This window comes from Bombina bombina, chromosome 5 (assembly GCF_027579735.1).
Source record: "Bombina bombina isolate aBomBom1 chromosome 5, aBomBom1.pri, whole genome shotgun sequence".
Classification (NCBI taxonomy): Eukaryota; Metazoa; Chordata; class Amphibia; order Anura; family Bombinatoridae; genus Bombina; species Bombina bombina.
Genome location: NC_069503.1, coordinates 914,767,635 through 914,839,723, shown reverse-complemented (window position 1 = coordinate 914,839,723; position 72,089 = coordinate 914,767,635). Strand labels below are relative to the sequence as shown.

The 72,089-nt window shown below is 36.8% G+C and overlaps 1 pseudogene; it reads right to left on the bottom strand.

Annotated features, from left to right (window-relative positions):
• Positions 1 to 19,518: 19,518 nt before the first annotated feature.
• Positions 19,519 to 56,141, bottom strand: LOC128661662 (integrin alpha-5-like; annotated as a pseudogene).
• Positions 56,142 to 72,089: the final 15,948 nt, after the last annotated feature.

Genomic DNA, 72,089 nt, shown 5'->3' with positions numbered 1-72,089 from the left:
ACCATCACTATATGGGAATCGTAAAACATGCCCATCAGTAGAACCATGTTTATGAAATCGTAAGGGTGCCTCAATTCAAACCCATACATGGGCATCTCCCTGCTACCACATCATCATTATTAAAGCTGTGAAGCTGCAGAACCATATAAAAAAAAATCTATATATTTATACACAGTTTCAGAAAAAATATAAATTAATCTAGATAAAATAATAAAAAAAAAGAACATAGCTTTTTGTTGTAATCACACAGAAATTATAATTGCTATCCAATACCTATGTTAATAGCTACATAATAATTCCCTTCATAGCCTCATGTAGTGTTAGTAGAAACCCGTGGGTACAAACTAGAACAAACATTCATGTGGAACTACATAGGTTTTTTCACATCCCATATGTTGGCCATATCAATCCAATGTCACTATTAAACATAGAACGGTCCAAAGTCCAGAAAGGTATTGAGCCCCCTTGGTACCAACGAATCCAGCATATGTATCCACTTGGTCTCCAGTTGGAGGAGCTTTTTCGCTCTGTTACCCCCTCTAGCCAAGGGGGGGCACATGATCAATTATCATTGATCGTAAGCTAGAGACACTATGATTACATCTGGTGAAGTGTTGTACCACTGGTTGTTCCGAGTCCCCCTTATCCAACGCCTCACGGATGGCACAACGATGATAAGCCATCCTGTCCCTGAAGGACGTGACCATTTTTCCAATGTAAACCAAAGATCATGGGCAAATAAGCGTGTATATAACATGTGTGCTTGTACATATTCAACTTGAGTAGCAGGCCCCTTAGTGATACAGAGATCTCTGTCTTGAACCGTGAATTGTCCTTTGTGCCTACCCCTAGAAATTATACATTAAACACCTTAGAGCTCATTTTTATTGAGCCGTAATTAGGTTTGTGTGCGCTCACAAACCATTAAATAAGCTGTCGGAAGCAATATCATTCACAGACTGCTTCCAACAGTCCATTATAACTCAATTCCGGCAACCAGACTCTGGCTGCCAAAAACATTATCATGTCTCATACAAAGTATCAGAAGATGCTAATCTTTAAATTATGCCAGGTTTCCAATGCCCTCGCAAACTGTTAATACACTGTCAGAGGCTGCCGATACAGTATCAAAAATTACACCCGACTCAACTAGGTGTAGAATAGGAAAAAGGTGCTTTATGAGGCCTTTTTCCATTGAAATCTAACCCAACACATCAAAACCCCTCTATCTGCCATTCCCCCCACATCACAACTTATAATAAATATTTATACCCCAAAACCACCATGCCCCCACAACACAATCTAGCTATTTAAACTATTAGCTCCTAATCCGTTATGCCCCCACAATGCAAATAAATAATCACTAAGCCCCCTAACCTAACACCCCCTAAATTAACCCCATTACATAAATAAAAAAAATCCTAAATTACAATTAAAATATTAAATCCTAAATTAAAATTAAAAAACCTAACAATTTAAAATTGAAACCTAAGATTAAATTACAATACTTAAATCTAAAATTACAAAAAATAAAAAAAGTCTACAATTACAGAAAAAAAATAAACTGGGCCTATATAAATCAGCCAATAGGATTTAAGTAGCTCTCCTCCTATTGGCTGATTTGAATTTGAATAATCAAATCAGCCAATAGGAATGCAAGGTACGCCATATTTAAAAGTGTAACTTGCATTCAATATTTAGTGTACAGAGGTTATCGTACAAAGAGGATCCTGAACGCTCCATGGCTCCATGGTCACCGGTCTTCAATTCCGCGGTCCCTGGTCTTCAGTCCTGCGGTCCTGGATGAAGATAGAAGAGGTCGCCGCAATGGAAGAAGATGTCGCCACTTGGAAGAAAACTTCAACACCGGACTTCAGGAACCGTGAGTACCTACCTGGGGGTTAGACTTAGCCTTTCTTTATTTTTTAGATTAGGGATTTTATTGGGCGGTAAAAGAGCTGCATTCCCTTTTAAGAGCAATGCCCATACAAATACCCTATTATGGGCAATAGGTAGCTTAGGTTTTCTTAGTGTTAGGTTTTATTATTTTGGGGGGTTTGGTGGGTTGGGGGTTTACTGTTAGGGGTTCATTTTTATTTTTAGCTAAAAGAGCTGATTTCTTTAGGGCAATGCCCTACAAAAGGCCTTTTAATGGCTATTGGTAGTTAAGTCTTAGATTAGGGGGTGTTTTTATTTTGTGGGGGCTTTTTTATTTTTATAGGGGTATTATATTAGGTTTAATTTTTTTATTTTGGATAATTCGGTTTATTTTTCTCTGTAATTGTAGACTTTATTTTATTTTTTGTAATTTTAGATTGAAGTATTGTAATTTAATCTTAGGTTTCATTTTTAAATTAATGTTAAGTTTTTTATTTTAAATGTAATTTAGGATTTAATATTTTAATTGTAATTTAGGGGGTGTTAGGTTAGGGGGTTTAGTGATTAGTTATTTGCGTTGTGGGATGACGGATTAGGGGTTAATAGTTTAAATAGATACTTTGCAATATGGGGGCATGGTGGTTTAGGGGTTAGTAACTTTAATAGATACTTTGCGATATGGGGGCATGGCGGTTTGAGGGTTAATACATTTATTAGTCATTGCAGTGGTGGGGTTTGCAGTTGAGAGGTAGATATTGCGCATGCTTTAGGTGTTTGATTTTAACAGCAAGCAATGAGGAGCATATATACGCGCCACACTTGTATGTGGCACCGTATATGCAATTGAGTGTAGTGTAAGGTCGGGTTACCATAGTAACCTATAAATGTTTTAGAAATCTGGCATTGGGTGGAAGCGTTAACACAATGCTAAATTACACCTACTCGAAAAGAGCAACTGCACGCAAAGCGGAAACTTTTTCAATGGAAACCTTGTACTAAAATGGAGCCGTAATTTACTTTTAGCTGTCGGCCGCTTTGGTAGCTTATGGCTCCATTTTAAACGGCTCAATGGAAGGGAGCTCAAGTCGGCATACACAAGCTGCAGAGGCAGCTAAAGCTTAAAGAACATTTCAGGGGTAGTGCACCAATGACAACTTATGTGTTTAAAAAACCATGCCCTTTTGAACCTACTAATACACACCCATCTATAAAAATGTTGTGTCATGACATTAAGCATACTCAACCCTATGTTACTTACCCTAATTTAAGTAAGGATGAACAATTGGCCATTAAAAGTTTAAGTGAGGATAACAGCAGCATCCTCTGCCTGGCAGACAATTGGGGATCTATTGTTATACAGGTTTACTCCAGCTATAGGAAGGATGCCCCAAGACAACTAGCTGACACCACGGTATATATCAAACTAAGAGGGAATCCTATGGCAGGACTTAAGAGAACTATTGATGGATATCTAAAGAGGGGTTTTGAATCAGGCATATTAACTCAACAGGAACTAACCATTCTAACAACAAATACCGGTATTGTATTTGCTTCCCAAAGTACACAAAACCCTGATTGATGCCCCCGGTAGACCAATAGTGTCCACTAGAGGATCCTTGCTATCTATTCTAGATTAGCAATATATATTGATTTCATTTTACAGCCAGTGGCCAAAGGAACTCCGACATATCTGCAGGATTCACCAGACCTTATTGGAATACTGAAGAACTATAAAGATTTGCAAAAGGTTATATCCTGTTGACCATGGATGTGGACAGCCTGTACACCTCCATCCCTCATGATGGGGGTGTCAGAGCTCTCAAGTCCATGGTGACTGGGAATCCTTTGTACACTGGGACCCACAATTGAATTCCTCTGTAAGTTGTTAACCATTTGTTTGGAAAATATTTTTTTTAAATTCGAGGAAGATTATTATTTACAGATATCTGGAACAGCTATGGGTCTGAACATGGCTGAACATGGCACACACTTATGCAAATCTCTACATGGCATGGTAAAGGACCAGTCAACACAGTATATTTGCATAATCAACAAATGCAAGATAACAAGACAATGCAATAGCACTTAGTCTGAACTTCAAATGAGTAGTAGATTTTTTTGCTGACAGTTTTAAAAGTTTTGTCTTTTTCCACTCCACCTGTACCATGTGACAGCCATCAGTCATTCGCAAATGCATACACGTACCATGTGACAGCAATCAGCCATTCACAAATGCATACACACTTATTCTTGCACATGTTCAGTAGGAGCTGATGACTCAAAAAGTTTAAATATAATAAGACTGTGCACATTTAGATAATGGAAGTAAATTGAAAAGTTGTTCAAAATGGCATGCTCTATATGAATCATCATGAAAGTTTAATTTTGATTGCGTGTCCCTTTAAGTTAAATCGTTTTTTCAGATCCATTCGTTTTTTCAGATCAATTATTTATTCATATGCATCATTCTATTCTGAAGTTTAGAATAGAATAATGCATATGAATAAAGAATGGATCCGAAAAAACTATTTAATTTAACATAACTAATATGCTGGCGATTGCTGACACTAAATAAAGCTATTAACCCCTAAACCGCCATCCCCCCACATCGCCAACACTACCTAAACCTATTAACCCCTAAACCGCAGTTTCCCGACATCGCTGACACTAACTAAAACTATTAACCTCTAAACTGCCGTCCCCCCACATCGCCAACACTACCTAAACCTTTTAACCCCTAAACTGCACCCCCCCACATCGCCAACACTAAATAAAGCAATTAACCCCTAAACCGCCATTCCCCAACATCGCTGACACTAACTAAACACTAAATAAACCTATTAACCCCCAAACCGCTGTTCCCAAACATCTCCAACACTAACTAAACCTATAATCCCCTAAACTGACGCCCCCCACATCGCAACAACCTAAATTAAACTATATTAACCCCAAAACCTAACACCCCCTAACTTTAACATAATTAAAATATACCTAAATTAAAGTTACAATTATTAGCTAACTACCTATTTAAAAATAAATACAAACTTACCTATGAAATAAAAATAAAACATAAGCTAGCTATAATATAACTGTTTACTAACTACCTAGTTAAAATAAATACAAACTTACCTGTGAAATAAAAATAAAACCTAAGCTTACACTAAAACCTAACATTACAAAACAAAATTAAAACTACAATTACAATTTAGTTTGTGGCGGCGATGTTTGGGAACTGTGGTTTAGGGGTTAATAAGTTTAGTTTGTGTCGGCGATGTTTGGGAATGGCAGTTTAAGGGTTAATAGGTTTAGTTAGTTTGACAATGTTTGGGAATGGCGGTTTAGGGGTTAATAGGTTTAGTTAGTGTCGGCGATGTCGGGGAACGGCGGTTTAGGGGTTAATATGGTTATTTAGTGATTTAGCTAGTGTCGGCAATGTCGGGGAACTGCGGTTTAGAGGTTAATAGGTTTAGTTAGTGCCAGCGACGTTGGGGAACAGCGAATTAGGGGTTAAAAACTTTATTTAGAGATTTAGTTAGTATTGGCAATGTCGGGGAACTGCGGTTTAGATTAGAACAATGAAAAATGTTGAATATGAATAAAGAATGGATCCGAAAATTCAGAAACTGGTTTATTCATTTTCAGAATTTTTGGGGATTTTAGTTATGTTGCCGATTCAGAAATTCGGATGCATTTGAATTTCAGAATCAGCCAAAATTTGGAACGAAGCAAAAAAACGAAACTTGGCCAAAACAAAACGCACATGTCTAATGCCTGTGATGGTTGCAATTTTGGAACATCCTTATACACAAAACCTGCCGATCGCAACTCCTTATTGGTGGCCACAAGCTTCCATCCCATGCACCAAAAAACAGGAATTATCACCTCGTAACTAACAAGGGTCATCTGCAACAATAGTGAGGCACCCACTATGATGATTCAACTTGCAGAGATGGAAGAAAAACTGGTGATCAGCGGCTAGGAGAGGGAGATGATAAACAGCATCAAAGAAAGGTTATTGAGCACCCTGGGGAAAAAACAGATGCTGAGGAAAGCTAATCCTAGTGGAGAAAGCCAACAATTGAATTTCATCACCACATATGCCCCTATGCATAGGATTCAGTACAACAACACTGGTCTTTATTGGAGTCCGATCCAACCCTACCATTCCAACAGATAAAACCACCAAGAATGGTATATTGTAGAGCGGATAACCTAAGGGACATGTTGGTAAAGACAGACCCTCTTCAGTGCTACCAAAAGATCACTTGGTTGAAGACATCTAAAAAACTTAGCTTCACATGCAGGAGTTGCGTAATGTGCAACAGCATGTTGAGAGGTAAGTCATTTCAACACCCACAAAACAACAAGCAATACATAATTTGTCACAGGCTGATGTGTACAAGCACACATGTTATATGTATGCTTATTTGCCCATGCTCTTTGGTTTACATTGGAAAAAATGGTCACGTACTTCAGGAACAGGATGGCTAATCATTGAGGCGTTGGATAAGGTTGACTTGAAACAACCAGTGGTGCGACACTTCACCAGATGTAATCCTTGTGTCTCTAGCATACGATCAATGATAATTGATCATGTGGCCCCCCCCTGGCTAGAGGGGGTAACTGAGCAAAAAGCTCCTCCGACTGTAGACCAAGTGGATATATATGCTGGATACATTGGTACCAAGGGGGCTCATTACCTTTCTAGACTTCGGACCATTCTATGTTAAATAGTGACATTGGATTGATCTGGCCAACATATGGGATGAGAAAAAACCTATGTAGTTCCACATGAATGTTCGTTCTAGTGCATACCCATGGGTTTCTACTAACAGTACATGAGGCTATGAAGGGAATTGTTATATAGCTATTAACATAGTATTGGATAGCCATTATAATTTCAGTGTGATACAACAAAAATCTATGTTCTTTTTTTATTATTTTATTTAGATTGATTTATATTTTTTCCTGAAACTGTGTATATATATAGATTTCTTTTTATATGGTTCTGCATCTTCACAGCTTTAATAATGATTATGTTGTGGCAGGGGGTGCCCATGTATGGAACTGAATGGAGCACCCTTATGATTTCATAAACATGGTTCCACTGATAGTGATGTCGCGAACCTAAAAATTTCGGTTTGCGAACGGCGGACTCGAACTTCCGCAACTGTTCACAAACCGGCGAACCGGGCGAACCGCCATTGACTTCAATAGGCAGGCGAACTTTAAAACCCACAGGGACTCGTTCTGGTCACAATAGTGATGGAAAAGTTGTTTCAAGGGGAGTAACACCTGGACTGTGGCATGCCGGAGGGGGATCCATGGCAAAACTCCCATGGAAAATTACATAGTTGATGCAGAGTCTGGTTTTAAGCCATAAAGGGCATAAATCACCTAACATTCCTAAATTGTTTGGAATAAAGTGCTTTAAAACATCAGGTATGATGTTGTATCGATCAGGTAGTGTAAGGGTTACGCCCGCTTCACAGTGACAGACCAAACTCCCTGTGTAACGCACCGCAAACAACCGCAAACAGTCCAGGCAGGCAACTGAAATTAGATTACACTAGCAGACTGATGTTTCACAGTCAAAAAAGTTTTTTTTTTAAATATTTACACTACTGTTACAACAAATATGAGTGGTGCCACTAACTTGGAAAGTGGGCCTGGCACACACGCTGGCAGGCAGGCAACTGCAATAAGATTACACTAGCAGACTGATGTTTCACAGTCAAAAAAGTTTTTTTTTTTAAATATTTACACTACTGTTACAACAAATATGAGTGGTGCCACTAACTTGGAAAGTGGGCCTGGCACACTCGCTGGCAGGCAGGCAACTGCAATTAGATTACACTAGCAGACTGATGTTTCACAGTCAAAAAAGTTTTTTTTTTAAATATTTACACTACTGTTATAACAAATATGATTGGTGGCACTTGTTGGCAAGTGGGCCTGGCACACACGCTGGGAGGCAGGCAACTGCAATTAGATTACACTAGCAGACTGATGTTTCACAGTCAAAAAAGTTTTTTTAAAAAATATTTACATTACTGTTATAACAAATATGATTGGTGGCACTAGTTGGCAAGTGGGCCTGGCACACACGCTGGCAGGCAGGCAGGCAACTGCAATTAGATTACACTAGCAGACTGATGTTTCACAGTCAAAAAAGTTTTTTTTTAAAATATTTACACTACTGTTACAACAAATATGAGTGGTGCCACTAACTTGGCAAGTGGGCCTGGCACACATGCAGGCAGGCAGGCAACTGCAATAAGATTACACTAGCAAACTGATGTTTCACAGTCAAAAAAGTTTTTTTTTTAAATATTTACACTACTGTTACAACAAATATGTGTGGGCCTGGCACACACGCTGGCAGGCAGGCAACTGCAATTAGATTACACTAGCAGACTGATGTTTCACAGTCCAAAAAGTTTTTTTTAAAAATATTTACACTACTGTTACAACAAATATGAGTGGTGCCACTAACTTGGCAAGTGGGCCTGGCACACATGCAGGCAGGCAGGCAACTGCAATAAGATTACACTAGCAAACTGATGTTTCACAGTCAAAAAAGTTTTTTTTTAAAAATATTTACACTACTGTTATAACAAATATGATTGGTGGCACTTGTTGGCAAGTGGGCCTGGCACACACGCTGGCAGGCAGGCAACTGCAATTAGATTACACTAGCAGACTGATGTAAATGTTTTTTAAATTACACTAATGTTACACCAGATATGACTGGTGGCACTGATTAAGTAGGCACAGTATATGCTGTGAGTCTGACACACAGGCTGGCTGGCAGTGGCAGGCTGGCCTGGCAACTGAAATTAGATTACACTAGCAGACTGATGTAAAAGTTTTTTTTTTTAAATTTACACTAATGTTACACCAGATATGACTGGTGGCACTGAGCAAGTAGGCACAGTATATGCTGTGAGCCTGACACACAGGCTGGCAGTGCCAGGCAGGCAACTGCTATTAGATTACAAAGAAAAAAAAAACGACTGATGTAGCCCTAAAAAGGGCTTTTTGGGGTGCTGTCCTTACAGCAGAGATCAGATGAGTCCTTCAGGACAGTAGTGCACACTGAATACACTAGCCTAGCTATCAATTTCCCTATAAAATCAGCAGCAGCAGCCCTATCCCTCCTCTCACTAAGAATGCAAGATCAGAATGAATCTAAAATGGCTGCTGCCCAGGAGCTGGGAGGGTCTGGGAGGGAGTGTCTGCTGCTGATTGGCTGAAATGTGTCTGCAGACTGTGAGATACAGGGTCAAAGTTTACTCAATGATGACGTATAGGGGGCGGATCGAACATCGCATATGTTCGCCCGCCGCGGCAAACGCGAACAAGCTATGATCTCCGGGAACTGTTCTCCGGCGAACTGTTCGCAACATCACTATTCACTGATGGGCATGTTTTACGATTCCCATATAGAGATCATTCGCCATGAAAAATAAATTATCTAGTTTTTTCCAAGATTAGTTCCTGTGGTAATTTGGAAACCTAATTGAATTATTCATTTGTTAATAGACATTAATTAACTCCTTATTTCCTATAGGCAACATCTTCAGGGCAGTAGAGGAGGAGCCAAACAACAGCTTAAATAAGGTTAAAGTAAAAGTTAGTGCTACTTTTACAAGCCAGCAGCAGGACAATATATATATATATATAATATAGTATATATTTTATAGAGAGATAGATATACTATATACCATATGTTATAGTACAAAATATTAAATAACACAGTTAAAAAGCAGCACTATCCCTCCTCTCACTAAGAATGCAGGATCAGAATGAATCTAAAATGGCTGCTGCCCAGGAGCTGGGAGGGTCTGGGAGGGAGTGTCTGCTGCTGATTGGTTGAAATGTGTCTGCAGACTGTGAGATACAGGGTCAAAGTTTACTCAATGATGACGTATAGGGGGCGGATCGAACATCGCATATGTTCGCCCGCCACGGCAAACGCGAACAAGCTATGATCGCCGGGAACTGTTCTCCGGCGAACTGTTCGCGACATCACTATTCACTGATGGGCATGTTTTACGATTCCCATATAGAGATCATTCGCCATGAAAAATAAATTATCTAGTTTTTTCCAAGATTAGTTCCTGTGGTAATTTGGAAACCTAATTGAATTATTCATTTGTTAATAGACATTAATTAACTCCTTATTTCCTATAGGCAACATCTTCAGGGCAGTAGAGGAGGAGCCGAACAACAGCTTAAATAAGGTTAAAGTAAAAGTTAGTGCTACTTTTACAAGCCAGCAGCAGGACAATATATATATATATATATATATATATATATATATAAAATATAGTATATATTTTATAGAGAGATAGATATACTATATACCATATGTTATAGTACAAAATATTAAATAACACAGTTAAAAAGCAGCACTATCCCTCCTCTCACTAAGAATGCAGGATCAGAATGAATCTAAAATGGCTGCTGCCCAGGAGCTGGGAGGGTCTGGGAGGGAGTGTCTGCTGCTGATTGGCTGAAATGTGTCTGCAGACTGAGAGATACAGGATCAAAGTTTACTCAATGATGATGTATAGGGGGCGGATCGAACATCGCATATGTTCGCCCACCGCGGCAAACGCGAACAAGCTATGATCGCCGGGAACTGTTCTCTGGCGAACTGTTCGCAAGATCACTATTCACTGATGGGCATGTTTTACGATTCCCATATAGAGATCATTCGCCATGAAAAATAAATTATCTAGTTTTTTCCAAGATTAGTTCCGGTGGTAATTTGGAAACCTAATTGAATTATTCATTTGTTAATAGACATTTATTAACTCCTTATTTCCTATAGGCAACATCTTCAGGGCAGTAGAGGAGGAGCCGAACAACAGCTTAAATAAGGTTAAAGTAAAAGCTAGTGCTACTTTTACAAGCCAGCAGCAGGACAATATATATATATATATATATATATATATATATATATATAAAATAGTATATATTTTATAGAGAGATAGATATACTATATACCATATGTTATAGTACAAAATATTAAATAACACAGTTAAAAACACCTAATGAAGGGAACATGGCAACGAAAAAGCACTACAATGAACTAAAGGTCCCCCTGTATTGAAGTGGTTATTTTAGCTTTGCAATAGTCAGTGCTTAGAGTTAGGTAGGAGACCCACAATTATAATATGGTTAAGATGCTTGCGGTTTTGGTATATAATTCTCTGCCCAGTTACATAAATGTTTTGGGGCCTTGTACATAGTACATAAAAAAGTAACAGGTAATAGGTTCCTGTAAACCAACAACCAATAAATCTAGATGTTCTCAGAGCACTACATGTGAAGGCACCAATGTGAAGAACATGATACCCTGAGAAATTAGTCCACTTAAAAGTTATGTATCTCTGCTACTTCAAAGGAACTCATCAAGGTTTAATACAGACAAAGTGATTTTCTGCATTGTGCAATAGTGTTTGGATAAAGAATATGCCCACAAAGCAACACTCCAATATAATGATAAACCTGAGTTCTTATGGAGAACAGCCTATCCTCAATTTCAAGAGGTGACTGTAATGTAGAGTTTATTGCTTGAGTAATGCATAGGAGTTGTATGTTTGTCCACTAATCTACCCCAGATATGGAGCTAAATCACATTTCAGCAGTAAATGAAAAAGGTGGTAACACATTTCTTACTAGAGTAGATATTTTTGTTGTCACTAACTGTTATGTTTACAGCTGGATTGCGATGTAGGTTTTTGTGCTTGGTCAGCTTTAGAAAATGGTACATATTTTTTGTAGAACTGCACACATAATGTGCTAGAATCACAATAGTGTTCCATCATTTTTTTCCTTTAGAAACACTGCTTAAAATACCTCACCAATATCAATAGTGTCAAGCTCTGCAGAGCAGGTTCATATGCTCATATGTAAGGTGTCAGACTTAGTTCCATCTCGTGCAATAAAAGGGGCCAGTGGAAAGGGCTTCTTTGAGGAACTACCCCTTTTAGGCATGGTAGCAAACAGACAGATAAGGCAGTTTTATTGAACAGGAAGGGGAGTCGGATTTTGGATACCCACACTGGAGCTGAAGTCAGAAGCAGTTACTATTCTAAGGCCTGGAGTGCCCACTCTAGGACTGAGGACTGGACTGCCCACTCAAGGGCCAAGGACTGGAGCAGGATACTGATGCTTGGCAGACACACTTTGCAGGGCTTGGGCGCTGGAGCTGGATACTGGTGCTTGACAGACACCTTTCACAAAGTGTGGGTACTGGAGCAAAATACCAGTACTTAGCAGATTCCCTCTGTATTGCTTGGGTACTGGAGCAGGATACTGATGCTTGACAGATGCACCCTGCAGGCCTTGGGTACTAGAGCAGAATACTGGTCCTTGGCAGATGCCTTCTGTCGTGCTTGGGTACTGGAGCAGGATAACCTGTGCTTGGCAGATGCCCTCTGCAAGACTTGGGTACTGGAGAAGGATACCGGTGCTTGGCAGAGGCCCTCTGCAGGACTTGAGTACTGAATATAGATGCAAGTGCTTGGGAGATGCACTTTTCAGGACTTGGGTACTGTAGCAGGATACCTGTGCTTGGCTGATGCCCTCTGCAGGGCTTGGGAACTGGAGAAATATACTGGTGCTTGGCAGATGACCTGTGCAGTGCTTGGGTAGTGGAGCAGGATACCAGTGCTTGGCTGATGCCCTCTGCAGGGCTTAGATAATGGAACAGGAAAGCACTGAGAAAAGTAGTGATATTGGATACACTGGTAGCTGTGATAGACTGGTAACAAGAGAGTAGTCTGAAGACATGTCAAGTGTCAGAAACCAGACAGCAGTCTCATCAGTCACCAAACATAGGGAAAATCTGGAACCGTAGTCATAAAACAAGCCAAGTTCAGTATACCAGAGAAGCTGTCCGATCCTTTGTCTAACACAGGAGAGATTCAATAGAAAGGTCAGGAGGTAAGCTGGGTATAGGAGCCAGAAGATACAACAGAACAACTTGGATACAGGCTCAGATCAGAGGCACAAACAGAGTGTATTAACCACATTTTCAAGGCAGGGAGTGGTCTGCGAGGCAGCCTTTTATAGCAGTGCTGATAGGTAACTGTCTGTGAAGCAGGTTGGCCATTAGAAAAAAGAATGCTTCTATGCACTGTTATAATATTTATTTTGGTAGTATAGTTCGGTTACTGTGCCTTGAACAACTAAAGTGATATTGCACGTTAAAAATTAACTTTTATTAGTATCTTTTTTTTAAAAAGACATCCACCAAAGCTGTCTTTTTAAAAAAAAGATACTAATAAAAGTTAATTTTTAACGTGCAATATCACTTTAGTTGTTCAAGGCACAGTAACCGAACTATACTACCAAAATAAATATTATAACAGTGCATAGAAGCATTCTTTTTTCTAATGGCCAACCTGCTTCACCAGCAGAAGTAGCCATAAACAGTATTAAATTGTATCCTAATGTTTACGCACTGCTCCTTAAGGCCTAGATTTAGAGTTCGGCGGTAGCCGTCAAAACCAGCGTTAGAGGCTCCTAACGCTGGTTTTGGCCGCCCGCTGGTATTTGGAGTCAGTGATTAAAGGGTCTAACGCTCACTTTTCAGCCGCAACTTTTCCATACCGCAGATCCCCCTACGCCATTTGCGTAGCCTATCTTTTCAATGGGATCTTTCTAACGCCGGTATTTAGAGTCGTTTCTGAAGTGAGCGTTAGAGCTCTAACGACAAAATTCCAGCCGCTGGAAAATAGCAGGAGTTAAGAGCTTTCTGGCTAACGCCGGTTTATAAAGCTCTTAACTACTGTACCCTAAAGTACACTAACACCCATAAACTACCTATGTACCCCTAAACCGAGCTCCCCCCACATCGCCGCCACTCGATTAAAAATTTTAACCCCTAATCTGCCGACCGCCACCTACATTATACTTATGTACCCCTAATCTGCTGCCCCTAACCCCGCCGACCCCTATATTACATTTATTAACCCCTAATCTGCCCCCCACAACATCGTTGCCAGCTACTTAAAATAATTAACCCCTAATCTTCCGACCGCAAATCGCCGCCACCTACGTTATCCCTATGTACCCCTAATCTGCTGCCCCTAACACCGCCGACCCCTATATTATATTTATTAACCCCTAATCTGCCCCCCTCAACGTCGCCGACACCTACCTACACTTATTAACTCCTAATCTGCCGAGCGGACCTGAGCGCTACTATAATAAATTTATTAGCCCCTAATCCGCCTCACTAACCCTATCATAAATAGTATTAACCCCTAATCTGCCCTCCCTAACATCGCCGACACCTAACTTCAATTATTAACCCCTAATCTTCCGATCGGAGCTCACCGCTATTCTAATAAATGTATTAACCCCTAAAGCTAAGTCTAACCCTAACACTAACACCCCCCTAACTTAAATATAATTTACATCTAACGAAATAAATTAACTCTTATTAAATAAATTAATCCTATTTAAAGCTAAATACTTACCTGTAAAATAAACCCTAATATAGCTACAATATAAATTATAATTATATTATAGCTATTTTAGGATTAATATTTATTTTACAGGCAACTTGGTATTTATTTTAACTAGGTACAATAGCTATTAAATAGTTAAGAACTATTTAATAGTTACCTAGTTAAAATAATAACAAATTTACCTGTAAAATAAATCCTAACCTAAGATATAATTAAGCCTAACACTACCCTATCAATAAAATAATTAAATAAACTACCTACAATTACCTACAATTAACCTAACACTACACTATCAATAAATTAAATAAACACAATTGCTACAAATAAATACAATTAAATAAACTAGCTAAAGTACAAAAAATAAAAAAGAACTAAGTTACAGAAAATAAAAAAATATTTACAAACATAAGAAAAATATTACAACAATTTTAAACTAATTACACCTACTCTAAGCCCCCTAATAAAATAACAAAGCCCCCCAAAATAAAAAATTCCCTACCCTATTCTAAATTAAAAAAGTTACAAGCTCTTTTACCTTACCAGCCCTGAACAGGGCCCTTTGCGGGGCATGCCCCAAGAAGTTCAGCTCTTTTGCCTGTAAAAAAAAACATACAATACCCCCCCCCCAACATTACAACCCACCACCCACATACCCCTAATCTAACCCAAACCCCCCTTAAATAAACCTAACACTAATCCCCTGAAGATCTTCCTACCTTGTCTTCACCATCCAGGTATCACCGATCGGTCCTGGCTCCGATATCTTCATCCAACCCAAGCGGGGGCTAGACATCCACTGAAGAAGTCCAGAAGAGGGTCCAAAGTCTTCCTCCTATCCGGCAAGAAGAGGACATCCGGACCGGCAAACATCTTCTCCAAGCGGCATCTTCGATCTTCTTCCATCCGGAGCGAAGCGGCAGGATCCTGAAGACCCCCAGCGCGGAACATCCATCCGGACCGACGACTGAACGACGAATGACTGTTCCTTTAAGGGACGTCATCCAAGATGGCGTCCCTCGAATTCCGATTGGCTGATAGGATTCTATCAGCCAATCGGAATTAAGGTAGGAATTTTCTGATTGGCTGATGGAATCAGCCAATCAGAATCTAGTTCAATCCGATTGGCTGATACAATCAGCCAATCAGATTGAGCTCGCATTCTATTGGCTGATCGGAACAGCCAATAGAATGTGAGCTCAATCTGATTGGCTGATTGGATCAGCCAATCGGATTGAACTTGATTCTGATTGGCTGATTCCATCAGCCAATCAGAAAATTCCTACCTTAATTCCGATTGGCTGATAGAATCCTATCAGCCAATCGGAATTCGAGGGACGCCATCTTGGATGACGTCCCTTAAAGGAACAGTCATTCGTCGTTCAGTCGTCGGTCCGGATGGATGTTCCGCGCTGGGGGTCTTCAGGATCCTGCCGCTTCGCTCCGGATGGAAGAAGATCGAAGATGCCGCTTGGAGAAGATGTTTGCCGGTCCGGATGTCCTCTTCTTGCCGGATAGGAGGAAGACTTTGGACCCTCTTCTGGACTTCTTCAGTGGATGTCTAGCCCCCGCTTGGGTTGGATGAAGATATCGGAGCCAGGACCGATCGGTGATACCTGGATGGTGAAGACAAGGTAGGAAGATCTTCAGGGGATTAGTGTTAGGTTTATTTAAGGGGGGTTTGGGTTAGATTAGGGGTATGTGGGTGGTGGGTTGTAATGTTGGGGGGGGGGTATTGTATGTTTTTTTTTACAGGCAAAAGAGCTGAACTTCTTGGGGCATGCCCCGCAAAGGGCCCTGTTCAGGGCTGGTAAGGTAAAAGAGCTTGTAACTTTTTTAATTTAGAATAGGGTAGGGAATATTTTATTTTGGGGGGCTTTGTTATTTTATTAGGGGGCTTAGAGTAGGTGTAATTAGTTTAAAATTGTTGTAATATTTTTCTTATGTTTGTAAATATTTTTTTATTTTCTGTAACTTAGTTCTTTTTTATTTTTTGTACTTTAGCTAGTTTATTTAATTGTATTTATTTGTAGCAATTGTGTTTATTTAATTTATTGATAGTGTAGTGTTAGGTTAATTGTAGGTAATTGTAGGTAGTTTATTTAATTATTTTATTGATAGGGTAGTGTTAGGTTTAATTATATCTTAGGTTAGGATTTATTTTACAGGTAAATTTGTTATTATTTTAACTAGGTAACTATTAAATAGTTCTTAACTATTTAATAGCTATTGTACCTAGTTAAAATAAATACCAAGTTGCCTGTAAAATAAATATTAATCCTAAAATAGCTATAATATAATTATAATTTATATTGTAGCTATATTAGGGTTTATTTTACAGGTAAGTATTTATCTTTAAATAGGATTAATTTATTTAATAAGAGTTAATTTATTTCGTTAGATGTAAATTATATTTAAGTTAGGGGGGTGTTAGTGTTAGGGTTAGACTTAGCTTTAGGGGTTAATACATTTATTAGAATAGCGGTGAGCTCCGATCGGAAGATTAGGGGTTAATAATTGAAGGTAGGTGTCGGCGATGTTAGGGAGGGCAGATTAGGGGTTAATACTATTTATGATAGGGTTAGTGAGGCGGATTAGGGGTTAATAACTTTATTATAGTAGCGCTCAGGTCCGCTCGGCAGATTAGGGGTTAATAAGTGTAGGTAGGTGTCGGCGACGTTGTGGGGGGCAGATTAGGGGTTAATAAATATAACATAGGGGTCGGCGATGTTAGGGCAGCAGATTAGGGGTACATAGGGATAACGTAGGTTGCGGCGGTTTACGGAGCGGAAGATTAGGGGTTAATAATATAATGCAGGGGTCAGCGATAGCGGGGGCGGCAGATTAGGGGTTAATAAGTGTAAGGCTAGGGGTGTTTAGACTCGGGGTACATGTTAGAGTGTTAGGTGCAGACGTAGGAAGTGTTTCCCCATAGGAAACAATGGGGCTGCGTTAGGAGCTGAACGCTGCTTTTTTGCAGGTGTTAGGTTTTTTTTCAGCTCAAATGGCCCCATTGTTTTCTATGGGGGAATCGTGCACGAGCACGTTTTTGAGGCTGGCCGCGTCCGTAAGCAGCTCTGGTATCGAGAGTTGCATTTGCGGTAAAAATGCTCTACGCTCCTTTTTTGGAGCCTAACGCAGCATTTGTTTGAACTCTCGATACCAGAGTTAATTTTATGGTGCGGCCAGAAAAAAGCCCGCGGAGCGTTAACAGCCCTTTTACCGCCGAACTCCAAATCTAGGCCTAAGTGTTTAATAGAACTTACTGATATACTCAACATATTATATTACAAAACACTATAGGAGTAACTATAAAGTCCTATCAATACAAAAAGGTTCTAACTTCCTTTTTTCTGCTGATAGGTAACTGCCTGCAGCTGGAAGAGACAGAGCAAAAGGCTGCAAATCAGGAGTTCCAGATTCATTCTTGGGTGTGACAAATAGACAATATTAAAGGGACATAAAACCCAAAATTTTTCTTTCATGAATCAGATAGATCATACATTTCCAAACAACTTTCCAGTTTACTTACTATTATCAATTTTGCTTCATTAGCTTGTTATCCTGTCTTGAACGAGCAGCAATGAACTACTGGGGCTAGCTGAACACATTAGTAAGGAAATCACAAGAGGCATATATGTGCAGCCACCAATTCAGCTAGCTAACAGTTCCTGAGCCTGCTTTTCAACAAAGAATACAAAGACAATAAAACAAATTAGAAAGTTTTTTTTAATTTGTACTCTATAACTGAATCATGAAAGATTCAGGAATAGAGAAGACTGGATTTACAGTTGAGGTGACAAGATAAGACGGGTATATTGTTTCTTGCATCCTCTAAAAAACAAGTGAGCCGTAAAAGACAAGGTTTTGAACACAACTTAAAAAAAATGTTTTTTTTTTAAAGTGAGTTGTAATAATTCAATCCTGTTTCTAGTCATGGGCTGCTTGAGGAAAATACTGTAACTTTTAAATAAAATAGTCCTCAATGTTGCTTCACAAAAGTTCATTATCATCAATGAAAGTCAGGAAGATGGTCTCAGTGAATTAAAATGGGTTCTTATTCCACAGTGAACATATACACTGTCCTTCCAAAATAGATTCAACTTCAATGTTCTTTAGTTAAGCTTTTTTTTTTTTTTTTTTAAATAATGTTTGGCAGTGCAAAGAATGAGTAGGCTGGAGATACAGTCTAGGCTTCAGTGGTCACCTGAGACTTAAGTTTGTTTTTTCCATTGCACTTCCATATGGCAAGTAGCAAAGTAGAAATTAAGGGCTAGATTACAAGTGGAGCTCAACATTTCGCTTTTGCTAAAGCAATATTTGCGCTCCACTGTGTAATACCAGCAAACGCAAATGTGCGCTGGTATAACAAGTTAGCTCTTGTTCGCATTGCTGTGAAGCATTGAGCTTAGGAGAGCGCGCTTGCATAGGCTCCAATAGGAGGCTTGATCTCTGTCGTTACACAGCATGAGAACTAGCACAGCGAAGGGGGTAAGTCACACAGCAAAGGCAGTAAATTGTAAATATTTCTGTATATGATTATATACATATATATTTATGTGTTAAAGGGACAGTCTACACCAGAATTTTTGTTGTTTAAAAAGATAGATAATCCCTTTATTACCCATTCCCCAGTTTTGCATAACCAACACAGTTATAATAATACACGTTTTATCTCTGTAATTACCTTGTATCTTAGCCTCTGCAAACTGCCCCTTATTTCAGTTCTTTTGACAGACTTGCAATTTAGCCAATCAGTGCTGACTCCTAGGTAACTTCACATGCGTGAGCTCAATGTTATCTATATGACACACATGAACTAATTCCCTCTAGTGGTGAAAAACTTTCAAAATGCATTCATATTAGAGGCCGCCTTCAAGGTCTAAGAAATAAGCCTACCTAGGTTTAGCTTTTAACTAAGAATACCAAGAGAACAAAGCAAAATTGGTGATAAAAGTAAATAAAGTTGTTTAGATTGACATGCCCTATTTGAATCATGAAAGCAAATGTCACAGTGTAGATAGAAGCAATCTACTTGTCACTCATTGCACTTCAGGAGATATGATCAAATGGGTGAAACCCAGAACGTATCTCTGTGTTCCATGTGATGAGCAAAGGATGGCTTCTGGGTTGACTGTTTTGTAGGGGAATGCTACAAATTGAGGTTTGTCATGTGCTTAGAGGTGCAGTTGTCCATGCTTTGGGCAAAATTTGTCATGACATACATGAAATGCTCATGATTTAGTTTTATCAAATAGCTCAGTTCCACAATCCCATGACCAATAGAGCTCTGTCGATTGTTCCCCACCACATAAACATGCTTGTTCATTAGTAGGTTTCTAGTTAGGTTTTCCGTTAGCAATTGGGAAGGTAAAACTATCTGGCATTAACACCCCAAAGAATGAAACTTCAGTGTAAGCTTCCACACAAGACTTAATGGTACAAGCTTACCCTTACAGTTTTTTTACATTTTTACTTTGAATCTGGAAGTCAAATTGTACATTATCGTTAGTATCATACAAATTTAGTATTGTAAATATCAGTCCCACCCCCCCACAGACTTGCACCCAACTTCATTGAGTTTGCCAAGTCACACTTCACCAGATAGGTATGATTCTCAGATTCATAAGTGGAAGATGAGATGGAGAGGTTCTGATTATTTCTCATAATACAACAATACTCAGCATTGATAGGTAACATAATGTACAGCTCTAAGTCATAGGCTCCACACTCCCCTTTGATGGAGGCATGGGACAGCAGTGTCAGATGAGTTTCATCCCCTAGGAGTAGCATTGTATGATCACTTAATACACTGAGCATCAGATCTGGCACACAAATGTTGTCCTCACCACAGTCCAGCTGAATCGGAGATTTCTGCTTGATATAGTTTATGTTTGGTAATTGAGGATTGGCTTAAGTCCAATCAGATGGTGCAAGTGGGTCAAGAGAGAAATTCAGAGAGATATAAATTGGAGAGAGCTTATCTCGAAACCCAGACTCTTGCCTGAGGTAAATTTAATTATCCCGACATTCGGCCTTGCCTCCGTTGCTTATGGAGATAGTCTGGTTCAGGTATGGTTGGTGATATTCCAAGAACATTGTACGCTTCAAAGCTCCTTTCTATTTCATACGATCCAGCTGCAGTTCCACTGATTCTGATAGAATTGGGCACATGATTTCTTAAAGCATTCAGGTAAAAACTAAGGATTATGCTAGACACTTGGATGTTCATTTCCTTAGTAAAACTGGTCTTCTCTTTGGATAAAACATATTTGGTTGGATGTTGAGAGACGTACTGGCATGCACTATGGAATGAGTCATGTATACTAAAGCCTTATCAACACCAAAGGCACAAAAAATAAGATCTGGATGGTGAGTTCCATTGAGTTCTTTGCCACCTCTAAGGCTGGATCCTGTAATGTTCTTGGGATATTTCCTTATCAGTCCAATCCTGGCCAGTAGTCTTCTTATCCCAGCATCAGTGGAAAGATAAGGAAAATCCCAGAACTAAGTTTAACAAATAGAAGGAATGAGGTAGAACAGGATCAGTAAACACCATAAACTTCAAGAGTAAATGAGGCGCTTATGCCCCTGAAAACCACAAAAGAAAAATAAATACTTACCAGGAAGTGCACAGTTCAGTGATTGCAAGCAGTCTAATCTTTCTGAGTATAAAAAGGGTTAAGCAGGAGAATGGTCAATAGGCAATGTAGAGTTCAGTAACAAGAAGGAAGTCCAATCTTTCTGAGTATCAAAAGGGTTAAGCAGGAGAATGGTCCATAGGCAATGCAGAATTCAGTAACAAGCAGGCAGTCTTATCTTTCACAATGGAAAACAGCAAACAATAGCACCCAGGAGAACACAGAGGTAAACCTATACTAGGGCACTTACAGAGTGAAGGAGCTTACTTTAAATAGGTGCAGGCTCCCACCCAGGTGGATGCACAGATGCAGCAGAGATTAGCAGAGTGCACCGCACAACAATCAGAAGCAGCCATGGCAACAGCTGAAAGAGCGGAGGCGGCAGTAAGACATCAGTGGTATAACAGATCTAAAAAAAGATGTAGATATGTAAAAGCCCAATTTTCCCTGTGTCATCTTTAAAGCTTTGAAATTCAACCCACCCGTCTGGCCATTAAAAATGTTTACTGCTCCTTTCCAGTCAGGCCCTTCAAATAAATCTTGAATAACAATGTCATTATATCCATCTTGATTCAAGTATTCCAATGTAGCTATGGAGCTTCCAAAGCAGCCATATTCTACTTTCACGGTTTAGATCAAGTCAGGGTCAGAATTCCTATTAGGGGGCTAATTTATCATGCTGCGAATGCAGCTGTTTCCACACGAGCCTTCAGGCTCACCTGAAAAATAAGTTAAGAAGCAGCAGTCGTAAGACCGCTGCTCCTTAACTCGTGGCGGACAGCAATCATCCCAATCACATAGGATCAGGATGATTGACACCCCCTGCTAGTGTCCGATTGGCCACGAATGTGCAGGGGGCAGCATTGCACAAGCATTTCACCAGAAATGCTTGTGTAATGTTAAATACTTACAGTGTATGCTGTCGTCATTTAGCAATGTCAGACGGACATGATCCGCTACATCGGCTCATGTCCACCCGACAGTTAAGAAATCTACCCCCAAATCTTTTAGTAACACAATGCCCATTTGAAAAGGAGGAGTATTCAGGCACTAAAACCTGTCTTACACCAGCTCCTAATTAAAAACTCACTTTCCCTAAGTGAGTTAAAAATAGAATAAAAACGACAAAAATAGAAAAATAGGAGCGCTCCACAACGGAGCAGTGCAAAACTAGAGAACAAATAAATATATGAAATATAATCTAAATATTCTAATCGTGACTAAGATGATTTGTACTTAAAATAAATAGGTCAATATAAATACATTTCTCAAACAGACTTCAAAGAAGAGGCTGATTTATTTATAAACAATCTATATAATACTATATGGTACTGTAACTTTAAAAATGGGACGTCTCCCAACAAAACATAAAAAGTTCAGATTATATTAAGAATACAATATGCATAGTGTGATAAAGTGCTAATGGTGATATTATTAAGACAGTATAGAAACTAATAATGTAGGATAAATACAATAATAGTATATTAAATGAATAGGATCCCAAAAAATAAATCTGTTATGTGCACTAATAAATGTGAAAGAAAATGATCTCATACAAACAGACAAGATACAAATATAAACTGGATATGTGTGAAAAGCTATATTAATTTATGAAAAACGCTGAGGACACTTTTATATGTTCCAAGTATATTCCATAAAAAATAGATACATAAAAATAGATACATAAAAAACAAATATTAAAAAATAACAATGTAGCTCAATGATTGGTGACTATTCTTCCTATCAAGCCAATGCAACACTAATGGTTAAAATCTAAATGTTCTGAAAAGTTCTGAGCTTCCTTAAAAAACGTATGTATATATACAAAGTGGAAAGTCTCTTAGAATATCATCTTATATATCGAGTGTATGATGGCATCTGAGCATATATTAGAAGCACGGATATTTTGTAGATTTCTTAGAGGCCCCACGCTACCTTTGCAGCTTTACCCGGGTGCTCTCTATTAATTATTGTGCGTATCAGCGGATTTAAAATAATAAACCGCTCTACAGTTCTGTGGATAAATTTAGGTGTATTCAGGTTACTCACGGTCAACGCCACTTAAGATGTTTTCTCTGTAGGTCTATTATACGTAACCTCAGTAACTCTCACTTACGCGTCCTAGCTTTCACCATTACTCCCTATTCACGCTATGTTAGCCTTTTGGGTCCGTCTATGACATCTCAGGTTTCCTTCTGTGTGATTCCTTGGAGCACGCTTTAGGTTGACAGCGTGATTGTAAATAATGAACGGCCGTTCAAACTTGGGTTCTTTTTGTTGTGGGCTGTGGTTCAAACTTCAGGAACGAACTCCTTGATTCAAATAATAAGGAATTGGAGCTTCTAAGAGGTTAAATGTTAACATGTTTCACTCATAAAAGGAGCTTTATCAAAACATCAAAACATTTTTAAAAGTGCGGTACTGACATTGCGTGACAGGATAAAAGGTGTGCGATACATCTATACTGACAAGACTCGTAATAGCAGCGTTGGGGAAAATGAAGCGTTATGGGCCATAATGTTGCTTTTTCAATCATAATGCAAAACACGTAATCTAGGTGATTGTTAGTAGCTCCCCAAGCTCTAAACACATAGAGCCCTCCGTATACTAACTGCGAAATCAAGATATTTGAAAAAACAAAAGTGCTACATACTTATTTTTTTTTTTTAAATCTTTATTTAGTACCGACAATGTGTACAGCACACAAAAAAGGAAAAGAAAGTAAAGGGATAAGTACATAAATTAGACGCCACACAGGATGCATAGCAAAGAAAAAAACGGAATATAAACCATGTTCATTTTCATTTAGCCTGAATTCAGTATCATTTCCTTTCAGTGTACACATTGTATGGGGTTTTATATTTTAACTAATAAAAAAGAGAAAAATACAAAACAAAGAAAATACCACATTGTGGGATGATAATTTACAATGCAAGAAAACATTTTCTATTAGTAAGAGTTATCTTGTTATTATTTAGCGTATACAGATGCCTATAAGACTGACCAACAAAATGTGATAGTAACATAACACAGAACAAGACAAAACAAACAAATAAAAAGCAATATTTATCCAATATTGTTTGATCCTCCCCTCTCTCTACTCCTCAAGGTACTATCAATGAGCCTACCAAATTCCTAATAAAATTAGGTCTGAATTCCTGAATGGAAAAATCATAATTTACTTACTTAATAACACAAGAATCAGTATATATATATATATATATATATATATATATATATATATATATATATATATATATACTGTATATATAAAGAAATATAGCCTAAAGTGAATTTAATATTGGCTAACACAAATGACAATAAAATTGCTGGATATAGTTATTGAATAGATTAAACATTTTAACTTCTGAAAACTTCCCAGTTAAGGGCTAGATTACAAATGAAGCGCTAAATTATTCTGCACCTGCAGACGGGCAAATTTTAATTAAACAGACATTACAAGATCAGATCTCTGGTTAATTTTCTAAATGTGCCCCAAATGCCCTCAAAATAGAGGGTGTTATATTTTTTTATTTTATTTTTATATATATATATTTTTTTAATAAAAATCAACTACACCAGGCAGTGCCTTTACATTGCGGTCTATGGGAACTGTGTGTTCCCAGTAAATATATATGTATATGCTTATATACATATATATATTCATGTGTTAACATGTGTATATAGACACATATTAACACATAAAAATATATGTATATCAACAAATACATATATATTTATATTTGATGAACATCGCTGCACAATTTACGCCCTTCACTCCTCTAAGTATGCAAATCAGTTATTTGAGTGTCATTTTTTTCTGGTTGTAACTGCAGGATTATTTTGTATTTGGTGTTCCCATATATATAATCTACATAGGAAAACATAAATCAGGTTATGTTTCAGTGGAATATTATTAGTCTACAATGCAACACATAGGGCTAGATTACAACTAGCGGGCTAATTTTTTTTTCCTTTTCCACTTGTGCGCTAACGGTGCTCAAATTAAATATTATCGCAGCCGCATTAGCGTGCGTAATACTAGTTGAAAGTAAAAGTTATAGCACACGCACAAACTGAGGTGCACTAACGTGATAGTGTGACCGTGTTAACACTCCTTACCATAGTCAGGTGTTATATAAGGTTGCTATAAATAGAATCTTTGTGAACAGTGTTGTATGGTATGATTAAGGGTGTACTACCAGAAATGTTGCATTTTTGTATTCTGGAAATGATTCCTTAATAAAATTAATATAAAGTAAGTGATGTGGACATATGGTTTGGTAAATTAACAATTGCCAACAAACAATAATGATTGTCTGCCTTTCCCAAACTAATATGTGTTCTTTAATAGTATTCCAGGGGGTCAATTTATTAAGGTGCGAGCGGACATGATACGCTTGTGTTAAAATATATGTTGTTTGTTACACTATCAGTTAAAAAAGTGAATAGAATAGATATGATAAGTGGACTGAATTACTTGGAAATTCTATGAGATATTATGCAGAAAGTTGAGACCTCAGACACAAAAGGTTCATATTTCAGTAGCAAGTACAAAAAACTACTAATATGGCTTTACATTTTAGCCACTCATAAGATGCACTGTGAAACAGTAGATTATTATACTGACCGATCGAACCTATAAACTATTGCCGGGTTGTCATGATTAGCGTATAATATAATGGGGCCTATTTAACAAAGGTCTGTCGGACCTGATCCGACATTGCAGATCATGTCCGACAGACCTCGCTGAATGCGGAGAGCAATACGCTCTCCGCATTCAGCATTGCACCCGCAGCTCTTGTGAACTGCTGGTGCAACGCCGCCCCCTGCAGATTCGCGGCCAATCGGCTGCTAGCAGGGGGTGTCAATCAACCTGATTGTATTAGATCGAGTTGAATTGCGGCGATGTCTGTCCGACTTCTCAGAGCAGGCAGACAGGTTATGGAGCAGCGGTCTTTAGACCGCTGCTCCACAACTTGTGTTTCTGGCGAGTCTGAAGGCTCACCAGAAACATGGGCCCCCAAGCTCCATACGGAGCTTGATAAATGGGCCCCAATGAGTTTAACTCAATATTAACAAAAACGCTGTTGTATAAATAATGGCATAGTGCTGCTGGCATAATCACTCAAATATCAGATACACTAGAGTCTATTCACTATCCTCTCTATCCGCTATCTGGATGGTTATATTGCAGTCAGATATCTAAATTATAATATATATAGCTCAATTCAAACCAGCTTATTTTGTAACATCCAAACGTTTGGATACAATATGGTTACAGTTACTTAATACCGCTTATCCAGTTGTAGACAACATTATACTGCTGTTTTTGTAATGAAATTACATGGTTAAATATAGAGCGAGATAATTAACAAATTTGATATCTGACTACATGCAAAGTGTACACAATTATATCTAGTACTACCTATTATTTGCTAGTCGTTCACTTTGTGAGAGGGATTTTCTTTCTTATGAGATGCACCAGCAATGTCAATTTACCTATACAACCCACTCCTATTCACATTGTAAGGTTAATCCCCTACTCTGTGCAAAATAGCCATTTATTATAAGTTCATTATATATGCACAAGTGGATTACCTATACCCTGCCTATTTCCAACTACACACAGTACAGCACTATAATAATTTTTTGCTAATCATCTTGTTTTCACACTGTTTTTATTTTTGTTTTTCACATTTTAATAATAACTAATAACATTGTGTTTTTATTATAATGTACTCCCACATTAAAGGGATCTATTTTGGTCACATCTGATAAACTTTGTTTCGTAAATAGAAACAACTTGACCTACCTATACAGTGGTAATGATGGTGATGAGTGCTGTTATGTACACACCTTTGTAGTTGGCTACGCCACTTATTCTCTATATATATATATAATATATACCTTGTGTACAGCACCCTACCCTCTATAGATAGTAGTATAGAACTTTTTCTTATTTATTGGGTCACCATTCGGTAGTGCCATTCTCGTTCTCCTCTTTCCCATTCCCCATTGCACATAAATATACATGTCTATATATGCAAATGTATATATATATATATATATATATATATATATATATACTGTATCGGCTTGATTTGGAGTTTTGTCGGTAACGACCCGAAAAGCTAACGCCTGCTTTTTTCTGGCCGCACCATAAAAATAACTCTGGTATTGAGAGTCCACATAAAGGCTGCGTTAGGCTCCAAAAAAGGAGCGTAGAGCATATTTAACGCAGCTTCAACTCTCGATACCAGAGTTGCTTACGCAAGCGGCCAGCCTCAAAAATGTGCTCGTGCACGATTCCCCCATAGGAAACAATGGGGCTGTTTGAGCTGAAAAAAAAACCTAACACCTGCAAAAAAGCCGCGTTCAGCTCCTAACGCAGCCCCATTGTTTGCTATGGGGAAACACTTCCTACGTCTGCACCTAACACTCTAACATGTACCCCGAGTCTAAACACCCCTAACCTTACACTTATTAACCCCTAATCTGCCACCCCCGCTATCGCTGACCCCTGCATATTATTTTTAACCCCTAATCTGCCGCTCCGTAAACCGCCGCTACTTACATTATCCCTATGTACCCCTAATCTGCTGCCCTAACATCGCCGACCCCTATATTATATTTATTAACCCCTAATCTGCCCCCCACAACGTCGCCTCCACCTGCCTACACTTATTAACCCCTAATCTGCCGAGCGGACCTGAGCGCTACTATAATAAAGTTATTAACCCCTAATCCGCCTCACTAACCCTATAATAAATAGTATTAACCCCTAATCTGCCCTCCCTAAAATCGCCGACACCTAACTTCAATTATTAACCCCTAATCTGTCGACTGGAGCTCACCGCTATTCTAATAAATGTATTAACCCCTAAAGCTAAGTCTAACCCTAACACTAGCACCCCCCTAAAGTTAAATATAATTTACATCTAATGAAATTAATTATCTCTTATTAAATAAATTATTCCTATTTAAAGCTAAATACTTACCTGTAAAATAAATCCTAATATAGCTACAATATAAATTATAATTACATTGTAGCTATTTTAGGATTAATATTTATTTTACAGGCAATTTTGTAATTATTTTAACCATGTACAATAGCTATTAAATAGTTAAGAACTATTTAATAGTTACCTAGTTAAAATAATTACAAAATTACCTGTAAAATAAATCCTAACCTTAATTACAATTAAACCTAACACTATACTATCATTAAATTAATTAAATAAAATACCTACAATTACCTACAATTAAACCTAACACTACACTATCAATAAATAAATTAAATACAATTCCTACAAATAACTACAATGAAATAAACTAACTAAAGTACAAAAAATAAAAAAGAACTAAGTTACAAAAAATTAAAAATATTTACAAACATAAGAAAAATATTACAACAATTTTAAACTAATTACACCTACTCTAAGCCCCCTAATAAAATAACAAAGACCCCCAAAATAAAAAATGCCCTACCCTATTCTAAATTACTAAAGTTCAAAGCTCTTTTACCTTACCAGCCCTGAATAGGGCCCTTTGCGGGGCATGCCCCAAGAAGTTCAGCTCTTTTGCCTGTAAAAAAAAACATACAATACCCCCCCAACATTACAACCCACCACCCACATACCCCTAATCTAACCCAAACCCCCCTTAAATAAACCTAACACTAAGCCCCTGAAGATCATCCTACCTTGTCTTCACCTCACCAGGTATCACCGATCCGTCCTGGCTCCAAAATATTCATCCAACCCAAGCGGGGGCTGGCGATCCATCATCCGGTGGCTGAAGAGGTCCAGAAGAGGCTCCAAAGTCTTCATCCTATCCGGGCAGAAGAGGCGATCCAGACCGGCAACCATCTTGATCCAAGCGGCATCTTCTATCTTCATCCGATGACGACCGGCTCCATCCTGAAGACCTCCACCGCGGACCCATCTTCTTCCGGGGACGTCCAACTGAAGAATGACGGTTCCTTTAAGGGACGTCATCCAAGTTCAATCAGATTGAGCTCGCATTCTATTGGCTGTTCCGATCAGCCAATAGAATGCGAGCTCAATCTGATTGGCTGATTGGATCAGCCAATCGGATTAAACTTGATTCTGATTGGCTGATTACATCAGCCAATCAGAATATTCCTACCTTAATTCCGATTGGCTGATAGAATCCTATCAGCCAATTGGAATTCGAGGGACGCCATCTTGGATGACGTCCCTTAAAGGAACCGTCATTCTTCAGTTGGACGTCGCCGGAAGAAGATGGGTCCGCGGTGGAGGTCTTCAGGATGGAGCCGGTCGTCATCGGATGAAGATAGAAGATGCCGCTGGATCAAGATGGTTGCCGGTCTGGATCGCCTCTTCTTCCCGGATAGGATGAAGACTTTGGAGCCTCTTCTGGACCTCTTCAGCCACCGGATGATGGATCGCCAGCCCCCGCTTGGGTTGGATGAAGATTTTGGAGCCAGGACGGATCGGTGATACCTGGTGAGGTGAAGACAAGGTAGGATGATCTTCAGGGGCTTAGTGTTAGGTTTATTTAAGGGGGGTTTGGGTTAGATTAGGGGTATGTGGGTGGTGGGTTGTAATGTTGGGGGGGGTATTGTATGTTTTTTTTTACAGGCAAAAGAGCTGAACTTCTTGGGGCATGCCCCGCAAAGGGCCCTGTTCAGGGCTGGTAAGGTAAAAGAGCTTTGAACTTTAGTAATTTAGAATAGGGTAGGGCATTTTTTATTTTGGGGGTCTTTGTTATTTTATTAGGGGGCTTAGAGTAGGTGTAATTAGTTTAAAATTGTTGTAATATTTTTCTTATGTTTGTAAATATTTTTTTATTTTTTGTAACTTAGTTCTTTTTTATTTTTTGTACTTTAGTTAGTTTATTTCATTGTAGTTATTTGTAGATATTGTATTTAATTAATGTATTGATAGTGTAGTGTAAGGTTTAATTGTAGGTAATTATAGGTATTTTATTTAATTAATTTAATGATAGTATAGTGTTAGGTTTAATTGTAACTTAGGTTAGGATTTATTTTAGAGGTAATTTTGTAATTATTTTAACTAGGTAACTATTAAATAGTTCTTAACTATTTAATAGCTATTGTACATGGTTAAAATAATTACAAAGTTGCCTGTAAAATAAATATTAATCCTAAAATAGCTACAATGTAATTATAATTTATATTGTAGCTATATTAGGATTTATTTTACAGGTAAGTATTTAGCTTTAAATAGGAATAATTTATTTAATAAGAGTTAATTAATTTCGTTAGATTAAAATTATATTTAATTTAGGGGGGTGTTAGTGTTAGGGTTAGAATTAGCTTTAGGGGTTAATACATTTATTAGAATAGCGGTGAGCTCCGGTCGGCAGATTAGGGGTTAATGTTTGAAGTTAGGTGTTGGCGATGTTAGGGAGGGCAGATTAGGGGTTAATACTATTTATTATAGGGTTAGTGATGCGGATTAGGGGTTAATAACTTTATTATAGTAGCGGTGCGGTCCGGTCGGCAGATTAGGGGTTAATAAGTGTAGGCAGGTGGAGGCGACGTTGTGGGGGGCAGATTAGGGGTTAATAAATATAATATAGGGGTCGGCAGTGTTAGGGGCAGCAGATTAGGGGTACATAGCTATAATGTAGGTGGCGGCGCTTTGCGGTCAGCAGATTAGGGTTTAATTATTGTAGGTAGTTGGCGGCGACGTTGTGGGGGGCAGATTAGGGGTTAATAAATATAATACAGGGGTCGGCGGTGTTAGGGGCAGCAGATTAGGGGTACATAAGTATAACGTAGGTGGCGGTCGGCAGATTAGGGGTTAAAAAAATTCAATCGAGTGGCGGCGATGTGGGGGGACCTCGGTTTAGGGGTACATAGGTAGTTTATGGGTGTTAGTGTACTTTAGAGTACAGTAGTTAAGAGCTTTATGAACCGGCGTTAGCCCAGAAAGCTCTTAACTACTGACTTTTTTCTGCTGCTGGAGTTTTGTCGTTAGATTTCTAACGCTCACTTCAGCCACGACTCTAAATACCGGAGTTAGAAAGATCCCATTGAAAAGATAGGATACGCAAATGACGTAAGGGGATCTGCGGTATGGAAAAGTCGCGGCTGAAAAGTGAGCGTTAGACCCTTTTTTGAGTGACTCCAAATACCGTAGTTAGCCTAAAACCAGCGTTAGGAGCCTCTAACGCTGGTTTTCACGGCTAACGCCAAACTCCAAATCTAGGCCTATGTGTTTACATATGTATTTAAATGTGTATTTATGTATTTACAGACATATATTCACATATAAACACATAAATACATATGTATGCATACAGTATATGTACATATACAGTATATAAGTGCATTGGAGCCCTTTTTAGTTAAGTAGATGAAAACATGAAAAATAATATTTATACAATATTTATTTTCAATAAAGGTTTAACTATGTATTTACAGTTAATATTTCACATTCCAATGTTCTGCACATAGGGGAATATGTCATAAGTATTTTTAAATAGATATTCCTATATACTGTATATGTATATATTTATTTCTATATCTAATCATGTATATTTATAGGTACGAATATATATTGTACCAAAAAACCATCAGATATATGTAGAAATATTTATTTATGACTAAATAGAACATATTCTGCTATGTGAAGAACATTGGAATGGGATATATTCATATTTTCATGTTGGGTTAGTGCACATGAGAATATGTGATAGGGTTTGAGAGAATGGGTGTTTTTTCCACTTTTTTATTTTTATTTCTCCATTGTCCTCTATGGGTAAATATGTGAACAAGTATGCAATATTATACAGTTTACATTCAACTTGCAATACGAGCGCAACCCAACAAGCGCAAAAAGCTTACTTTGAGTGTAATTAACACTCGTAATCTAGCCCTAGATGTGTTGATCTTGCTGCCAGTAGTGAAATGCTGTTTCTCCAGCAAATAATCACAAGAGAATAAAGCAAATATGATATTAGAAGTAAATCGGAAAGTTGTTTAAAATGTTCTGCTCTACAATGAAAGAACATTTTGTGGTTTCCTGTCCCTGTAAGTATGAAATGAAGATTTTGTTTAGGGCTTGATTATCTTTAAGTTGCTGTCCGGTTAATCTAGGTTTTGATGTACGAAGCTGCCAATATTTACAGTGAGTAGAGAAAATTAAGGCATTGTTAAGAATAATAAAACAAAAAAAAATCTCTGTTCACATTTTTATTATTTCAAGAACACATAAGGAAGGGAGTACTTAATATGAATAGTTATTACATAGTGGAATCAACAACAAAAAAAAGGAAAGTGTGAGTGGGGTATTGAAATGAAAGCTGTGCATCCCAATGAAAACTTATGTACCATTAACAACTGACACCTAGATTACGAGTTTTGCGTTTTAGCACTGAAAATTTAGCCATTTCAGCGTAAAAACTGTAACACAGCAATTACGAGTCTTGTCGGTATAGCTGTACCGCAAGCATTTTAGCCTGTAACCCAATGTCGATCCTGCACTCAAAAAAATGATTTTTTTTGCACGGGATTTCCATAGCACTGGTATTACAAGTTGTGCGGTGAGGCTAAAATGCTTGCATTACAGCCTATACCGACACAATCCGTTCCACCATCTGAGAGCAGTAGTTATGAGTTTTGCGCAACAAAACTGTTACACAAAACTCATAACTTAAATGTTACAAAGTACGCTAACACCCATAAACTACCTATTAACCCCTATTCTGCCGCCCTCCCACATCGCAAACACTATAATAAAGTTAATAACCCTTAATCTGCCGCTCCAGACATCGCTGCCAGTAATAACATTTATTAACCCCTATTCCGCCTCTCCCCAACATCGTCACCATTATAATACAGTTATTAAAGAAAAGGAGCGCCAAAAAAAGGCAAGGCCTCGGGAGTGGGTGTATATAGATTAACTGAATGTCGGCGCTTATCCTTATTAGGACACTAATAGGGTGCAGATGGCCCCACAGATAGCTGAAGATTGGTACAATGTTGTATATCAGTAATACAATTTGTAAATAAAATATAACACAATTTATTACATATAAAAATGACACAATCAATTACATATAAAACATAAGTGGGTTATACCACTACGCATGGATCCATGTAACATAAAAGCATAAAATGTGTATGTGTGTTTATATATCCTGAAATGCTAAAATGTTATAAAATATATCGGGTAAAACTGGTCCTCACTGTGGGATGACTCAAGGTGAATGACTAAAGGACATGTTATTAGTGAAAGTACATCAATATCCTTAGTTATAAATGTTTAGTTATAAATATTTAAATTCCACAATCTTATCATGTTGTAGGTGTACCAAAAACTGTGTGATCAGAGGTGTGGTGAGGAATATAAACTAAATAATAATATAATAATATAAAACCAGATATTAGACACAAGATCAAAAAATGTGATCAAAAATAACTAGTATGTGCACAAACTAGTGGGAAAAAAACAAAATATGCAAATATTAAACCTCAAAAGATTTTGCGAATTCCGGTGAGAACACACAAATAGGTGAAAAAATAAAAATAAGAATAAGAGATGGGTATTGTGGAAATCCACAAATGATAGAGTATAATGTGATAGTCCGTGGATAATAGAGAGTAGTATAATGTGAAGAATCCTTGGAAAAGTATGCAAAATGGAGGTGGGTAAATAGATCCAAAAAATATATATATCCTGGAGATGTCCAAAAATAATGTGTAAGTTAATGTTTAAAAAATTCAAATCCAAAAATAAAGGTTCACAAAAGTCAAATGTTGGTGATCCAAGTGAAAAAATGTAGATAAAACAGTTCAAATCCTTAAATGTCACGTGAAAAATTAAAAAATAGGACAAAATATGTGCTGTGAAAAAAAGTAAAAGGCTGGGAAATCCTCAAGACCTGTAAACAGAAAATAATAACATAGTATAATACTGTTATAGGATTAATAAATCATAAAATATAGCTCACCATATAATTGCCAACGCGTTTCGGCCCTCAGCTTGGGCCTTTTTCACAGCACATATTTTGTCCTATTTTTTAATTTTTCACGTGACATTTAAGGATTTGAACTGTTTTATCTACATTTTTTCACTTGGATCACCAACATTTGACTTTTGTGAACTTTTATTTTTGGATTTGAATTTCTTAAACATTAACTTACACATTATTTTTGGACATCTCCAGGATATATATATTTTTTGGATCTATTTACCCACCTCCATTTTGCATACTTTTCCAAGGATTCTTCACATTATACTACTCTCTATTATCCACGGACTATCACATTATACTCTATCATTTGTGGATTTCCACAATACCCATCTCTTATTTTTATTTTTTCACCTATTTGTGTGTTCTCACCGGAATTCGCAAAATCTTTTGAGGTTTAATATTTGCATATTTTGTTTTTTTCCCACTAGTTTGTGCACATACTAGTTATTTTTGATCACATTTTTTGATCTCGTGTCTAATATCTGGTTTTATATTATTATATTATTATTTAGTTTATATTCCTCACCACACCTCTGATCACACAGTTTTTGGTACACCTACAACATGATAAGATTGTTTAATTTAAATATTTATAACTAAACATTTATAACTAAGGATATTGATGTACTTTCACTCATAACACGTCCTTTAGTCATTCACCTTGAGTCATCCCACAGTGAGGACCAGTTTTACCCGATATATTTTATAACATTTTAGCATTTCAGGATATATAAACACACATTCACATTTTATGCTTTTATGTTACATGGATCCATGCGTAGTGGTATAACCCACTTATGTTTTATATGTAATTGATTGTGTCATTTTTATATGTAATAAATTGTGTTATATTTTATTTACAAATTGTATTACTGATATACAACATTGTACCAATCTTTAGCTATCTGTGGGGCCATCTGCACCCTATTAGTGTCCTAATAAGGATAAGCGCCGACATTCAGTTAATCTATATACACCCACTCCCGAGGCCTTGCCTTTTTTTGGCGCTCCTTTTCTCTAACCCTTCTTTTGCCATATCTATCTGTGGGTATTTGGGGACCCACCCGAAACAGGAGCCATAGGACTATTTTTTAGAGCGCTGTGAGCTACAACAAATTTTAATACAGTTATTAACCCCTATTCCCCCCGCACCCAACATCACCCACACTACAATAAAGCTATTAACCCCTATTCCACTGCTCCCCGACATCGCTGCCACTAAATAAAGTTATTAACCCCTAAACCTCTGGCCTACCACATCACGGCACAGAGTGGGTCCATCCTTCAAGACATCTGGTGCGGAGCATCCTCTTCATACAGTTGCCGTAGTACACTGAATCTTCAATGCAAGGGAGCCTTTTCAAAATGGCATCCCTTGCATTCCTATTGGCCAATTTGATTTTTGAAATTCAAATCAGCCAATAGGATGAGAGCTACTAAAATCCTATTGGCTGTTCAAATCAGCCAATAGGATGAGAGCTACTGAAATTCTATTGACTGATTTGAATAGCCAATAGAATTTAAGTAGATCTCATCCTATTGGCTGATTTGAATTTCAAAAATCAAATCATTCAATAGGAATGCAAGGGACGCCATTTTGAAAAGTCTCCCTTGCATTGAAGATTCAGTGTACGGCAGCGACCTTATTAAGAGGATGCTCGGTACCTGATATCTTGAAGGATGGACCCGCTCTGCGCCACCGGTATGAAGATAGAAGGCGCCGTCTGGATGGATGGAGACCTCGCCACCTGGATGAAGACTTCTCGCTGCCTGGATGTCCAGACTTTAGAAACTGTAAGTGGATCGTCGGGGGTTAGTGTTAGGTTTTTTTTTACTTTTTTGGGGTGTTTTTTTTTTTTTTAGATTAGGGTTTGGGCTTTCTTAAAAGAGCTAAATGCCCTTTTCAGGAGCTAAATGCCCATACAAATGCCCTTTTCATGACAATGGGTAGCTGGTTTTTGTTAGAGTTAGGGTTAGATTTAGAGTTTTTTATTTTGGGTGTTGGTTGGGTGGTGGGTTTTACTGTTGGGGGGGTCTTTGTATTTTTTTTACAGGGAAAAGAGCTGATTTCTTTAGGGCTATTTGTAGTTTATTGTAGGCTAGGTTTTTTTTATTTTAGTGGGCCTTTTTTATTTTTATAGGGCTATTAGATTAGATGTAATTGTTTTTATTTTGGATAATTTTGTTTGTTATTTTTTGTAATTTAGTGTCTGTTATTTTTTGTAATTTAGTATTTAAAATTTTTTGGAATTTTAGAATTTTTTTTTTTTAGTAGTGTAAGTTTTTTTTTAATGTGTAATTTAGTTTATTTAATTTATAGTTATTTTAATTTTAGTATAATAGTTGTTAGGTTAATTGTTAGTTTAAATTTAGGGGTTTTTAATTTTTACAGGTAAGTTTTTATTTATTTTAAGATAGGGATATTGTAATTTTAATTTAAAGTTAGGGGGTTGTTAGGTTTAGGGGTTAACAGCTTAATCAAGTTTTTTGTGATGTGGGGGGCTGGCGGTTTAGGAGTTAATAGGTTTATTTAGTGGTGGTGATGTTGGAGGCCAATGTCAGGGAATAGGGGTTAATATCTTTATTATAGTGTCGGCAATGTTGGGGTATGTGGGAATAGGGGTTAATAGCTTTATTATAGTGGCAGCGATATCAGGACCGGCAGATTAGGGATTAAGAAATTTATTTCGGTGTCGGCAATGTCGGGGGCATCAGATTAGGGGCTAATAACGTTATTTAGGTGTTGGCGATGTCGGGGCAGCAGATTAGGGGTGTTTAGACTTGGGGTTCATGTTAGGGTGTAAGGTTTAAACGTAACTTTTTTTCCCCATAGACATCAATGGGGTTGCGTTACGACGATCGCCATTCCGCGCTTCATGTGTTAGTTTTTTTCTAACATCTTCTCCCCATTGATGTCTATGGGGAAAGCATGCACAGGCACGTCAAAGCAGCCCTTGGATTTTGTGCGGTATGGAGGTAATCGCCACCATATCGCACGCACAAGGCGGCTTTTCAAAAACCTCTAATGGCAGCACTATGGAGGGTGAAACAACGCAACTTTTGTTGGGTTCTTTTTGCATCCTCTATAGCGCAAAACTTGTAATCTAGGTGTGAGAATGTAAATCCTAATATTGATGAGGTAATGAAAGTTACAAAGTTTGTTTGTTTGTTTGTCTATTTGTGTATTTATTTAGTCCTGGGGGAAAACAAAAGCAGTTCAAAGAGAGAAGACTAACAAAGAGTAAAGTAAGGACCAGATGCCAATAGATGACTGCTAGGACAACAATGACACAGGAGCCATGCAACTTTAGTTTCACAAGTACTCTTTAGCCTTTACTAATAAAGATTTCAGCACACATGCCGATATATTCTACCCACACCTACATACGTGACTTTCTACCCTTCTCCAAAATTTTATCTGCATAATTTTGGATAAATTAATGTTGCTAAAATGGTTTACGATAAAGATATTATGTGTGCTGAATAAATAAATAAATTCATGATTTTTAATTAATTGGCTTAGGAATCCAAGGATCATACAAGAACTTAGGTCTCTAAAGGAATTAAATGAAGCTTGATTCAAATGGGAAATCTATAAAAACAGAAACACTGAATAGGAAAATTAAGATTCTGCTTAATGGGGACTTATTACGAAGATACGTTGTTATCAATATTTGAAAAAAAAGTGAAAAATGTATATTCAATATACAGGAAATTGCTTCTAATGATGTCAGTTTTGCTGTCACTGATGCCAACAGATGCAGACAGACAGTCTGTTGCAGGTGATTGCATGTGTATTACAAGTTGAAAGTAAACACATTTGCTTGAACGCAACAGAATTTAATGCGCATTAACTGGTTAATTGTTACGCTAAACAAAAGTTCCACAAAACACATATAAAATACATTAAAAGTAACACTCATAGTTACACTATCTAATATAAAATATGTTAAAAAATTGCAATAAAAAGGTATAAGGGCTCAATGATATAAGGTTTCAGTTAAAAAAGCTGAAGTCAAGCAGAGTTAATGCGCGAGCAGGAGAGCAAACTACCTCTCCACTCGTAATTTAGCCCTTAGTTCCTCAAATTTAGAGGATATCAAATAAAACTTACGGAACTCTGATGTAGTCAGGCCTCAAGAGGTTTACCTCTGCATGGCCTGGGCTGCACTGAAAATAAGATTGCTAGCATGACTGGTTGCCCTGTTTCCTGTCCATTGTTGGATATGTAAAAATGACTTTCCAAAGTATCCTACTTTTATATGAACTGGAAGCATATTGTATACTGGACTATTTTTACTAAATATCCTTTGGTTTATATGTGGATTTAAATAAAGTTCTTTGGAATTCCACTTCAAGCCTCTGTATATTCAAGCAGTTATGTCATTACATTCCATCCGCATTCCTTCAGTTGCAAAATCCGAGAGAACAGCTCCCATCGGGTTTTGCAACTGTGAACTGCACATGTAACATAAGTAACTGGTTGCAAAATTTGACACAACACAGCTGTCATCAAACTTTGCAACCGAGGAGGAGTGTGCATGCATGAGAATGGGAGTAACCGTACTGTACCTTAGTTGCAGAATCCGACAGAACACAATGAGTATAGGGACAACAAGGCTGGAACGAGGAGCAATTTTCTATCATTTTGTGGTGAAACTAAAGTACACCTAGTAGCTGAAATAATGAACAGACATTGGGATATACTTAAGTTGGATCAAGATCTTAAATCTTAAAGATATTAGTGGGTGATAAAGTCCAAATAGGCAACAGAAGAACTTAAAACATAAAAAAATGTATCTCCAGCAGTCACTTCTGCCTTGGAAAAAACAAAACTTCAATTGCTCCAGGATCTTTCCTCTGTGGTATGTGCTCAACTTACAATCACATTAAGAAAATCAACACTATCCCAGATGCATTTGGGCAAATACACACAATTAAAAATTATATCAGCTGCTCAACAGAGGGCATGATATATGTACTGTTCTGTAAATGCCCAAAAATCTATGTTGGCATGACCTGCAGGAAATTATGAACCAGATCAAGAAGATAGCAAGACACTCACGTCTGTTGCATCTCACTTTTTAGTGTACCACCAATCTAATCCTAAAGACCTTAAATATCAGGGAATAAGCCAGTGTGTGAAATTATATATGACTTTTCATAAATGCGAATATCGTGTTGAAAGATACGTTTACTGCGCTATATTTCACTAATGGTGAAATGCGTTATTTGTATTTAAAATAGAGGTTACTTTGATAAATTAAAGGGACATCATTTGTTTTTAAAAACATTTTATTGTCATTATTTACAAAAAAAATCGAATAGAGCATGTATTTCTATTAAATATTTACATACACTTAATTTTAAATTTTTATTCTCATGGTGTATTTTTTTTAAGGAGCAGATATGCAATACTGTGAAGTATTTGAAGACATCTGACTAACCATTGCAACTATGCATTGTTGGCCACCCTCAAATAAGCAGATAGCTCCCAGTAATGCTTTGCTGCTCTTGAGCCTATGTAGATCGGTTTTTCAACTTAGTATACCAAGAGAATGAACCAAATGTGATTATCGAAGGTAAATGATTGATTCCTTAAAATTTGCTCTTTTGGAATAATGTAAGATTAACATTGGGTTAAATGGTCTTTCACTACAAATGAAATAGCCATCACAAGTTATTAATAGCAGGAACTAAGGCCTCACTTCCATTGAGTCGTAATTCAGTTTGCGTGCGCTTGCAAACCGTTAAATATGCTGTCAAAAGCAATATCGTTTATCGACTGTTTCCAATGGCGCGTTATACCTCAATATCGGCAGCTGGACTCCGGCTGACAAAAAAATCTTTGCGTCCCATAGAAAGTAATAGAAGCCGTTAATCGATAAATTATACCAGGTTTCCAATGAAAGCTCAAACCGTTAATATACTGTCGGAGGCTGTCGATACATTGAGAAATATTACACCCAGCTCAACTAGGTGTAAAAGAGGAAAATTGTGCTTTTCGAGACCTATTTTCGATTGAAATTATAAAACTTGCAAATAATGCAAGTGTTTTAATGTAGAAATAAATTGTTATAAGTAATATTTATTGTTGTCTCATGTATAGGAATAGTTGAACTTATATTCTAATAGAAATATCAGTATATATTTAAATATAATAATATATGCAAGAACATACCTACAGAATGCAAACTAGACCTATGCCTAGGGCAGCAATGCATATTACTTATATTTATGAAGTGGTAAATATAATTATATTACAAAATAGTATTTGATTATTAAAAATATGGATGAGTGTATCTTTATTTTTCTTGAGAGGTGATCACAGGTAAGGAGCACGGACGTTAAACGTAAATTCTATAGCGTAAGGTCGGGTTACCTTAGCAACTAATTGATTTTCAAGAAATCCGACGTCAGATGGAAGCGTTAACACAACGTTAAAGTACAGCTACACGAAAAAAGCGACTGCACGTTATCCGCAAAATATTTCAATGGAAACCTGGTACTAAAATGGAGCCGTAAATTACTTTTAGCTGTCGGCCGCTTCGGTAGCTTACGGCTCCATTTTTAACGACTCAATGAAAGCGAGCTCTAAATAGTTTACTTTTAGATTATTGTTCTTATCATTGAAGAATGAATGTAATACACACTATTCTAATAGTAAATATGCATAGGTAATGTTTTAAGAAAATAAGATTTAGATGCAGTCATGTCTAAATATAAGAATACATTTAAATATATTAAAGGGACACTGAACCCAAATGTTTTCTTTCGTGATTCATATAGAGCATGCAATTTTAAGCAACTTTCTAATTTACTCCTATTATCAATTTTTCTTTGTTCTCTTGCTATCTTTATTTGAAAAAGAAGGCATCTAAGCTTTTTTTGGTTTAGACCTCTGGAAAGCACTTTTTTATTGGTGGAGGAATTTATACACCAATCAGCTAGGACAACCAAGATTGTTCACCAAATATAGGCCGGCATCTAAACTTACATTCTTGCATTTTAAATAAAGATACCAAGAGAATGAAGAAAATTTGATAATAGGAGTAAATTAAAAAGTTGCTTAAAATGTCATGCTCTATCTGAATCATAAAAGAAAACATTTGGGTTCAGTGTCCTTTTAATCTATACACCGTCAAAGGTTATATACATTTAAAGGGTCAGTCTCCACCAAATAGATATTTACTTTATTTGCCATTTCACATTTTGGCATACTCTACCCTGTTATATGAATATACATTTTACCTGTGTAAGGACCTTTTGTGTAAGCCTATGTAAACTGGTCACTTATCTCCCTCCTTTGAAAGAGCTTATTAATGAATCAGTACAGACTCTTAAAGGGACAGTATACTATAATATTTATGTCCCTTAATGTGTTTCCAATTACTCTTTTTTTATCAACAGCAGAGTATAAAATGTATGAGATTTGCTTTTTAAGCTTTATTTGTGTATATGAATCAGCTGTGTTTTGAAGCCACAAACAAATAAAATGTTTTGAGCTTGTAGAAATAATCTGATCTCAATACTTTATAACATTGTATACATATACATGCATCTTTATCTTATATCTGTCTGTAAACCAATCACCAATACTTGTAAATTAACATTTTATTACCTTATCTCTTCCATACCCCACTGGGAGTGTAATTTCTTATGATGGCTGTGTTTACACAGCTTGGCCTTAAGGCCAAATATTTTCTAAATTGGTGGATATACCACAGGCTAAATCAACTATTTAAAATGCAAAAATAAGGGTAATGGAAATACTTGTAAACAATTTAATACTCTCTAGCAGGTAAAGTGGATAATTGTGAACAAATTGAATTTGAGAAAAATCTGAGTTAACTGTCCCTTTAAATGACTCCACTAGAGTGAACACTCTCATCAACATGACATAAAAAAACTAGCTCTGTTTAAATGTGAAAATAAACTTAGCTATAATGTTTTCTTTAAAGATCACTTCATCTATATATGTTATCTTGCAATTCCTGCCATTTTCCCTGTTTTTGTGTCATCTGTATTGCAAGCCTCTCTTTTGGTATGTGAATTGGGTCCCTGCATTCAAATCCTGCCATTTTTTCTGTTTTTGTGTCATCTGTATTGCAAGCCTCTCTTTTGGTATGTGAATTGGGTCCCTGCATTCAAATCCGTCCATTTTCCCTGTTTTTGTGTCATCTGTATAGCAAGCCTCTCTTTTGGTATGTAAATTGGGTCCCTGCATTCAAATCCTGCCATTTTCCCTGTTTTTGTGTCATCTGTATTGCAAGCCTCTCTTTTGGTATGTGATTTGGGTCCCTGCATTCAAATCCTGCCATTTTCCCTGTTTTTGTGTCATCTGTATTGCAAGCCTCTCTTTTGGTATGTGATTTGGGTCCCTGCATTCAAACCCGGCCATTTTCCCTGTTTTTGTGTCATCTGTATTGCAAGCCTCTATTTTGGTATGTGAATTCTGTCTCTGTATTCAAATCTTGCAATTGTTAATGTTTTTCATCATCTGTATTGCAAGCCTCTCTTTTGGTATGTGAATTGGGTCCCTGCATTCAAATCCTGCCATTTTCTCTGTTTTTGTGTCATCTGTACTGCAAGCCTCTCTTTTGGTATTTGAATTGGGTCCCTGCATTCAAATCCTGCCATTTCCCTGTTTTTGTGTCATCTGTATTGCAAGCCTCTCATTGGGTATGTGAATTGGGTCCCTGCATTCAAATCCTGCCATTTTTTCTGTTTTGTGTCATTTGTATTGCAAGCCTCTCTTTTGGTATGTGAATTGGGTCCCTGCATTCAAATACTGCCATGTTCCCTGTTTGTGTGTCATCTGTATTGCAAGCCTCTCTTTTGGTATGTGAATTGGGTCCCTGCATTTAAATCCTACAATTTTCCATGTTTGTGTGTCATCTGTATTGCAAGCTTGTCTTTTGGTATGTGAATTGGGTCCCTGCATTCAAATACTGCCATTTAACCTGTTTTGGTGTTATCTGTATTGCATGCCTCCCTTTTGGTATGTGAATTGGGTCACTGCATTCAAATCCTGCCATTTTCCCTGTTTTGTGTCATCTGTATTGCAAGCCTCTCTTTTGGTATGTGAATTGGGTCCCTGCATTTAAATCCTGCCATTTTCCCTGTTTTTGTGTCATATGTATTGCAAGCCTCTCTTTTGACATTTGTCTGTATAATTATGTATTTACCCTGCTGATATCTTGCCTTTATCTATGTGATGTTCAAACCTTGAAAATACTTGTTTTAATTCCTAAATTTATAATTTCACTAATGGTTTAACCACAGCCTCCCCCAAATTCTAATGTCTGTTATTTTTAACTTATCTCACCCTGAATCAAATTTTCCCATTTGGCCTTTTGACTGTCTTTGATCAGGTTATTACCTAATTTATTGCATTCAGCTGAATGCTCTGGCATATAAATTTAACACTGCTATGGGAAAAGCAATGCAGGGGTTAGCAATGTAGGTTAGATAGCAATAGTGTAAGATCATCTGTTCACATCTCTTCAGTGAACATTTATAAGTGAGGCACAATGAATTATACAAGAATTGAACAAGGATTGTACAAGGGATAAGGCAAGTTCTGTTTTAATACTGAGTTTTATACACTGTCTATTTTGTAAAAAAAAAATGCACAAAATCTTAATATCCCTTTTTGCCACCTTTTGTCTGTTTAACAAACTGCTTTACTCAATTACTCCTTACCCCTCACCACCTGCACTGCTCATTAGCCCATATCTCTTAAACTCACCTTACTTTTGTGTTCATGAACTTCACACATTCCTAAAGACTCTCTCTCTCGCTTGCAACTCATCACAAAAACAGTCTCACTACTGCAAATCCGCATCTCATCTCGTCACTCTCCCTCTTGCTCATACTAGCTGCTGGCGACATCTCCCCTAATTCTGGTCTCCAACAATTTCCTTGCCCTGCACACCCATGTGTGCCCTTCAATAGACTTCAAAAACAAAACTCTGGTAACCTTAATCTTATTCCTCTTGCATCTAAAGCCACCACCCCCTTCACTTGTGCACTATGGAACTCTCGCTCTGTTTGCAACAAACTCACTTCTTTCCATGACCTCTTTATCTCCCACTCTCTCATTCTTCTGGCTCTCACAGAAACCTGGCTCTCTTCTTCATACACTGCTTCCTCTGCTGCACTGTCACTTAGGGGTCTCCACTTCAGTCACACTCCTAGGTCTGACAATAGACAAGGAGGTGGTGTTGGTATTTTACTTTCCTCTTGTTGCACCTTTCAACAAATACAGCCCTTCTCTTCCCTCACATTTTCTTCATTCGAAACACACATGATTTGCTTATTCTCTCCCCTCTCTATACGCATTGCAGTCATATGCTGATCCCCTGGCTCAGCAACTCTATTTCTAGATCACTCTACCCACTTGATCCCTACAAAAGTTATCCTGTATACCGACTATGTTTACAGCACTGTGGAATCTGTTGGTGCTCTACAAATACCTGATAATAATAATAAAAATAATAATAATAATAATAATAATAACTTTGACGCCTGGCTACCTTACTTCCTTTCCTCAGATACCCCTGCCCTCATTCTCAGTGACTTCAACCTCCCTGTTGATAATCCCACTGCCTCCTCTGCAAAACAACTTCTGCAACTCACTTCCTCTTTCAGCCTGTCACAATGGACTGACTCTCCCATTCACAAAGATGGTCACTCCCTTGATCTGTTTTTCAGTTATCAATGCACTATCTCAAACTTCACATACTCACCTTTTCCTCTTTCTGACCGCAACCTTCTCACTTGTACCATCACCTCCCTCCCTACAACTCTCCCTCCTTCTACCCCTCACACTAAACTTCACAGAAGAATCAAGTCATTAGATCAGCAACAGCTCGCTAGCTCTCTCGAACCTCTTCTCTTTTCTATCCCCTCCTTTTCTTGTCCTTATAAATCCATCTGCCACTATAACTCCACCCTTACATCCGTCCATGATAACCTGGCCCCACCTACCATAACTCAGAAAACATACACTCATCCTGAGCTTTGGCATACTCCTCTGACACAGTACCTACGCAGGTGTTCCCATTCTGCTGAGCGACACTGGAGGAAATCTCGGAGTCCTGCTGACTTTCTTCACTATAAGTTCATCTTGAACTCTTACTATTCTGCCCTTATGCTATATAAGCAACATTACTTCTCTACTCTTATCTCTACTCTTTCTTCAAACCCAAAACGTCTGTTCTCCACATTCAATACTCTTCTCCACCCACCCCCACCTCTCACTACAACTTTTCTCTCAGCCCAAGATTTTGCCAGCTACTTCAACAAAAAAATCTACTCCATCAGAAATTAAATCAACTATCAACATACTACCGGTCTCCCACCCCCTCAAAAGCTCACAATCATCCAAAACCCACATAACTATAAATTTAGCTCTTTTGCCCGTTACAGAGGATGAAGTTTCTGCCCTTATACTATCCTCTCACCTCACTACCTGTCCTCTCGACCCCATCCTCTCACAACTACCCCTCTCTTCTACCCTTACCCCTATACTCACACACATCTTCAACCTCTCCCTTAGCACTGGTATAGTTCCCACATCTCTTAAACATGCATTAGTCACACCTATCCTCAAAAAACCTTTTAACCGATCCAACCTCCCCATCCAACTCCCGCCCTATTTCCCTACTACCCCTTGCCTCAAAGCTTCTTGAAAAGCTAGTATATGCATTTCTATCTGATTTCATTACATTAAACTCCCTCATTGACCCACTGCAATCTGGATTCCGCCCCCTTCACTCAACAGAGACCGCAATTGTTAAGGTTACCAACGACCACTAACTGTCTCTCTCATATCTCATCTTGGATGTCCTCTCACTACCTCAAGCTAAATCTCTCCAAAACTAAGCTCTTTATTTCCCCCCCTACTTCCAAAATCTCCACCCCCCATGTCTCTATAACTGTTGATAACTCCATCATTACCCCAACATCACATGCCCGATGTCTTGGGGTCACACTTGACTCAGATCTTTCTTTCACTCCTCACATTCACTCCTTGGCTAAAGCCTGCCACTTCCACCTTAAAAACATCGCTAAAATGAGACATTTCCTTACACCAGGCACAACAAAGATTTTAATCCACTCTCTCATTCTTTCCCGCCTCAACTACTGCAACTCTATCCTCTCTGGTCTCCCTAGCTGCCGCCTAGCTCCTTTACAATCCATAATGAATGATTCTGCCAGGCTTAACTTCCTTGCACATCACTCTTCATCTGCCGGACCTCTCTGCCAATCCCTTCACTGGCTTCCTCTTGCCTCCAGGATTAAACACAAAATTCTCACTCTAACACACAAAGCCCTCAATTGCATTGCTCCCCCCTACATCTCAGACCTTGTCTCCAGATACTCTCCCTCCCGTCTCCTTCCCTCCCCTCATGATCTCCTCCTCTCCTCCTCTCTTGTTACATCCTCACATTCCCGTCTACAAGATTTCTCCAGACTGGCTCTCATCTTATGGAACTCTCTGCCTCACTCCACAAGAATCTCCCCTAGTTTTAAAAGCTTCAAGTGCTCCCTGAAGACTCTACTATTCAGGGACGCTTACAACCTACACTAACCTTCCTATCTCCACTGCTATCCCATAAAACCCCATAGCATGTAAGCTTATGAGCCCAGCAGTTTGTAGTTCACCTTCAATAGAGCCTACTACAACAGTGCAACTTTCAGCAGGACCCTCTCTCCCCATTTTATCCCTGTAATAATTTTTTTATATTCCACCTATGTTCATAGCGCTACGGAAACTGCTGGCTCTCTACAAATACCTGATAATAATAATAACTAATGATAACATAATAACTAAGCTATATTTATTTTAAAAATATCTTACAATTTTCTACAAACCTGAATGATAGATATTAGAATAAGAAAAGAAAATTCAGCTAGACTGTCACTTTAATCTAGCAAGTTCACCCTACACATTTCTTAAAAGTGACATAACAAAAGTTGTTATGTAGACAGCATATAATAATATGTACAGATATTAGTTTAACTTCTAAATTATACTGCATAGCCTCGCATTTAACCCTTAATTTAAATTTTCTGAATTATACATCTCTAAATCACACAACCAAAATTCATTATATGGCTATATCTAACTCCACCTTCACTTTGGTTAAATACAAAACTTTAACATTCATTATCTGCTGGAGCTGTGTTGATATTTTAAAGTAAATTAAATATAATAGCAGGCATGTGCTTGTTAAATCGATAATTTAAGAACCAGTTATGGGACTATTCTTTTCTTTCAATGTCCTTCTAATATTAGAAGGATGTGTTTGTTAGTGTCTTACTTGGATGGATAGATTATATATAAAAAGATGTATTTAAATAAATAAATATATAGTATGTAAAGATCTTTATTTTAAAAATAAAATACATTAACAATAACAACACATTCTTTTGTGAATTCAGCAAACTTGAAAATCTATAAGAAAAAAGAATACAAATAATTAGAATATGAAAGCAAGTATGTTATTTCATAACACATTGATAAAATTGTTTTATCTGTAAGTATAATAATTTGTTCTGATATTAAAGCCAGGTTCAGACTGAATATCTATATATACATCATTTGAAAGAAATCACTAATAAAAAGTTGACTTACATATTAACATTTAACATTAGACAAATAAATGTCTAATATCCTATTTTGGGCAAATATTAATTAATTATTCAATTGTATGAGGGAAATAATTGAATGTTATATTTTATGTCCCTTCAAAAACTAAAATACGTAAATGCCATCTATAAAAAAATTTCAGATGAAATGTATCCCTTTATCTGTATGATCAGTCATAATCTGAGTCCTCTATAGCACAAGGTAGGGGGAATGTTTATGAAATAAATATTAATAAAATAGGACATAGTGAAAACTAATTGTTAGACACATTCAATTTATTTATCAATAATTCCACCATTATTCCTCCTATGATTCTAACCTAACCTGATGTATGATCTTTAAAAGTTGATTCTAGTTCAAATTTCAGTTTATCTACATTATGTGTCCCATTCATCACTTTCCAAATAGAGGTTTGTGAAATACCATCTAAAATAAATGACAGAAAACATTGCCTAGATTACGAGTTTTGTCGGTAAAGACCTGCTGTGCTAACGAGCCTTTTTTTTCCAGCGCACCCTTAAGAAAAGCTGGTATTACGAGTTTTCTGAATGTCTGTATTAGCCTCAGAAAAGTGAGCGTTGAGCCAAATTTAGCTCCACTTCAACCCGCAATACCAGCGTTGCTTACGGTACTGGTAAGCTGGAAAAACGTGCTCGTGCACGATTTCCCCATAGGATACAATGGGGCTGAGCTGGCTGAAATAAAACCTAACACCTGCAAAAAAGCAGCGTTCAGCTCCTAACGCAGCCCCATTGTTTCCTATGGGGAAATAAAAGTTATGTCTACACCTAACACCCTAACATGAACCCCGATTCTAAACACCCCTAACCTTACACTTATTAACCCCTAATCTGCCATCCCCGCTATCGCTGACACCTACATTATATTATTAACCCCTAATCTGCCGCTCCGGACACCACCGCCACCTACATTATAGCTATGAACCCCTAATCTGCTGTCCCTAACATCACTGACACCTATATTATAATTATTCATTCTAATCTGCCCCCAACATCGCCGCCACCTACCTACACGTATTAACCCCTAATCTGCCGACCGGACATTGCCACCACTATAATAAATGTATTAACCCCTAAACCGCCGCACTCCCACCTCGCAAACACTATAATAAATTTTATTAACCCCTAATCTGCCCTCCCTAACATCGACGCCACCTACCTACAAATATTAACCCCTAATCTGCCGCCCCCAACGTCGCCGCTACTATAATAAAGTTATTAACCCCTAAACCTAAGTCTAACCCTAACACCCCCTAACTTAAATATAATTTAAATAAATCTAAATAAATTTACTATAATTAAATAAATTATTCCTATTTAAAACTAAATACTTACCTATAAAATAAACCCTAATATAGCTACAATATAACTAATAGTTACATTGTAGCTATTTTAGGATTTATATTTATTTTACAGGCAACTTTGTATTTATTTTAACTAGGTACAATAGCTATTAAATAGTTAATAACTATTTAATAGCTACCTAGTTAAAATAATTACAAAATTACATGTAAAATAAATCCTAACCTAAGTTACAATTACACCTAACACTACACTATCAATGTAGGTAATTTTATAGGTAATACTTACCTATAAAATAAACCCTAATATAACTACAATATAACTAATAGTTACATTGTAGCTATTTTAGGATTTATATTTATTTTACAGGCAACTTTGTATTTATTTTAACTAGGTATAATAGCTATTAAATAGTTAATAACTATTTAATAGCTACCTAGTTAAAATAATTACAAAATTACCTGTAAAATAAATCCTAACCTAAGTTACAATTACACCTAACACTACACTATAAATTAATCAAATAAATTAACTACAATTATCTAAACTAAAATACAATTAAATAAACTAAACTATAGTAAAAAACAAACAAACACTAAATTACAAAAAATAAAAAAATATTACAAGAATTTTAATCTAATTACACCTAATATAAGCCCCCTAATTAAATAAAAAAGCCCCCCAAAATAATAAAATTCCCCACCCTATACTAAATTACAAAAGTAATCAGCTCTTTTACCAGCCCTTAAAAGGGCTTTTTGCGGGGCATTGCCCCAAAGTAATCAGCTCTTTTACCTGTAAAATAAAATACAAGACCCCCTCCAACATTACAACCCACCACCCAAACACCCCTACTCTAAAACCCACCCGATCCCTGCTTAGAAAAAACTAACACAACCCCATTGAAGATCACCCTACCTGGAGCCGTGTTCACCCAGCCAGGTACCGATGGGCCAGAAGTGGACATCCGGAGAGGCAGAAGTCTTCATCTGATTGGGGCAGAAGAGGTCCTCCAAGCGGCAGATGTCTTCATCCAAGCAGCATCTTCTATCTTCAAGCAACCGGAGCGGAGCAGAGCCATCTTGAATCCAGCCGACGTGGAACCATCCTCTTCTTCCGATGTCCTAACAGCGAATGAAGGTTCCTTTAAATGACGTCATCCAAGATGGCGTCCCTCGAATTCCAATTGGCTGATAGAATTCTATCAGCCAATCAGAATTAAGGTAGGAAAAATCCGATTGGCTGATGTAATCAGCCAATCGTATTGAAGTTCAATCCGATTGGCCAATTGGATCAGCCAATAGAATGCGAGGTCAATTCTATTGGCTGATCCAATCAGCCAATCAGATTGAACTTCAATCCGATTGGCTGATTACATCAGCCAATCGGATTTTTCCTACCTTAATTCCGATTGGCTGATAGAATCCTATTAGCCAATCGGAATTCGAGGGACGCTATCTTGGATGACGTCATTTAAAGGAACCTTCATTTGCTGTTAGGACATCGGAAGAAGAGGATGGCTCCGCGTCGGCTGGATTCAAGATGGCTCCGCTCCGGTTGATTGAAGATAGAAGATGCCGCTTGGATGAAGACATCTGCTGCTTGGAGGACCTCTTCTGCCCCGATCGGATGAAGACTTCTGCCGCTCCAGATGTCCACTTCTGTTCCATCGGTGCCCGGCTGGGTGAACACGGCTCCAGGTAGGGTGATCTTCAATGGGGTAGTGTTAGGTTTTTTTAAGGGGGGATCGGGTGGGTTTTAGAGTAGGGGTGTGTGGGTGGTGGGTTGTAATGTTGGGGGGTCTTGTATTTTATTTTACAGGTAAAAGAGCCGATTACTTTGTGGCAATGCCCCGCAAAAAGCCCTTTTAAGGGCTGGTAAAAGAGCTGATTACTTTTGTAATTTAGTATAGGGTAGGGAATTTTATTATTTTGGGGGGCTGTTTTATTTTATTAGGGGGCTTAGATTAGGTGTAATTTAGTGTTTTTTTTTTTTTTTGTACTATAGTTTAGTTTATTTAATTGTATTTTAGTTTAGATAATTGTAGTTAATTTATTTAATTAATTTATTGATAGTGTAGTGTTAGGTATAATTGTAACTTAGGTTAGGATTTATTTTACAGGTAATTTTGTAATTATTTTAACTACGTAGCTATTAAATAGTTATTAACTGTTTAATAGCTATTGTACCTAGTTAAAATAAATACAAAGTTGCCTGTAAAATAAATATAAATCCTAAAATAGCTACAATGTAACTATTAGTTATATTGTAGCTATATTAGGGTTTATTTTATAGGTAAGTATTTAGTTTTAAATAGGAATAATTTATTTCATTATAGTAAGTTTATTTTGTTTTATTTAAATTATATTTAACTTAGGGGGGTGTTAGGGTTAGGGTGAGACTTAGGTTTAGGGGTTAATAACTTTATTATAGTAGCGGAGACGTTGGGGGCAGCAGATTAGGGGTTAATATTTGTTGGTAGGTTGCGGCGACGTTGGGGGGGGGGAGATTAGGGGTTAATACAATTTATTATAGTGTTTGCAAGGTGGGAGTGTGGCGGTTTAGGGGTTAATACATTTTATATAGGCGCTGATGTCCTGTCGGGAGATTAGGGGTTAATAAGTGTAGGTAGGTGGCAGTGACATTGGGGGTGGAAGATTAGGGGTTAATAAATATAATGTAGGTGTCGGCGATGTTAGGGACAGCAGATTAGGGGTTCATAGGGATAATGTAGGTCACGGCGATGTGTAGGTCGGCAGATTAGGGGTTAAACATTTTTATTATAGTGTTTGCGATGTGGGGGCCTCGGTTTAGGGGTTCATAGGTAGTTTATGGGTGTTAGTGTACTTTTAGCACTGTAGTTAAGAGCTTTATGTTCCGGCGTTAGACCATAAAATTCTTAACTACTGACTTTTAAATGCGGTAGGAGTCTTGGGGGTAGAGGCTCTACCGTTCACTTTCTCCAAGACTCGTAATATCGGCGTTAGGCAAATCCCATTAAAAGATAGGATACACAATTGACGTAAGGGGATTTGCGGTAGCCAAAAGTCGCGGAAGAAAAGTGAGCAGTAGACCCTTTCCTGTCTGACTCGTAATACCAGCGGGCGTTAAAAAGCAGCGTTAGGACCCCTTAACGCTGCTTTTTAAGGCTAATGCAGAAATCGTAATCTTGGTGTATGTGTTTCCCATAGGATGTATCCTGCCTCCCCCAGTCTTGTTCTAGACATTTTGTACACTTTACAAGTGTCTTCAGATGTTGTAGAAGTCAGCACAGTTGAAAGACAATGCAACAGACATGATCACATAGGTATTCTTCACTTTCAGTCTGTAGATGAAGTAAATTTCCCAAATTGAAAATAAAGTATAAATCAAATATCTAATAAAGTGGTACATAGTTCTGCATCCCTCCCCCTAACACTAACTATTTCCTAAATGTTTCTTAGCGATAGCCCAAGAAACATTGTAGCCTCTTTTGTGTTATGTTATACCAATCAAGTGTGAAGCTGAGTCACATACATTGTGCATACTCAACCTCTGATGTATGACTTTGTCAATTCGATGTACTTCAGAGTATCCCTTTATCTGCTATCTGTGGCATTCATCCCTTTCAGACTATCTAAAATCTAATAATGTCTAAAATGAATAATACATGTAAACTAATTGATGGATCAGTGAGCAAAATACCCCCCCAGTCTTGGTCCATACATAGAGGCCAATTTAACAAATGTCTGTCGGACCTGATCTGACAGTGCGGATTAGGTCTGACAGACATCGCTGAATGCGAAGAGCAATACGCTCCCGGTATTCAGCATTGCACCAGCAGCCCACAAGAGCTGCTGGTGCAACGCCGCCCCTCCATACTCATGGCTAATGGGCCACCAGCAGGGGGTGTCAATCAACCCAATCGTACTCGATCGGGTTGAATTGTGGCGATTCCTGTCCGCCTCATCAGAGCAGGTGGACAGGGATATTGAGCAGCAGACTTTAGACCACTGCTCCATTACTTGTTTTTCCGGCGAGTCTGAAGACTCACCAGAAGCACGGGCCTTCAAGCTCCGTTCGGAGCTTGATAGATAGGCCCCATTGTGTATACTTATAATGTGAAGGTGTCTTTAGATGTTGTAGAATTCAGCACAGTTGAAAGACAATGCCACAGACATGATCACATAGGTATTCTTCACTTTCAGTCTGTAGATTAAGTAAATCTCCCTAATAGAAAATAAAGTGTAAATCAAAATCTTTAATAATGTGGTACATAGTTCTGCATCCCTCTCCCTAACACTAACTATTTCTTAAATGTTTCTTAGCAATAGCTTAATAAGCGTATGTAGCCTCTTTTGTGTTATATTATAACAATCAAGTGTGAAGCTTAGTCACATACATTGTGCATACTCAACCTCTGATGTATGACTTTGTCAATTCGATGTGCTTCAGAGTATACCTTTATGTGCTATCTGTGGCATTCATCCCTTTCAGACTATATAAAATTTAACAATGTCTAAAATGAATAATACATGTAAACTAATTGTGTACCATATGATGTATCAGTGGCCAAAATCCCCCACCCCCCCCCGCCTTGGTCCATATATTGTGTATACTTACCATCTGATGTTGTCTTTAAAAAACGGGTTAATTGACACCCCTGCCAGCTGCCGATTGGCTGCAAATCTGCAGGGGGCAGCATTGCACCAGCCATTCACAAGAATGGCTGGTGCAATGATAAATGCTGAAGTGATTTGAAAAGAATAATTATGGACTCTGGAAAGAGACCATAAAATTCAAAGCACAGGCGCTAAAGCAGCTTAAAATAGAAAATATATAAAAAGTGATTTGTGAGCATATAGCGCAATCTATACAAATAATGACACCCAGTGCGGATTGAATCAACAAAAGAAGTGTGAACAATAGAAATATATAAAATATATATATTTAATTACATAAGTGAAAAAATAGAATAAAATGATTTGCACACATAAAAGCGCTGATCAGGCGCAATATTGAAGTGTAGTATACATATTAGCAACAATATAATACAAAAAATGAAACAATGTGGAAAGTTTAATCAATTTCCAGTTGAGATTCGATGTGATGATTTTTTCAATTAGCCCAGATTTTGAAGGAGGATTTAGATCTTCAATGAGAGCTGGAACAAGATGAGGAAGACCAATAAAACGACAGAAAAGGCAACAAAATATGGTTTTCACTTCTACTTACACCGGAGATCGGTGGTTGAATCCTATATGTTCCTTTCAGTAGCGTAAGGCTCCAAACCGCAGTGGGCAGCTACAATCAATCCAGCAGAAAATATGCAAACACCTTTGCACAGGTAACTGGAAAACTGCACCTACGGAGGCCGGAGAGAGACAAGAACAGAACAGAACAGAGCAACGCGTTTCAACCCGTAAGCAGGGTCTTTTTCAAGCTCCCAACAGATAGATAAGTGTGTTATATATAGCCGATACAATTAGGCTATTGGTTAATTTACGTCAGTGGGCATATGTATTCCAAGATATTTTGCCAGCCGTAGTGTTTGTGTATCACAGTTCACTCGATGCTCTAACATATACTGTATCGTGCCAAAAAACAACTACATGTGTACATATATGCCTCTATTTAAGATGCACAACTCTGGTTGTATCCAATCCGCACGGAGGTCTCTCTGACCATATATAAAAAACATCAAGCTCGATGCAAAAAAACTACTTATGAAAATCAGCTCCAAATATAAAATGTAATTTATGCAGAAAATTGTAATTAAAAATGTATGTGAAGATATACATGTATAAAATATATAAATCTGTAAAAATAAGAAATATATAAAAATATATATAAAAAATAATAATAATAAGCTCATAATATAAATTTAAATGGTTTAAGGAAAATATAAAAGTATATAGAAAAATATATATATATATATATATATTAGTGACAATCAAAAAGGTATATTTCGAGGAAGGACAGCAGATGACCCTAGAAGGATACATTGAAAATTTAAAGTTAAAAATTGAAAAATGTATATATAAGCTAGATATATAGATAGAATAGGAGGTCAATCTTTTAGGAAGCAACCAATGTCAAAGTCGACATTCAGACCTAGTGGTTGTAACGTTTTTAGATCAAAGATCCATTTACTTTCTCTTTTTAAAAGATCGTTAATTATATTTCCTCCTCTCCATTTCTTTTTGACTTTTTCTATTCCGAGATAGGAGAAATAGTTTAAATTCCCATTGTTACACACCCCAAAGTGTTTGGCAATTGGTAGGTCTTTGTTTCTTTTTAGTGTAAAATTTTTCATAGACCACATATGTTCTCTGATACGCGTACGTAGGGGTCTGGAGGTCTCACCTGTATATTGTAGACCACATTTGCACTGAATGATGTAAATAATATTGCTATCCGAGCATCTAATGAGATCTTTTATCTTGCATGATTTTCCTGTTACATTTGATTTAAATTCTCTACATTTAGTTGAGTGTTCACAAGACTTACAGGTTAAGCAGGGATAAAAGCCTAAAAGGCTATTGCCCTTAATGTCTAATTGGTTAGCACTGTTCACAGGACTATTAGTATTATGTGTTGGTGCCAAAATGGTCTTAAGATTTTTCACTTTTTTATACACTACTTGTGGTCTTGGTGGAAGACCAGGACCTAGTATTTCGTCATTTTTAAGTAACTTCCAATGCTTGTTCAAAATCTTCTCTAGTAAATATTTATTTTGACTATAATTTGTAATGAAGGGAATGAATATCTGCTCGTTCCCTTCCCTATCTTTGTTAGCGGTGTGTATAGTTTGTTTAGGTTTGGCGATTAGTAAGGAATTTCTGTCGACTGATCGAACCTCATTGAGAGTTTTATCTATCTCGCTTTCTCTATACCCTCTCTCTATAAATTTTAGTTTTATCAAACTTGACTGATTTTCAAAGTCTGTCAGGTTTGTACAGTTTTTACGAATCCTCAAAAATTGCCCTTTGGGGATATTGTCCAGCCATTTTTTATGGTGACAACTAGTATAATGGATGTAACTATTCGCATCAACCTTTTTAAAAAAGGTCCGAGCATTTAATTCATTGTCATTAACAAAAATTTCTAAATCAAGAAAGTTGATAGTGGTTTTATCACGTGTATGGGTAAATTTGAGATTAATTTCATTGGTGTTCATATCTTCAACAAATTTATCTAGTGATGGACAGTCTCCTCGCCAAATAATTAAAATATCATCAATATATCTCTTGAAGGACACCAGGCTTGCCCCAAGTGGGTAATTTGATAAAAAGTGATGTTCCCAATACCCCATAAATAAATTGGCATAACTTGGGGCAAACCTGGTGCCCATCGCTGTACCTCTCTCTTGATTATAAAAATATCCTTCATAGAAAAAGAAATTGTGTGTCAAAATAAACTCAATGGCTTCTAAAATGAAAGTCTTCTGTTCATAATTCATAGATATATCTTGTTCTAAATAAAAATTAATAGCTTTAAGTCCATCTTTATGATTGATACACGTATATAGAGATGCAACATCACAGGATGCCAACAAATAGTCATCCTGCCATGATACATCCCTAATAAGATTCAATACGTCTGTTGAATCCTTTAGAAAGGATGGAAGGAGTTTTACATATTTTTGCAAGAAAACATCCAAATATTCAGATAAATTGGCTGTTAGCGAGCCTATGCCTGAAATAATTGGCCTGCCTGTGGGATCTATCATGCTTTTATGTATCTTGGGCAGACAATATAACAGAGAAATTCTTGGAAACTTAGGAAGAAGGTATTCACGTTCTTTTACATTTAGGATTCCTTCCTCTTTAGCTTTATTAAGAATGGATGTTAAACTGGATTTGTATTTCTCTGTGGGATCAAACTTTAGCTTTTTATAAGTCAATTCATCTGTGACTATATCATTACACATTTTTTGATAATTGCAACTATCCATAACCACAATCCCGCCGCCCTTGTCGGCGGGCTTGATCGTGATGTTTTTATTTTCCTCCAATTCTTTTATTACTTTTAGTTGCTTTTTAGTTGTATTATTATGAGCATTTTTAAGTGTTTTTTCAGATAAATTTTCAATGTCCCTGAGTATCAGTTTTTCAAAAGATTCAATGATAGGTCCCTTTTCATTTTTTGGGTAAAATTTAGATTTCTCTTTTAGGTTGGTATGAATACATTTATCAGATATCAAACAGTTAGAGGCTGCTTTCTCAGCACTAGATCTCATAAACCATTTTTTTACTGTTAATTTTCGTACAAATTTGTGAGCATCCACAAACGTATTAAATCTATTTAGATTGCTAGTTGGAGCAAAAGACAATCCTTTACTTAAAATTTCCTCATGTTTTTCACTTAAAGGTTCTTTGCTAAGATTGAAAATGCCTATATTTGGGTTCTTTTCAGTTTCTATACTAGTTAAACCCTTGACTTTTTTATTTCGCCTAAGTCCTCCCCTGTTGCCTCGCTTTCTGAAGCCCTTCTTTTTCTTACCATTCTTTGTGGTAATGGGCTTGGTTGAATACTTGAGCCGTGGCCTAAAAAACGGTTCCCTAAAACTTGTGGAGATCCATTATATGAGTCAGATCTTCTATAGTCAGTGTCTACATGATTGGACAACGGAGAGAATCTATTTGACAATCTTAGATCATAGTCTGAATGTCTATTAGATTGGTGTGTATGTTCATAATTTCTGGTTGAAGCATTAGAGTTTCTGTACTCAATATTCTGGGCATTTTGTCTTCTAGGGAAAGAGTAAGATTGTGCATGGCTATTTGAAGTGGTTACATTTGAATACGTTTCATCTCTAGTCATATGTTGGTTATGTGGATCTGACCTATCTTGAGTTCTAAAGTGGTCAAAATCATGCTTATTGTCCACAGCCTGTCTTCTATTGGTGTTTTGGAAATAACTATTTTTATCTTTTTCTAATTGTCTTTGGACTGGCCTAAAATGATTTTCTCTATCAATCTCTCTATAGGTAGGATTGTTAATGTGGGCCCTATTGGTGTAAGAGATCCCCTGATGTCTATTATTATCTCCTAGGTGTATATGACATATGTGTATTAGAAATGTCTCTTGTACTTTCCTCATTTGATGTTTTCACATCACTTCTCCATCTATGTGAAATATAATTATCCCAATTTGGGTTTTTGATATGCGATAGATAATCTTCTCTATCTCTTTCAAATTTTTTAACGTTTACTTTCAAAATATCTTCTTTAGTATTATTGATAGTTTTCTTAATATATCTTTCTAAATCAATATATTCTGTGCTGTTTTCATAAATTTTTAATTGGACTTCTAAGTCTTTGATTTCCTGTTCTAATTTAGTCAAAATTCCATTTCTATAATCTTTGATTAATCTAAGTAAGTTAAAAGAAGCTTCTTCTAAAATTTCGTTCCACTTTTTTTTAAAATTAATATCATCTACTTTAAAAGCACATTCCTTCTTGATTCTAAGACCACGTGGTACTCTTTTTTGTTCTATATATTTTTCAATGAAAATAAACTCAATTCTATGTTTTAATTCAGATAAAAGTTTGTCCTCCAATTCTTTCAAAAGTTTAAATAAACCACCAGCACTTTCAAGTGTTACCGGCTGTCCCCCCAGAAAAAATCTCATAAATACCTTTATAGATGTCTTCCCTATATTTTAATAGATTGGAATTAGTCATGGTTTCTGCAGCAGTAATCCTAAAAAGTGAGAGTTGGTAAAATAAAGACAAAAAGACAAAAGGGTTAACTGCGCAAAAAGGGAAACTATTAAACCTGTGGTGATAAAGAGGAAACTCCCAACCTCAATTGATAAAGTGAATTTGAAAAGAATAATTATGGACTCTGGAAAGAGACCATAAAATTCAAAACACAGGCGCTAAAGCAGCTTAAAATAGAAAATATATAAAAAGTGATTTGTGAGCATATAGCGCAATCTATACAAATAATGACACCCAGTGCGGATTGAATCAACAAAAGAAGTGTGAACAATAGAAAATATATAAAATATATATATTTAATTACATAAGTGAAAAAATAGAATAAAATGATTTGCACACATAAAAGCGCTGATCAGGCGCAATATTGAAGTGTAGTATACATATTAGCAACAATATAATACAAAAAATGAAACAATGTGGAAAGTTTAATCAATTTCCAGTTGAGATTCGATGTGATGATTTTTTTCAATTAGCCCAGATTTTGAAGGAGGATTTAGATCTTCAATGAGAGCTGGAACAAGATGAGGAAGACCAATAAAACGACAGAAAAGGCAACAAAATATGGTTTTCACTTCTACTTACACCGGAGATCGGTGGTTGAATCCTATATGTTCCTTTCAGTAGCGTAAGGCTCCAAAACCGCAGTGGGGCAGCTACAATCAATCCAGCAGAAAATATGCAAACACCTTTGCACAGGTAACTGGAAAACTGCACCTACGGAGGCCGGAGAGAGACAAGAACAGAACAGAGCAACGCGTTTCAACCCGTAAGCAGGGTCTTTTTCAAGCTCCCAACAGATAGATAAGTGTGTTATATATAGCCGATACAATTAGGCTATTGGTTAATTTACGTCAGTGGGCGTATGTATTCCAAGATATTTTGCCAGCCGTAGTGTTTGTGTATCACAGTTCACTCGATGCTCTAACATATACTGTATCATGCCAAAAAACAACTACATGTATACATATATGCCTCTATTTAAGATGCACAACTCTGGTTTGTATCCAATCCGCACGGAGGTCTCTCTGACCATATATAAAAAACATCAAGCTCGATGCAAAAAAACTACTTATGAAAATCAGCTCCAAATATAAAATGTAATTTATGCAGAAAATTGTAATTAAAAATGTATGTGAAGATATACATGTATAAAATATATAAATCTGTAAAAAATAAGAAATATATAAAAATATATATCAAAAATAATAATAATAAGCTCATAATATAAATTCACAGATGAATTGACTTATAAAAAGCTAAAGTTTGATCCCACAGAGAAATACAAATCCAGTTTAACATCCATTCTTAATAAAGCTAAAGAGGAAGGAATCCTAAATGTAAAAGAACGTGAATACCTTCTTCCTAAGTTTCCAAGAATTTCTCTGTTATATTGTCTGCCCAAGATACATAAGAGCATGATAGATCCCCCAGGCAGGCCAATTATTTCAGGCATAGGCTCTCTAACAGCCAATTTATCTGAATATTTGGATGTTTTTCTTGCAAAAATATGTAAAACTCCTTCCATCCTTTCTAAAGGATTCAACAGACGTATTGAATCTTATTAGGGATGTATCATGGCAGGATGACTATTTGTTGGCATCCTGTGATGTTGCATCTCTATATACGTGTATCAATCATAAAGATGGACTTAAAGCTATTAATTTTTATTTAGAACAAGATATATCTATGAATTATGAACAGAAGACTTTCATTTTAGAAGCCATTGAGTTTATTTTGACACACAATTTCTTTTTTTATGAAGGATATTTTTATAATCAAGAGAGAGGTACAGCGATGGGCACCAGGTTTGCCCCAAGTTATGCCAATTTATTTATGAGGTATTGGGAACATCACTTTTTATCAAATTACCCACTTGGGGCAAGCCTGGTGTCCTTCAAGAGATATATTGACGATATTTTAATTATTTGGAGAGGAGACTGTCCATCACTAGATAAATTTGTTGAAGATATGAACACCAATGAAATTAATCTCAAATTTACCCATACACGTGATAAAACCACTATCAACTTTCTTGATTTAGAAATTTTTGTTAATGACAATGAATTAAATGCTCGGACCTTTTTTTAAAAAGGTTGATGCGAATAGTTACATCCATTATACTAGTTGTCACCATAAAAAATGGCTGGACAATATCCCAAAGGGCAATTTTTGAGGATTCGTAAAAACTGTACAAACCTGACAGACTTTGAAAATCAGTCAAGTTTGATAAAACTAAAATTTATAGAGAGAGGGTATAGAGAAAGCGAGATAGATAAAACTCTCAATGAGGTTCGATCAGTCGACAGAAATTCCTTACTAATCGCCAAACCTAAACAAACTATACACACCGCTAACAAAGATAGGGAAGGGAACGAGCAGATATTCATTCCCTTCATTACAAATTATAGTCAAAATAAATATTTACTAGAGAAGATTTTGAACAAGCATTGGAAGTTACTTAAAAATGACAAAATACTAGGTCCTGGTCTTCCACCAAGACCACAAGTAGTGTATAAAAAAGTGAAAAATCTTAAGACCATTTTGGCACCAACACATAATACTAATAGTCCTGTGAACAGTGCTAACCAATTAGACATAAAGGGCAATAGCCTTTTAGGCTTTTATCCCTGCTTAACCTGTAAGTCTTGTGAACACTCAACTAAATGTAGAGAATTTAAATCAAATGTAACAGGAAAATCATACAAGATAAAAGATCTCATTAGATGCTCGGATAGCAATATTATTTACATCATTCAGTGCAAATGTGGTCTACAATATACAGGTGAGACCTCCAGACCCCTACGTACGCGTATCAGAGAACATATGTGGTCTATGAAAAATTTTACACTAAAAAGAAACAAAGACCTACCAATTGCCAAACACTTTGGGGTGTGTAACAATGGGAATTTAAACTATTTCTCCTATCTCGGAATAGAAAAAGTCAAAAAGAAATGGAGAGGAGGAAATATAATTAATGATCTTTTAAAAAGAGAAAGTAAATGGATCTTTGATCTAAAAACGTTACAACCACTAGGTCTGAATGTCGACTTTGACATTGGTTGCTTCCTAAAAGATTGACCTCCTATTTTATCTATATATCTAGCTTATATATACATTTTTCAATTTTTAACTTTAAATTTTCAATGTATCCTTCTAGGGTCATCTGCTGTCCTTCCTCGAAATATACCTTTTTGATTGTCACTAATATATATATATATATATATATATATATATATATATATATATATATATATATATATTTCTATATACTTTTATATTTTCCTTAAACCATTTAAATTTATATTATGAGCTTATTATTATTTTTATATATATATTTTTATATATTTCTAATTTTTACAGATTTATATATTTTATACATGTATATATTCACATACATTTTTAATTACAATTTTCTGCATAAATTACATTTTATATTTGGAGCTGATTTTCATAAGTAGTTTTTTTGCATCAAGCTTGATGTTTTTTATATATGGTCAGAGAGACCTCCGTGCGGATTGGATACAACCAGAGTTGTGCATCTTAAATAGAGGCATATATGTACACATGTAGTTGTTTTTTGGCACGATACAGTATATGTTAGAGCATCGAGTGAACTGTGATACACAAACACTACGGCTGGCAAAATATCTTGGAATACATACGCCCACTGACGTAAATTAACCAATAGCCTAATTGTATCAGCTATATATAACACACTTATCTATCTGTTGGGAGCTTGAAAAAGACCCTGCTTACGGGTTGAAACGCGTTGCTCTGTTTTGTTCTGTTCTTGTCTCTCTCCGGCCTCCGTAGGTGCAGTTTTCCAGTTACCTGTGCAAAGGTGTTTGCATATTTTCTGCTGGATTGATTGTAGCTGCCCACTGCGGTTTGGAGCCTTACGCTACTGAAAGGAACATATAGGATTCAAACACCGATCTCCGGTGTAAGTAGAAGTGAAAACCATATTTTGTTGCCTTTTCTGTCGTTTTATTGGTCTTCCTCATCTCGTTCCAGCTCTCATTGAAGATCTAAATCCTCCTTCAAAATCTGGGCTAATTGAAAAAATCATCACATCGAATCTCAACTGGAAATTGATTAAACTTTCCACATTGTTTCATTTTTTGTATTATATTGTTGCTAATATGTATACTACACTTCAATATTGCGCCTGATCAGCGCTTTTATGTGTGCAAATCATTTTATTCTATTTTTTCACTTATGTAATTAAATATATATATTTTATATATTTCTATTGTTCACACTTCTTTTGTTGATTCAATCCGCACTGGGTATCATTATTTGTATAGATTGTGCTATATGCTCACAAATCACTTTTTATATATTTTCTATTTTAAGCTGCTTTAGCGCCTGTGTTTTGAATTTTATGGTCTCTTTCCAGAGTCCATAATTATTCTTTTCAAATCACTTTATCAATTGAGGTTGGGAGTTTCCTCTTTATCACCACAGGTTTAATAGTTTCCCTTTTTTGCGCAGTTAACCCTTTTGTCTTTTTGTCTTAATGATAAATGCTGACAGCGTATGCTGTCGGCATTTATCGATGTGCAGCGGACATGATACGCTACATCATATCATGTCGCACTATGATAAATCTACCCCATAGTATTTACCTTCTGAAGTGGTTGTTAATGATGTTGTCTCTGACATTGACCTGCTCATCCCGGAATGGCCCCTTTACGACTTTGTTGTCCTCCTCATCTCTTTGGAGGTCTAGAGGCACCTGGACATCCTGCAGCATCCCTGCCTGTTGAGCTATGCTATGAAACACCCTGCAGGCTATAATGATCTTCGCCCCCTTCCTAGGGCTGTATTGGAGGGCTCCTCCAGACCTATCCAGAAATCGAAAGCCCATTTTGAGGAGCCCAAACATCTGTTTAACTACAGCCCTAGTTTGCTTGTGCGCCCGATTATAGTGCTCCTGTGCCTCATCGGTGGGGTTACGTAGAGGCGTAATGATCCACTTCCGACTCATGTAACCTGAATCACCTATAAATAATTAACATTATGAAATGTAAATATAATTATATGATAAATAATAAGATGAAAGAATACATTTAAAGAATGGCTAGGATAGTGCTGGATTGGATTTCGAATTCAGATTATTTTACGAATGATACTCTTGAAAAAAATATGACCTATTAATTTCTCTCGGTATCCTTGATACATTGTGGACCTAATAAAATACCTAAAAATATAAAACAACTTAAATCCATATATACCCCTATATTATCTTGGCGTAAAATCCTTTTAATCTTAGAGATTAAGACTAATATCTCAAAATTTCAAACAATTCTTGGAAACCCAGAGCACTCAATCAAAGGTGTTTCAGAGATGGAAAGAGTCTGGGTTAAGCAGGATCCTTCAGTTCTTAGAAACAGAGAACCAAACAGTTAAGACATTTAGCACCTTGAGGCATGAATTCAACCTTCCGAATAAAGATTTTTATGCATATTTACAAGCCAGACATTATGCTTTTTTTGAGCTGGCATTGGGGAGAAATTGAAAATTGGATTGTAATGGATAAAAATTGACTAATTGCAATATCTATAGGGTATCAAATGCTTATCTCTAGATTAGGTGATCCACATTTAAGAGAAATATCTCAACAGTGGAGTAATTTAATTTCTGGTGAATATATAAACATATGTCTTGTACAGAGAGCTATTGATTTGGTATCCCAAACTACATTGTCCTCAACTTGGATAAAGTCCCATGTGAAGTTACTATAAAGGATCTATTATACACCAGAGAAGGGATTTAGACGGGGAAACTGCTCTTTTAATGCTTGCCAAAAATGTTCTTACCCATTGGCTAACTTGGTTCTTATAATTTGGGATTGTCCCAAAATTTGTCAAATCTGGCAGAAAATTGCCTACTGGGGTTTCAATATTCTCAAGCTGCCTATGCAAAATTTACATATTACACAAATAATATTCTTATGGGAAGAGACACAAAACTGCCAACATAAAAAATTAGTTAATATGATTATTTTAGCAGTCAGATATTTGATATTTAAGAAATTGAAGGAAACAACCACCCCTAATATTCTAGAAGTTAAGAATTATTTGAAAAAACAATATATACTAGAGCAATACAATGTGGATATGAATAATGAGCGAGATATTCATTCTTTCTTCAAGAAATGGTCATTATTCATTAGGAGTTTTCCCCCAAATGAAAGGGACCAGCTTATTTATCCTTTTAGAAACACCGAAAGTCTTACTAGGGATTTGGTAGAAGAGAAGAAAGGCGAAAAGGCGAAAGAAAATATTTTTTTTCTCTCTCTGTTCTTTTTCTCCTCTCTCCCCCCCCCCCTTCTCATTTAGCTTGAAAAATAGGCAATAATACAAGGTCAAACCTAAATTATAAAGATTTTTAGAAATGCATTGGGTTTATATATAATATTGTCTCGTTTGGGCATATTGTAGTATTCTTCTTGTTTATTGCTTTTAATAGGCAAACATTGAATGTATTTTGTAATCAAAAAATATATCAGGTTTTTATTTATCTATTGTAAATATTGCAAGAACTACAATGTATAATATGATGAGGTTTTTTTCTTTTTTGGGACGTACTTTAATTGTGCTTATGCTGTTAATGATAATATGTATAAAATTAATCAAAACAAATTTAAAAAAAGAAAGAAAAAGAAAATTATACAATTCATTTGTGTATATGAAAATTGCATAAACTTCATGAAATTAAAATGAGGGTTAAACGTTTACATAACCTAGCTATATGTAATGAACTTTAATAGCTCTGCTAGTGACTTTGAAAGACTGTGATAAATCAGCAAACTGCTAAACTGTCGTTTACGTCAGTTATGTTTAAAGAGCTACACCGTCCCTCAAAAAAATATTGTCAAGGCTATGACCTGCTACATATCTGTTTATATCAACCTAGACATTTGCTGAAAGAGACAAGTAAATGGTTAAACAACATTCTATATCTGCACATTTTAGCTATGACCTGCTACATATCTGTTTATATAAACCTAGACATTTGCTGAAAGAGACAAGTAAATGGTTAAACAACATTCTATATCTGCACATTTTAGCTATGACCTGCTACATATCTGTTTAAATAAACCTAGACATTTGCTGAAAGAGACAAGTAAAGGTTAAACAACATTCTACATCTGCACATTTTAGCTCGGCCTCTAGCAGGGGGATTCAATCAACCCGAACGTATGCCCCAGAGCAGGCGGACTAGTTATGGAGCAGCGGTCTTTAGACCGCTCCTCCATAACTTCTGTTTCCGACGAGCCTAAAGGCTTGTGCAGAAACAGGGGCATCAAGCTCCATTCAAAGCTTGATAATTCGGCACCTATATTTGCACATTTTAGCTATGACCTGCTTTATCTGTGTATATAAACCTAGACATTTGCTGAAAGAGACAAATAAATTGTTAAACCTCATTCTATGGGGCCCATTTATCAAGCTCCGGATGGAGCTTGACGCCCTGTGTTTCTGGGGAGCCTGCAGGCTTGCCAGAAACACCAGTTATGAAGCAGCGGTCTAAAGACCGCTGCTCCATAACCTGTCCGCCTGCTCTGAGCAGGCGGACAGACATCGCCGAAATTCAACCCGATCGGGTTGATTGACACCCCCTGCTGGTGGCCGATTGGCTGCAAATCTACAGGTGGCGGCGTTGCACCAGCAGCTCACAAGAGCTGCTGGTGCAATGCTGAATACGGAGAGCGCATTCAGCGAGGTCTGTCGGACCAGGTTCAATAGCTGCTGCCTATTGAGCCGATACTTGTCAAAAACCCTCGGCATCGCTCATGTTATCCAAGGTGAGCCTCAGCCAGTGAACAGGAGGAGCCCTAATCCTCAGGTGTTCCACATGCTCCTCTTCGAGATGCCGGGCATGCAAGAGTCTGTTGTACATAACTTGTCCAACAGCACCAACACAATCTAACTGGGGGTTGTCCATATTTGCAGAGCCAAGCAGAACAAGCCAAATAGCAGAGCAAACACGAAATGAGTAACAAGGTATTCAAACACACAAAAGTGATCTGATACAATGCCGGTCATAAGGGACGTATTGGCCATGGTGTTTGGGTGATATATAGTGCAAAATGTCCAATGGTAGCATGTTCGTAATGATTGCTGATTGTATACACTTGATTGTATCTGAGCGGCGCAAATGCTTAAAGAGGGCGTTTTTTGTGTGTTTGTTGAAATTTAGTTTTTCCCCAATAAATCACAATGTGAAAGTGTTAAAGTATAAAATATAACATATACAGTGTATCTTCGTAATGTTTTTTCATATGCGTAACAAATACTTAATAAACGCAATGTTATATTAAAAACCACAAGTCCACGCTAACATGATTCGAAGTGCATACTTGTCTATAATGTGGGCATGGCAAAGCATCTGATTGAGCAATGTTTCTGCAATATTGTTGCAAATGGCTGACATATATAATATTATATATAAGTGATTGCGAGATCATCTCAATATTTTACGTGTACCAATGAAATCACAATAATAATGAAAACATGACAAACCTCTCGTCTACGTAATATTGAGTGAGAAACTGATTAAAGTCCTAATGATAGAATCCCTACGGTTCAAGCTTAGAATTATGTCATCATATTAGCTACATGCCTGTCTACTTTCCAAATCTTCAACTATTAGAAATCCTAAGATGAGACATTTACCGGTCCCATTTTTTTTGAGAAGGGACATCAAGTTACGTGTTATGGTTCTTGATGAGGTTCCTAGGGGTAACATTGGTTTTGAAAGGGGGAAATTGCTTCTCAGGAAAGAGGCCATGTGGATATATAGGTTAAGTACAATGTATCCTAGAGGTCTTAACAGGGATTACAATCTATTCTACAATCTATTTGGCTTTGAAATAGGTCCTAATGTTAAGGGGGAAATGTCTGTATAAAATTATCATTTTGGTTTTGAATGGGGTTTCAGTGTGCAATACACAGGGTATTTTGAAAAGTTTTTTGAAAAAGTGTATCTTTTGAAATAATGTATCTTTAAAATGTGAATTTAGAATTTAGATATGTCTAAAGTGTCAATTTAGGATTTTTATTTTTTTCATAGACATGTTTTGATTGTTTTTTTTTTTTTTTAATTTAATATATAATTGTTTAATTGCTACACCTGCTATGTGTGAGGTTTAGTCTATGATGTCAGAAAGAGGGAGGGGCGTGGTTTATGGCTATTTAAGGATGGAGGACTTGTTCATTTGTATTGAGCCTGAGGAGTGGTTGTAAGCACCGAAACGTTGCTCTGCCTGTACTGCTGCCTATGAAGTAAAGTTTTTATTGGACTTGATTATATTGAGTGTCTGCCTGTTTTTTCTTTTTTACTTTCCAAATCTTCGTTCTTTTGTTCTATTTTGCAACATTATTGTGTGATGATTAAAAAGATAAATGTGTGATTTGTTGTTGTGTGATGTGTGTTTTGTTGTTGTGTGATGTGTCTTATGTACATATACGTATGTATTGTGATTATCTCCCACATATGTTCATTTATATAAAGCAGTATAGCATTGTTGTTCCTTCAAAAAAAGCGACAAATAGAATATTTTCTAATGATATATTTGAATTAGACAAAATTCCTAATGGTATATTATGTTTAAATCCTGATCTTAAAGGGACACTAAAGCCATCATTTATATTTCATGATTCAGACAGAGAATACAAGTTTAAACAACATTCCAATGTACTTCTATGATTCAACTAGCTTCATTCTTTATATATCCTTTGTTGAAGAAATAGCAATGCACATGGGTGAGGCAATCACACAAGGCATCTATGTGCAGCCACCATCATCTACTGAGCCTATCTAGATATGCTGTTCATCAAAGTATATGAAGAGAATAAAGCAAATGATATAACAGAAGTAAATAAGAAAACTGTTTAAAATTGCATACTCTTTCTGAATCATGAAATATAAAAATGGTGATTTATGTCCATTTTAAATATGTGTTAATTTTTTTAAATGATTTCCTATTTGTGATGATACAATTGATTGTGATTTATAGTTGATGTAATGTAATTTCCTAAATTATTTTGACCTTGTACTGATGTTCACACATGTAAAACACATAACTACAGTGCCAAATAGTAAATTTCGTGATCTATTTGTCATTGCGGGACCTATGCAAGAATTAATAAATTAGCGCAAACCGTAGAACACCAGTATTACGAGTTTAAAAAGAGAAAATTATCGCGTCTGCTACGGAAAGAGGCCGATTGCGTGTACGAGCACGTATTTCCCATAGAAGTCATTGGAGGAGAGAAATAGAAAGAAAGAAAAATTCCAACAGTCCTGTTGAGCGCTAAATGGGTGGCATCATGTCATTCTGTAAAACAGTACATGAGTGATAATTTCATATTGAAAACAATGTTTTGTGTACGTAATCTGCTGTATACTGATTGTATGTAGCTAATTATGTATGTGATGATATATGTACAGAGATGTAGTAAATGAGTGTATGTTCATATAGGTCTAGGTGAGTCAATGTAAAATGGCTTTGTGTACGTAATCTGCTGTATACTGATTGTATGTAGCTAATTATGTATGTATGTGATGATATATGTACGGAGATGTAGCTAAATGAGTGTATGTTCATATAGGTCTAGTGAGTCAATATAAAATGTTTGGTGTACGTAATCTGCTGTATACTGATTGTATGTAGCTTATTATGTATGTATGTGATGATATATGTACGGAGATGTAGCTAAATGAGTGTATGTTCATATAGGTCTAGTGAGTCAATATAAAATGTTTGGTGTACGTAATCTGCTGTATACTGATTGTATGTAGCTAATTATGTATGTATGTGATGATATATGTACGGAGATGTAGCTAAATGAGTGTATGTTCATATAGGTCTAGTGAGTCAATATAAAATGTTTTGTGTACGTAATCTGCTGTATACTGATTGTATGTAGCTAATTATGTATGTATGTGATGATATATGTACGGAGATGTAGCTAAATGAGTGTATGTTCATATAGGTCTAGTGAGTCAATATAAAATGGCTTTGTGTACATTTTTTACTAACACCCGAGATCTCGTTTCTTTGATCCGTTATAATTATTTTTTTTAACTATTTTATTAAAAATGTATTTATTGTACAGTGTTTGTATGAGTGTAAGTGTACTGTGTATAATATTTTTAATGTGATTAGTGAAGGTTTTTGGTTGCAATATATCAATAACTACTGGTCTTGAATTGCGGTATGGATTTGTGCATAGATGGGGATTTTTGTTGTGTTATGGAGGTTTTTTCAAACTTGTAATGGCTGCGTTATGGAAATTAAGGCGTTATGGGCTATAACACTACAATTTGAGTCAAAATGCACAACTTGTAATCTAGCTGAAACTTAGGTCTATTTCCACTTCTCCTGTATCATGTGACAGCCATCAGTCAATCACAAATGCATATATGTATAGTCTGTGAATTCTTGCACATGCTCAGTAGTTGCTGGTGACCCAATTGAATTATAGTTTTTTGTAAAATTACTAGACCCGTTTTCAGTCCATTCCTTTTTCTTAAGTTAGGATAAAGAGTGCAAACATATATTAACAAACTGTAGTAGAGAGCAGTGCCAATAATATAATGTGTACTTAAACAGGTAATGTGAATTACCTTATTAAAGTACACTAAGGGCTCCATGTACAAAGCAGCATAAGTTGCTCCGGAGCCTTTGCGGGGTAGGTTAGCATAGGCGAGCCTGCTTCCTGCAATGTAAGAAGCAGTGATATTTAGACCGCAGCTTCTTATAATCTTCACTACCTCTGAGGTTGCAGAGAAAAATCACCCCGTGCTTGCTTACTTGGGATGATTGACAGGCCCTTCTCTGATGCAATTGGTGGCACAAGACAAGGGGTGGGTTTTACACGCTCACTTGAACGAGTGATGTTACATACGGCAGCGGACGATATGCCATGAAGGTGAGTGGGCAACTGCTCAAGTTGAAAGCTTGTCCGCTCCCCTTATAGTATATGTGGACTTGACTTTATATACTACAACTTATATGTGCACTAAAACACAAGAAGGAAAAGGCGCAACCCAACTCAGGTGCAAATCATTTAATGTAGCGTAAGTGCGCAAACAAGAAATGGCAACTTACAAACGTTAAAAGAAATATGTGCATGTATAAAACCAATTCATCAGAACAGAATACTCTCTCCGGTCCTCGCTGCACTTGTGATCTCTCACGCTCCTTCCCTACCACAGCTGTAAGAAAACAAATATGGAAATCAGTGCAAAGGATTTTTGTGAGCAGGTCTAGTAGAGATGAATGAACTCTACGAGTTTTGCTTTATTCAATCAGAATTTCTCAAGAGGTTCCCTTTAAAAAAAAGTCTGATTGATGTTACAGACGTAAAAGATGTTACAGGCGTAAAGATTGGTATTTAGATTCGCCTTTAAAAATAAAGAAACATGTGTTTTACCATTTCCCAAAAATCCACTTAAGGGGGGTAAAAAGGGGAGGGGTTATTGATGAGGATCCCTATATATTTTATAAACCAAAAATGTTACAGACGTGAAAATTGGTATTTAGATTCTCCTTTAAAAATAACGAAACAGGTGTTTTACCATTTCCCAAAAATCCACTTAAGGGGGGTAAAAAGGGGAGGGGTTATTGATGAGGATCCCTATATATTTTATAAACCAAAAATGTTACAGACGTGAAAATTGGTATTTAGATTCTCCTTTAAAAATAACGAAACAGGTGTTTTACCATTTCCTGAAAATCCATTAAAAGTAGGGGGGAAGGGGAGGGGTTATTTATGAGGATACCTATTTCTCAAAAACCAAAGATGCTACAGACGTGAAAATTGGTATATAGATTCTCCTTTAAAAATAAACACATGTTTTACCATTTTCGAAAATCCACTTATGGGGGTAAAAAGGAAAGGGGTTATTTATGAGGATACCTATATCTCAAAAACCAATTATGTTACAGACGTGAGCATTGGTATTTAGATTCTCCTTTAAAAATAAACAGGTGTTTTACCATTTCCCTAAAATTCACTTGGGGGGGTGAAAAGGGGAGGGGTTATTTATGAGGATCCCTATATCTCAAAAACTGAAGATGTTAAAAAAGTAAAAATTATAATTTAAAATCGTCATTATAAAGTAAGTAAGTACATGCCAAATTTCTTGCTCCTAACATCAGAAGTTCTCAAGATATGGATATCACTAAAAAATGAATACTCTTTTTTCACATCTGACAGTTGAGTCGTAATATATAATTACAATTTAATATTAAAGTAATTGTAAACAGAATAATAATAACTTATTTTTGATGTGCCGGACGGATGCCCCACCCAAATCTTAGCTGTCAATTGCGTATCCTATCTTTTTAATGGGATTTGCCTAACGCCGGTATTACGAGTCTT